General features: G+C 35.9%; 1 long non-coding RNA gene across 2 annotated transcripts; it reads left to right on the top strand.

Moving 5' to 3' along the window:
• The first annotated feature begins 15578 nt into the window (after positions 1-15578).
• Positions 15579-41086, top strand: LOC128654619 (uncharacterized). Of its 2 annotated transcripts, none has more exons than XR_008401470.1 (2): positions 15579-15701; positions 40445-41086. It is a non-coding gene; the product is annotated as an uncharacterized LOC128654619 (long non-coding RNA). The 2 variants fall into 2 exon arrangements; XR_008401471.1 differs by lacking the exon at positions 15579-15701 and adding an exon at positions 35630-35718.
• The last annotated feature ends 31003 nt before the right edge of the window (positions 41087-72089 follow it).

Here is a 72089-nt window from a genome sequence, read left to right as displayed (position 1 = left end):
TTCCAATTTAGTTCTAATATTTAAATTTGCTTAAAGGGACACTGAACCCAAAAATTTTCTTTCGTGATTCAGATAAAGCGTGACATTTTAAGCAACTTTCTAATTTACTCCTATTATCAAATTTTCTTAATTCTCTTGGTATCTTTATTTGAAATGCAAGAATGTAAGTTTAGATGCCGGCCCATTTTTGGTGAACAACCTGGGTTGTCCTTGCTGATTGGTGTATACATTCATCCACCAATAAAAAAGTGCTGTCCAGAGTCCTGAACAAACAAAAAAAAGCTTAGATGCCTTCTTTTTCAAATAAAGATAGCAAGAGAACGAAGAAAAATTGATAATAGGAGTAAATTAGAAAGTTGCTTAAAATTGCATGCTCTGTCTGAATCATGAAATAAAAAAATTTGGGTTCATTGTCCCTTTAATTCCCTTGAAATTCTGTGTTGAAGTAATACCTAGGTAGGCATCTGGAGCACTAAATGGCAGGAAATAGTGTTGCCATCTAGTGTTCTTGCAAATGAATAACCTTCTTGCAAAACTGCTGCCATATAGTGCCCCAGACATGGGTCGGCTCCTAAGCATACACCCGTGCTTTTCAACAAAAGATACTAAGAGTAAGAAGAAAAACTAATAGAAGTAAATTAGAAATGTGTTTTAAATGCTCTATTTGAATCATGAAAGAAAAATGTTGGGTTTCATATCCCTTTAATGGTAAACTCTATTTGAATAATGAAAGTGTAATTTTGACTTTTCATCTTGCTGCCCCATAACACTTTGAATCTAAATTCTTAACAATAGGTACAAAATTTATTGTAAAGATTTAAAAAAAAAATTGTTTATTTACATTGAGCCTCCCGTAAAATATTTTCATCTATTTTTTTACCTGAGTTAAAGGGACAGTCAACACCAGAATTTTTGTTGTTTAAAAAGAAAAATAATCCCTTTATTACCCATTCCCCAGTTTTGCATAACCAACACAGTTATAATACACGTTTTACCTCTGTAATTACCTCTAAGCTTCTGCTGACTGCCCCCTTATTTCAGTTATTTTGACAGACTTGCATTTTAGCCAATCAGTGCTCACTCCTAGGTCACTTCATGTGCATGAGCTCAATGTTATCTATATGAAACACATGAACTAATGCCCTCTAGTGGTCAAAATGCATTCAGATTAGAGGCAGTCTTCGAGGTCTAAGAAATTAGCATATGAACCTCCTAGGTTTAGCTTTCAACTAAGAATAACAAGAGAACAAAGCAAAATTGAGGATAAAAGTAAATTGGGAAGTTGTTTAAAATTGCATGCCCTATTTAAATCATGAAAGTTTTTTTTTTTTACTTGACTGTCCCTTTAAATGTAGTGTTATTTTGATGTGTGTGTAGCATGAGACAAACGTTATATAGATGTTAAGAACCAAAAAGATAACACTATAACACTATATAACACTTTTGGATCAAAATGTTCAATCTTTTTTCTGGATGTAGAGGAACTGAATTGGAGGAGTGTGTACTCTTACTATTGTTGTTCTTGATTTTAGGTAAGATTTGTTTTGATCTCTATGCCTCTTTAACCCCTTCTTGTCGTTAGGACATTCCATGCTGCCCTAACTGCGCTGGGCTTCATGAATGGGATTGCGTCCTGAAGGGAGTGCCTAGCATTATAGGTTCTCCCCCCCTGACCCAAACCCATCATTGAAATCTGGTGATTGCATGCACGATCACATGATTTAAATTTGTTTAAATTGGAACTTTGTTTAGATGTAGACACATTCGGCCCGTTGGGAAAGAGTTAAATTGTCTCCTAAGATTCTGACAGATCTTTTTAGATAATCTACCCTGAGAGGAAAACATTAGATAATCAGGCTTGTAGTGTGAGATAGGAATTGGTTAAAAAATAAAATGTTTGATAAAATAGAGCATTATATTTTTATATTACAATATCATTTTACAGTGTTTACTGGAAAACATACAATGACCGATTGATAGCGGAGGTAGAAAAGCTACAGCAGGTACTATTAAGTGGAATACAGCATCTCATAAACGTAAATGTATATAAAAGAACTTTTAAAGAGGAAATATAGAAACCCTACCCACTGGCCACTATTAAGTTTAAAGGGACAGTCAACACCAAAAATGTTATTGTTTAAAAAGATAGTTAATCCCTTTATTACCCATTCCCCAGTTTTGCATAACCAACACTGTTATATTAATACACTTTTTACCTCTGTGATTACCTTGAATCTAAGCCTCTGCAGACTTCCCCTTTTTCTCAGTTCCTTTGACAGACATGCATTTTAGCCAATTAGTGCTGACTCATAAATAACTTCAAGGATTTAGTACAATGTTATCAATTTGACACACATGAACTATTGCCATCTAGCTGTAAAAAACTGTCAAAATGCACTGAGATAAGGAGGCAGCCTTACAGAGCTTATAAATTAGCATATAAATATATATATATATATATATAAATATTTATATCTATATATGTATACATGTGTTTATATGTGTATATATGTCTGTAAATACATATATACACATATAAATCCATATGTACACAGATATATATATATATATATATATATATATATATATATATATATATATATATATATATATATATATATATATATATATATATATATATATACTGTATATATATATATATATATATATATATATATATATAGGTAGCCCTCAGTTTACGTTTGGGTTAGGTTCCAGAAGGAATGGTTGTAAATCGAAACCGTTGTAAATTGAAACCCAGTTTATAATGTAAGTCAATGAGAAGTGAGGGAGTAAGGTTCCAGGCCCCTCTCAAAATTGTCATAAGTAACATCTAATACATTATTTTTAAAGCTTTGAAATGAAGACTTTAAATGCTAAACAGCATTTTTAAACCTAATAAAATAATCACACAACACAGAATATATAATTAAACTAAGTTAAATGAACAAAAACATTTGCTAAACAGCATTATAAACCTAATAAAATAATCACACAACACAGACTTCACTTGCATTTTTCTGCAAACAGTTCTTTCTATGCATTTCAATCTGGACTGATTTATAGACAGGAAGATCTTGTTCCTTTTAAATCTGCTTGAGAGCTCAGGTCTGGTGAAACTGATTAATTTCAGCTTGCTTGGCTTTGCTGCAACACAAGCGGACAGCTCCACCTACTGGCTATTTTAATAAATGCACTGCTTCTCAATGCTTTTCAATAGCAGTCACATGACTGGAAAAAAAGGTTGTTATTCTGAAACGGTGTAAATTGAACCGTTGTAAAACGAGGGCCACCTGTATATATATATATATATATATATATATATATATATATATATATATATATATATATTTACACACACATATGTAGACCTGTATATGTATGTATCTCTATGTTATAGCCCTTTGCAGTCCTTTTTTTTCTAACACCAGAGACTTCATATCTTTGAGCCCTTTAATGCAATTTTTTTATTTTCAAGGTTTTTTTAGATGGTGTTATTATGAATTTAAAGGGACACTGGACCTAATTTTTTTTCTTTCATGATTCAGATAGCCCATTCAATTTTAAGCAGCTTTCTAATTTACTCCTATTATCAAATTTTCTTCCTTCTCTTGCTATCTTTATTTGAAAATCATGAATGTAGATCTTAGCAGCCAGCCCATTTTAGGTTCAGTACCATGGATAGTGATTGCTTATTGGAGGTTGACATTTACCCACCAATAAGCAAGCATAACCCAGGTTCTCAACCAAAAATGGGTCGGCTCCTATGCATCACATTCCTGCTTTTTAAATAAAGATATCAAGAGAATGAAGAAAAATTGATAATAGGAGTAAATTAGAAAGTTGTTTAAAATTGCATGCTCTATCTGAATCATTAAAGAAAAAATTTGCGTTTAGTGTCCCTTTAACTGTACTTTCTAATGTCATTTTGATGTGTTTTGTGCAACTTTTTATTTGAGCGTAACAAGAGCTCTGAGGTTGTGATATCCCGATGAGCCTTAAATTCAATTGCACTTGAATGAACGCATTTACTTTGAACTTATACAATAATAAGTAATACACAAGCTACTTCCGACGCATGCAAACAGCCACGATGAACCCGATAACGATTGCGTGCAACAGTTAGCGCACCACTCATAATCTGGTCATTAGTAAACTGACTGACAGGGCTAGGAACGTAAATACATTTATAAAATTAGTTGTCACCCTTTGCAAAATTAGAATTTTAAAAGAAGTTTAAATAATATTTTTATTTTGGATATTATATTCTAAGTAATATATATTCTAAGATAGTAGAAGCTAATAATTTTTTCACTCTTTTTTTAATTAGAAATTTATTTTAAAGGGGCACTAAACACTAAATACATTTCATGTACCCCTCTCTAATTATGGGTGCAGCCATTATTGCAGATATCTGAAGAAGATTTTCTGCCCATGTGCAACCGCATCAACACTGAAATGTAGTGAAAGACAGATTTCAACATGGCGGCGCCCATGACTAGAGGGAGGCGGGGAATCACCTCAATAATATGCTTATAAAATATTTTTAGTGTGTAATATCCCTTTAAATAATATAGGTATAGAATCCTACATTTCACTGTTTTGGAAATGCAAACTGATCATAAATATAGAACCATAAATTGTGGGTTTGAAATATTTAGGAAATAATGACTCCCATGATGACAAATACTATAGAAAAATAGAGGCTGTTTGCTATTGTGTATTATTGATATAGGTGTGTTTATAAATATACCCCTGAAATTAACATTTAAATACAATGGGCTCCATGTATCAATCTGTGGAGACAGCTTGTAGCGCCTTGCAGTGCAGACCACAAGAATCAGTGGTTGTAAGAGATCAGAGGTGCCAGAGTTAAATTACCACATATTCATCTATCTAGAATTATTGCTAAGCTGATTGGTTGCAGCCGGAGGGGGCTGCACAAGCATTTGCCTGTGGAATGATAAACATGGCCAGCATCATTTCATCCTGAATGTGAGCGTACATGTTCCCTAGCTGGAAACATTCTCCACCTGCAGTTTGATAAATGAGTTTAAGCAGCTAAAATAGCTTTAGCCCAGGGCTCTTATTGGCTCAGCACTTAAGGGGTTTAACTAGAAGAAGTACATGAGGTATATTGCTGCATTCCTTCTTATTGGTTGATAAAGAGAACTCATAATGCTGTATACAAAACAAGACTTTCTAGAATACAGAAAAGAAAAAAGTAAGTTTATTCTGCATTAGAACAAAACATAGAAAAAGCAAATATATTATACACCCCTTCTAGATCCCACAACGTACAAAAACAACAACAACCTTCTATGTACCTTTAATTAGAAATCTTCTTTATGATTCTGTTAGTTTTATATGCACACACTAGACAGGGATATCATTGGTAAAACCAAAAGTAAAAGAAACTATGTGTAAACCATTAAATACACTCCAGCGGGTAAAATGTACCACTGGGAACAAATTAAAAGGGAGAAAAGTATAGGGTATACTGTCCCTTTAAATACAGTTTAAAAAGCAAAGTAAGCAGAAGGGGTGGAGCTAGCTTGTCTGCCTAAAATGTGATCTCTGCAAATTCTTTCTTGCATGTTCAACTTACAGTTAAGTAAGTAGAGGTCACTTAGGACTCATTGAATGCTTCACTGAGCATGTGAGTATAAGCCAGAGAAGTACATTTTATGCAAAACTCTCTGCAGATTAAAAAAAAAAAAAAAATATGTAGAGTGATTTATGACCGCATGTTTTATCTTGACATACTCAAAGGGACATAACTGTAAAAGTGTATTATGCAATTAAGCTTTACTTTGCAGAAGATCTGAATAAAGAGAAACATTTTAGAAGCATTTAAAACTAACATTCTGTTAACAAAACTGACCAGGGCATTGCAATTTCAGACCAGTCATCCATTGAAAAGCCTGGTGTTAAAGGGATATGAAACCCAATTTTTTTTTTCTTTCATCATTCAGATAGAGCATGCAGTTTTAGGCATCTTTCTAATTTATTCCTATTTTTCTTTGTTCCCTTGGTATCTTTATTTTAAAAGCAGGAATGTAAGCTTAGGAACCAGCCCATTTTGGTTTAGCACCTGGGTAGGGCTTGCTGATAAATGTTGCTGATTGGTAGCTAAATGTAGATAGAGAAAACAATTTTTAAAAAATTTTCAATTTACTTCTAGTAACTTATTTGCTTTATTCTCTTGAGATCCTTTGTTGAAGAAACAGCAATGCACATGGGTGAGCCAATAATGTGGGGAACATGTGGGCAGCCACCAATCAGCAGCTACTGAGCCTAGCTAGCTATGTATGCTTTTCAACAAAGGATAACAAGAGAACAAAATGAATTAGATAACAGAAGTAAATTGGAAAGTTGTTTAAAATTGCATGCTCCCTCTGAATCATGAAATAAATTAATGTGTTTTTTTGTGACCCTTTAATTGAACATTATGGGGTTGATCAAATCTTAATGGCTTCTGATGAGCTGTTTTAAAAGATGATGCAGTCACAGTTAACCAGTCCACTTTTATTGTTTATTAGTAGCACTTTTTAAATTATTGTTTCAGTAAAAATTTAAACAATCCAAATTATCAATACTTTTTCAGGGCCATTTTTCACTATCAATTTAAAGAGGTAAACGAACTTAATAAAGACTGGACAGTACTTTTTGAGTTATTAACAAGCAGCGCTCCAAAAGTTTTCACTTGTAACTTTTTTTATACATGAGCAAAGCAAACTTAAAGGGACACTGAAACCAATTTTTTCCTTTTGTGATTCAGATAGAGCATGCAATTTTAAGCAACTTTCTAATTTATTCCTATATTCAAATTCTCTTCATTCTCTTGGTATCTTTATTTGAAAAGCAAGAATGTAAGTTTGGATGCCGGTGTTCTAAAATAAGTTGTCTACCCCGTAGGAATGTGTCTACCACGTCACTTCCGGTGACGTGAATCAGCTGCTTGAGGTTTGTGGCGCTCACTGTGCATGCCCAACCTCCTTAAAACAGCTGATTTACAAGGGTCGATGAAATATATGGCGCCACATTCCTGAGCGCACGTTACTGGTTGCAAAATCAGACGGAACCAGCTGTCTGTCATCGGATTTTGTAACCAGAAAGTGCACCAGACGGGTTGCAGAATCTGTACACCACCACACAATGGCTGCAACGACTTTCACAGCTATTAACCCTTATACTCAGTCAACAAGTTCAGCCAGTCCCTTCACTGTGTAACAATTTGAGGGGGGAGTATTTGAAACAAGTTATCTATTTTTGCGAATAAGAGAAGTTGATTGACAGAGGGTGACTGAGACTCACAAAAAGTGTTTCAAATACCCCCCCCCCTCAGATTGTTACACAGTGAAGGGACTGGCTGAACTTGTTGACTGAGTATAAGGGGTTAATAGCTGTGCAAGTCATTGCAGCCGTTGTGTGGTGGTGTACAGATTCTGCGACCCGTCTGATTTTGCAACCAGTAACGTGCGCTCAGTGTGGTGTGGCATATATTTCCTTGAGCAGCTGGTTGTAGGAGGTTGAGCCTCTAGCGCATGCGCAGTGAGCGCCACAAACCTCCAGCAACTGAATGTGTCCACCGGAAGTGACGTGGTGGATACATTCCTATGGTAGACAACTTATTTTAGAACACCGTCCCATTTTTGGTGAACAACCTGGGTTGTTCTTGCTGATTGGTGGATAAATTCACCCACCAATAAACAAGTGCTGTCCAGGGTACTGAACCAAAAATTGTCTAGCTCCTTAGCTTAGATGCCTTCTTTTTCAAATAAAGATAGCAAGAAAACGTAGAAAAATTGATAATAGGAGTAAATTAGAAAGGTGCTTAAAATTGCATGCTCCATCTAAATCACGAAAGAAAAAATTTGGATTCAGTGTCCCTTTAAGTTACCTCTCTGTCATTTTGGATAATGCTAGGAATTTAGCGCCACAAAACAGATAGACAATGTTTAATCAAAGTTAAAAAATGAATACTATGTAGCTCTTACACTAATAAATATTAATGGCATCCATAATCTAACAAATACACATACACACTAAGATAAGGTGATAAGGTAAAATGCATGTTTGTTAACATAATGAGATTGGTGAACTGTGTTTACTAGAAGTCTGGATTGGCTCCAGTAATTTAAGCAAATAAGTGGTGGATGGAATTTGGCCACTCAAAACAATTGCAGCAGACAAGGTGTTTATGTAAATAGACAACTGGGCTACTGTGCTAATTTGTATAAAAGTCTTGTAATTATAAGGTGCATTCTGATGTAAAAATAAAATGCTGTATTTTGTTTGATCAAATTGTGTATAAATGAATCCCATGGGCGCGATCCAATAAAGATCGAAGTTTTGTGGCGCAAGCGAGGGAACCCCCGCCGCCCGTAGTTTCAGTTCGCAACTCGAGCTATCCCATATACGGCGCCGTCAGAGGCTAAAGTGCCGTAAGTCTGACAAACCAGCGATGTCCAGAAATCTGCGTAAGTACAAATTTCTGGAGTCGCCAGTGACTTACGGCACTTTAGAAACTGCCGGCGCCTACAAAACCTAAAGTTATTAAATCTCCTGTACTGTCTAACACGCCTCCCAAACATAGCCCGACACGTCTAACCCTCTATCCGCTATCCCCCCTCAATATCCTAACAATAAATGTATTAACCCCTAAACCGGCGCTCCCGGACCCCGCCGCCACCTAATAAAGTTATTAACCCCTAAACCGCCACTCCCGGACCCCGCCGCCAGCTATATTAAATCTATAACCCCCTAATGTGAGCCCCTACACCGCCGCCATCTACCTTACCTACCCCCTAAAGTGAGCCCCTTACACCGCAGCCATCTACCTTACCTACCCCCTAAAGTGAGCCCCTACCCCGCCGCCATCTACCTTACCTACCCCCTAAAGTGAGCCCCTTACACCGCCGCCATCTACCTTACCTACCCCTAAAGTGAGCCCCTTACACCGCCGCCATCTACCTTACCTACCCCCTAAAGTGAGCCCCTTACACCACCGCCATCTACCTTACCTACCCCCTAAAGTGAGCTCCTACCCCGCCGCCATCTATTTTAAAAATATTAACCCCTAATTTAATCCCCCTACACCGCTGCCACCTATATTAAACACATTAACCCCTAATCTAATCCCCCTACACCGCCGCCAACTATATTAACTATATTAACCCTAATTATATTAGGGTTAATATAGTTAATATAGTTATTATATTATATATATTAACTATATTAACCCTAATTATATTAGGGTTAATATAGTTAATATAGTTATTATATTATATATATTAACTATATTAACCCTAATTATATTAGGGTTAATATAGTTAATATCGTTATTATATTATATATATATTAAGTATAATAACCCTATCTAACTCTAACATCCCTAACTAAATTCTTATTAAAATAAATCTAATGAATATTAATATTATTAATTAAAATATTCCTATTTAAATCTAAATACTTACCTATAAAATAAACCCTAAGATAGCTACAATGTAATTAATAATTACATTGTAGCTATTTTAGGGTTTATATTTATTTTACAGGTAAATTGGTATTTATTTTAACTAGGTACAATAGCTTTTAAATAGTTAATAACTATTTAATAGCTACCTAGTTAAAATAATTACCAATTTACCTGTAAAATAAATCCTAACCTAAGTTACAAATACACCTACACTATCAATAAATTAAATAAACTACAAATATCTAAACTAAAATACAATTAAATAAACTAAACTAAATAAAAAAAAAAAACACTAAATTACAAACAATAAAAAAAGATTACAAGATTTTTAAGCTAATTACACCTATTCTAAGCCCCCTAATAAAATAATAAAGCCCCCCAAAATAAAAAAATGTCCCTACCCTATCCTAAATTAAAAAAGTTAACAGCTCTTTTACCTTACCAGCCCTTAAAAGGGCCTTTTGCGGGGCATGCCCCAAAGAAAACAGCTCTTTTGCCTATAAAAAAAAACACAATACCACCCCCCAACATTACAACCCACCACCCACATACCCCTATTCTAAACCCACCCAAACCCCCCTTAAAAAAACCTAACACTACCCCCCTGAAGATCTCCCTACCTTGTATTCACCCAGCCGGGCAGAACTCTTCATCCGATCCGGGCGATGTCTTCAATCAAGCGGCAGAGAAGTCTTCTTCCATTCGGCGATGTTTTCAATCAAGCGGCAAAGAAGTCTTCTTCCATCCGGGCGATGTCTTCAAGCAAGCGGCAGAGAAGTCTTCTTCCATCCGGCGATGTCTTCAAGCAAAGCGGCATCTTCAATCTGCTTTCTTCGCTCCTCCACCGCGGAGCATCCATCCGGCACGACGACTGAACGAGGAATGCGGTACCTTTAAATGACGTCATCCAAGATGGCGTCCATCGAATTCCGATTGGCTGATAGGATTCTATCAGCCAATCGGAATTAAGGTAGAAAAATCTGATTGGCTGATTGAATCAGCCAATCAGATTCAAGTTCAATCCGATTGGCTGAACCAATCAGCCAATCGGATTGAACTTGAATCTGATTCGCTGTTCTAAAGGTATTATCTTCATAGCAAGCAGAGGTTTAGAATGGGTTCGAGTCGCTGTTAGAAGGTAGTTTCACAAAGAGGCATTTTACTGCACTTCACCATGGGATGAGATGGTTCTCTGCCACTGAAGTAATGTTAAAATCAGTATCACCATGTGTAGCAAGGGTGTAATACAAATAATTCCTTGTAGACAGTATTGATTGACAATACAGATTACATGTGTGAATAGAAACTGAAACCATATAGTTACAATACGATAGTAAAACTTGAACATGAATAAAAAGACTGAGCTGGGGGATTGTGGGTATATTGTACATGTGCATGCAGTGTGTTATATGTTTATGTATTATACTGTAAAATACTATATTATGTATTTTCATAAGTTCAGAATTTAAATAAATGTGTTTTAACTTTTTGGTGTGTTTATTATTTTTATGAAAAATAGTGTGTACAGTATATTAATTTTACAACTAGTGCATTTTTTAAACATTGCACTATGTAAAACATGTATTTACCCCCTTAATGACACAGGCGTACCCTGTACATTGCACTATGTAAAACATGTATTTACCTCCTTAATGACACAGGCGTACCCTGTACGTTGCACTATGTAAAACATGTATTTACCCCCTTAATGACACAGGCGTACCCTGTACGTTGCACTATGTAAAACATGTATTTACCCCCTTAATGACACAGACGTACCCTGTACGTTGCACTATGTAAAACATGTATTTACCCCCTTAATGACACAGGCGTACCCTGTATGTTGCACTATGTAAAACATGTATTTACCCCCTTAATGACACAGACGTACCCTGTACGTTGCACTATGTAAAACATGTATTCACCCCCTTAATGACACAGGCGTACCCTGTACGTTGCACTATGTAAAACATGTATTTACCTCCTTAATGACACAGGCGTTTCCTGTACGTTGCACTATGTAAAACATGTATTTACCTCCTTAATGACACAGGCGTTTCCTGTACGTTGCACTATGTAAAACATGTATTTACCCCCTTAATGACACAGACGTACCCTGTACGTTGCACTATGTAAAACATGTATTTACCCCCTTAATGACACAGACGTACCCTGTACGTTGCACTATGTAAAACATGTATTTACCTCCTTAATGACACAGGCGTACCCTGTACGTTGCACTATGTAAAACATGTATTTACCCCCTTAATGACACAGGCGTACCCTGTACGTTGCACTATGTAAAACATGTATTTACCTCCTTAATGACACAGGCGTTTCCTGTACGTTGCACTATGTAAAACATGTATTTACCCCCTTAATGACACAGACGTACCCTGTACGTTGCACTATGTAAAACATGTATTTACCCCCTTAATGACACAGACGTACCCTGTACGTTGCACTATGTAAAACATGTATTTACCCCCTTAATGACACAGGCGTACCCTGTACGTTGCACTATGTAAAACATGTATTTACCCCCTTAATGACACAGACGTCCCTGTACGTTGCACTATGTAAAACATGTATTTACCCCCTTAATGACACAGACGTACCCTGTACGTTGCACTATGTAAAACATGTATTTACCCCCTTAATGACACAGGCGTACCCTGTACGTTGCACTATGTAAAACATGTATTTACCCCCTTAATGACACAGACGTACCCTGTACGTTGCACTATGTAAAACATGTATTTACCCCCTTAATGACACAGGCGTACCCTGTACGTTGCACTATGTAAAACATGTATTTATACCCCCTTAATGACACAGGCGTACCCTGTACGTTGCACTATGTAAAACATGTATTTACCCCCTTAATGACGCAGGCGTACCCTGTACGTTGCACTATGTAAAACATGTATTTACCCCCTTAATGACACAGGCGTACCCTGTACGTTGCACTATGTAAAACATGTATTTACCCCCTTAATGACACAGACGTACCCTGTACGTTGCACTATTTAAAACATGTATTTACCCCCTTAATGACACAGGCGTACCCTGTATGTTGCACTATGTAAAACATGTATTTACCCCTTAATGACACAGGCGTACCCTGTACGTTGCACTATGTAAAACATGTATTTACCCCCTTAATGACACAGACGTCCCTGTACGTTGCACTATGTAAAACATGTATTTACCCCCTTAATGACACAGACGTACCCTGTACGTTGCACTATGTAAAACATGTATTTACCCCCTTAATGACACAGGCGTACCCTGTACGTTGCACTATGTAAAACATGTATTTACCCCCTTAATGACACAGACGTACCCTGTACGTTGCACTATGTAAAACATGTATTTACCCCCTTAATGACACAGGCGTACCCTGTACGTTGCACTATGTAAAACATGTATTTATACCCCCTTAATGACACAGGCGTACCCTGTACGTTGCACTATGTAAAACATGTATTTACCCCCTTAATGACGCAGGCGTACCCTGTACGTTGCACTATGTAAAACATGTATTTACCCCCTTAATGACACAGGCGTACCCTGTACGTTGCACTATGTAAAACATGTATTTACCCCCTTAATGACACAGACGTACCCTGTACGTTGCACTATTTAAAACATGTATTTACCCCCTTAATGACACAGGCGTACCCTGTATGTTGCACTATGTAAAACATGTATTTACCCCTTAATGACACAGGCGTACCCTGTATGTTGCACTATGTAAAACATGTATTTACCCCCTTAATGACACAGGCGTACCCTGTACGTTGAGTGTCCTTGAAAGGATACTAAACCCAATTTTTTTCTTTCATGATTCGGATAGAGCATACAATTTTAAAGGGACAGTAAAGTCATAATTAGACATTCATGATTTAGATAGAGAATACAATTTTAAACAACTTTCTAATTTACTTCTATTATTTAATTTGCTTCCTTTTTTGTTATCCTTTGCTGAAATGTTTATCTAGGAAATCTCAGAAGCAGCAAAGAACCTAGGTTCTAACTGCTGATTGGTGGCTGCATATATATATACCGTTTGTCATTGGCTCACCCATGTGTTCAGTTAAAAACCAGTAGTGCATTGTTGCTCCTTCAACAAATGATATCAAGAGAATGAAGCAAATTTGATAATAGAAGTAAACTGGAAAGTTGTTTAAAATTGTACGTTCTGCCTAAATCATGAAATATTTTTTTGGGGTTTCATGTCCCTTTAAGCAACTTTCTAATTTAATCCTATTATCAATTCTTCGTTCTCTTGCTATTTTTATTTTAAAAAGCGTGAATCTAAACTAAAGAGCCGGCCCATTTTTGATTCAGAACCCTGGATAGTGCTTGCTGATTTGTGGGTACATTTAGCCACCAATCAGCAAGTGCAACCCAGGTGCTGAACCAAAAATGGGCAGGCTCCTTAGCTTAGATTCCTGCTTTTTCAAATAAAGATATCAAGCAAAATTGATAATAGGAGTAAATTAGAAAGTTGCTTAAAATTGCATGCTCTAATCTGAATCATGAAAGAAAATAAATTGGGTTTAGTATCCCTTTAAGGGGTTTTCATCTTTATAATATTACTACATGCTTCACTCCAGGCAACAAATTGGCAACAAATTGAAACCAGTCCATTTAGCTGTCGTTAAAGGGATACTAACTCCAAATTTTTTCTTTCATGATTCAGATAGAGCATGCAATTTTAAGCAACTTTCTAATGTACTCCTAGTATCAATTTTTCTTTGTTCTCATGGTATCTTGATTTGAAAAAGCAGTAATGAAACGTTAGGAGCCGGCCCATTTTTAGTTCAGCACCTGGGTAGCGCTTGCTAATTGGTTTACTACATTTAGCCACAAATCAGCAAGTGCTACCCAGGTGCTGAACAAAAAATGGGCTGGCTCTAAAGCTTACAGTACTGCTTTTTCAAATCAAAATAGCATGAGAACAAAGAAAAATTGATAATAGGAGTAAATTAGAAAGTTGCTTAAAATCTCATGCTCTATCTGAATCATGAAAGAAAAAATTGGGTATAGTATCCCTTTAAGGGGTAAAAGAAGGCAAGTTTTTTAACATATTTTTTTTTTAGCCAGTACATATAGTTCACACTGTAGTGAACACGTTTAGTGATAATATTGCAATCACACTGTACCAAACTTTATAAAACCCAAACATATTCTTGTGGTCTGCATTTACTGGCAATCTGTTTATAAAGGCAGCACACTCTATACTTTCCTATGGAAGGCGCATCACCACTCATTTATACAGTGAGGTTCAGCCCACTTTTTTTTTATAACATTTCACCTGGTGGGAGACTGGAATGAATATTTCTTTAGAACATCAGCCCCTTACAGAGATTGTACCTTTTCAGCCAGCCAGTGATGATATATATTGTTTTCTTGATTACTCCTATAGAAAGTGTGCACCTACCCAGAGAGCTTGAGGTGACTTGTATGAGTTAGGTATGAAGTGATGATCATCACTAAATGAGTCCTCTGCAGGCACAATCTCGCCATGCAGTTGCACTTGGCATACACAGGTATGCTCTGCATGCAGCATACAAATTAAAACTTGTGATATATTTGTGAATAGAAAAATATGTGTTACTACAAAAATGCTTTTTATCAAAACTGAAATGCATTTCAGTCATGACTAGAATATCCATTTATATATACAGTATAGTTTTATGCAAATCCACTATAAAGTTAAAAAAACATGGGTTTGAAAAACAAAAAAGTTCTTCTTTAACAGGTTTAAAAAAAATAAACTGGAAAAAGCATCAGTGTCTTTCAGTTTGAATATAACAGCCTTGCCAGGAACTGCAGAATTGCCAGAAGTCACAGAGAAACGCTTTTATTTCTCCCCTTGTTGGTTTGATGGATCTGGGAAGCATAAGTTGTGTGTGTTGTGGGGTCAATATGATGTAGCAGTCAGAAGTGACAGAAAGAGTAAGTGACTAGAAAAGGAGGGAGGAAAGAACAAAACCCATGCAGGGTTCCCCAGTAGGCTGCGCTGTGATTAGTGGGCTGGGAATTGTGGCAGCGGCTGGAGCAGCAGATAGGATCAGGCAGGCAGAGAGTACAGGCGCTGGAGCACAGTGCTGTCTGTGTGTGAGCAGGCTGGGCTGACAACATGGCATCTCTGTGATTCTAATGGATATCTATAACACCATCACAACGGTTATATCCTCATCACACAAAGGTCTGTACTTGCTATTCCGCTGGCTTCTCTGTGTGGCTTTGCTGCTGATTGTGATTGTTTCTTGAGGATTGTTTATTGTGTGCAGCAGACAGGAGCACATGGAAAGTTTCCACCTTGCCCAGCTCTGCTTGCAAAGTTTGCTGTGTGGTATAAGGGCAGAGGAGAAGGGGGGTAAAACTGGTGGCAGCAGATGGAAAGTATCTGGTAATTGATTATGGTTATTAGCCTGAAATGTGACTGTTATGTATGCAGGTGATTTGTTTCCAACGGTATTAGTAATAATTACAGAGCAATCATGTGGTTACATACATGTACAGGCATATCCATGTGTAGATGTATAGAAATATCTATGTGTATCCATGTATGCACAGTTAGGTATTTGTGAAGTAATAGTATCAGCTTCTTATATATGTATATACATATATGTGTGTGCATTAAAGAAATACATACAGTGTGTTGTACATGTGTATGATATATATATATATATATATATATATATATATATATATATCATTTAACCTGTAATTGGATATGCAGTTGTGAGTATGCACAAAGTGAATATATGGGAGTTTATTAATACATGTGACAGTGTATAAATATAGGTGAGTGTATATGTGACAGTGTATAAATATATGTTATATATATATATATATATATATATATATATATATATATACATATATATATATGTGTGTGTGTGTGTGTGTGTCATATATATATATATATATATATATATGTGTGTATGTGTGTCATATATATTTATATATATATATATATATATGTGTGTGTGTGTGTGTGTGTCATATATATATATATATATATATATATATATATATATATATATGTGTGTGTGTGTCATATATATTTATATATATATATGTGTGTGTGTGTGTATGTATATATATATATATATATATATATATATATATATATATATATAAATATTAATTTGCCAGTTGAAGTGAAAGTGTGTATCCTTTGATAATGGGTTGAGGAACCAGTTTATTTCCTTGACGTGTTTACAGATAGGTATTAAGGGGTTTGTAGCATCAGAAATGTCTCTGGTGAAGAGCTGATCACAATGTGCCTGGAGCACTTGTGTCCCAGGGAAACTGCATTGCCATTGGAAAGTCTCCAGACCTCTGTGAAAAGGAAAGTTTTTTCGGTCTGGTGGGTGACTGATTGCTGCTGGGGACACATTGTTACAGAATGATGTGGTTAACTCCACAGGGCACTGAGATTTAATGAACTTTTAACCCATTTCATGTCAGAGACCACTGCAGTGCTTTGCTATGTGTTGCAGCCATGTCAGGTAGCCAAGGGGTTAATCTGTATGGTAATGTTTTAATACCCTGCAGGTTTGGACTCAATTCCTCTGCTAACGTGCATAGAATATATATTTTATTTGGTGCTTTGGTTGGGCTATAGGAAGTATCTATGCCCCACTGCATCTCCCACATCATAGCAGATTATATGATAAATACAATAGAAATGGTCCACAGCACAGAAAACGCTACATGCTGGAAACCACCCACATGCACTGACAGCCAGTACCACCCTGTACTGTGTATGTGATTTTAACTAAGTTGTACTGAATTTAAATTATCAGTGCAGCAACTGAGACCAGAAAATCTATTGCAGAAAAAAAGATAATTAATTACAATTCAGTTTTTCCTCATCAGTTGAAATGAATTCAAACATGAATTGGTTTGGGCAAGTCTACTTTACATTAAAAATAAACACAAAGCTGTTTTGGTAGGTTTCTGGTACCAAAGAGGTTAACCCTGCCATACAAAATTAGTGTTGCATTTTTGAATGGAATGTGATGGGTTAAATTCTGCTATGCTATTTGAATGATATGGCAATGTGCCTTTTTGTAACGGTTGCTCCTTTAATTGAGAGTGGGGGGGAGTAGGGGAGGGTCACAGAAAGTTAGTTTTTCCATCCGTTAATTTATTCAGAGATTGTCCCAGATTTCTGCTCTGCAGTTTGAAATGTTGTGGATGCTATTTTTTTGTTCTGTAGGCGGCCGTGAAGGTTTGCTAAGTGGCTAAGAGTCGTTTCATCTTAAATTTTGGCTTTAATATCTCATTCAGAACTAGAAAAATGATCTTTTGTCTCTTCTGAGATTTAAAAGGATGAGAATGTGTCACAGTAATGGTCTTATTGTAATAATATCCCTACCTACACTTTATCCTTATGCTTAGAAATGCATTGCTTTGGCATCCAATGAGTTAAGTAAAAATAAAAAATTACAGGGTCACAATAAATATATATAACCATTGCTTATAAGGAAAGTCAGAAATGTTTTTGTTTTTTTTTAATAAAGAACTTTACGGTGCTAATCGTTTTTCCGGATGTTGCCAAAGAAAACAGCTTCTCTCACTTTTCACAGGCAGTTTCTACGGTTACGAGTGTAATACAGTGAACAGAATGTGAAAAGTGATCTAGTAGCTGTGGAGATCCTACCCGTGGGTATTGCCTCAGCTAGAGCTGCTGAATGCTGGGATCATAGTACTGTTTCAATTTTTTTTTTAACATTCTTCAAAGCATTTTGCCTGTTCCAAGTCTGCTTTGAGCGTGGGTGATACAGCTGATAATAGGATCTTAGAGACAAAAAATTATGATTGAAAGTATGATTTGGGAACAGTCAGCTCTGCATTAATATTTCTCAAACCTCATCCTATTTTGTAGCACACTTGTTAATGACTGTACGTCTGGTCTGATTGCTGGCATTTGCTAGATAGAGTTAGTAGAATGTAATAGCCCCCAGGCTAAAGATATGAGCTGCTCCATGAGTTTATAGATGCTAGTGCTGGCTGGGATACTTGCTATTTCTTCCATTTGTGCACAAAAAACATGTGCTATATTGCAATATATTAGTACAATTGCTATATTTACTAACTGAAAATAAATGATGTCATAGTTTTGCATATTGAAGGGACAATAGACACTGATATTTTATTATCAATTGAACAGTTAAGTATAGTAAAAAAAAAAATTGTCTACTTTTTTGTCGTACAAGTCTGTAAATGTTGGGTTTTCTGGTTCTGAGAATTGGAAGTGCACACTGCAGACTTCTGAAGCCTAACCCTGCAACATATCTGTCCCTAATTCAGAAGAGATAAGAAGATAAAGATCCACAAAACAATAGTTTTTTGCTAACATGGTGACAGTGGCTAGCCTTGTCTAGGGACAGTAAATACTTTGAAATGAGTTTGCTAGTGCAGACATTGCCCTGCAAGATTTACAAAGCTCCTCAAGTACAATTTACATGTATACAAGCATTTGTTTAAATGATCTGAAACTTGCAACTTTACGTGAATTGTTTGCACTGCGAGACGCCCCACCCACCCTTATCAGTAATTCACAGCCTGTCCAATCACAACGTTGAGGCCCAGAACATGCAGATATGCGCAAGATGAGCAGTCTGGCAAAATCCAATGCACTAGTCCGACAGGTGCACGTGAATGTGCTTTCACTGTGCACACTACCCTGTAAATGTTTATGTGTGTATATACATATATTTATATAGAATTTCAGCAATCATCCACTAGATGCAAGAATCGGTTGACCATCCAAGGGTAGATTTCTGTCATCCACTGCTACCTAGAGAGAGAAAAAAATCACAAACAAGAAAGTAATTAAAGGAACACTCAAGTCGAATTTAAGTTTTTATGATTCAGATAGAGCAGCAATTTTAAACATCTTTCCAATTTATTTCCATTAACAAAATGTGCACAGTCTTTTTAAATTTACACATTTTGCATCATTATTATTATCGGTTATTTGTAGAGCGCCAACAGATTCCACAGCGCTATAAATATAGTCAGAATACAAGGAAACATTTATAAGGATCAGAAGGGTAGAGGGCCCTGCCAAGAGTCGCTCTGTTGTAGTCAGCTCTAAAGAACGTGGTCTACAAACAGCTGGACTCTTAGGCTTACATGCTAAGGGGTTCAAGGGGATAGCAATGGAGAAGAGTAAGCAGTATAAAGAAAGGTTAGTGTAGGTTGCATGCATCCCTGAACAGTAAAGTCTTTAGGGAGCACTTGAAGCTTTTAAAACTAGAAGAGAGTCTTGTGGAGCGAGGCAGAGAGTTCCACAAGATGGGAGCCAGTCTGGAGAAGTCCTGTAAGTGGGAGTGTGAGGAGGTAACAAGAGAGGAGGAGAGTAGGAGATCATGAGCAGAGCGAAGGGGACGGGAGGGAGAGTATCTGGAGACAAGGTCTGAGATATAGGGGGAGCAGTGCAGTTGAGGGCTTTGTATGTCAGAGTGAGAATTTTGTGTTTAATCCTGGAGGCAAGAGGAAGCCAGTGAAGGGATTGGCAGAGAGGTGCAGCAGATGAAAAGGGACATGTAAGGAAGATGAGCCTGGCAGAGGCATTCATTATGGATTGTAAAGGAACTAGGCGGCAGCTGGGGAGATCAGAGAGGACAGAGTTGCAGTAATTGAGGCGGGAAAGGATGAGAGAGTGGATTAAAATCTTAGTTGTATCTTGTGTAAGGAAATGTCTAATTTTAGAGATGTTTTTAAGGTGGAAGCGGCAGGATTTAGCCAAGGACTGAATGTGAGGAGTGAAAGAAAGATCTGAGTCAAGTGTGACCCCAAGACATCGGGCATGCAGGGTAGGGGTATTGATGGAGTTGTTGAAAGTTATAGAGAGATTGGGGGTGGAGATTTTGGAAGAAGGAGGGAAAATAAGGAGCTCAGTTTTGGAGAGATTTAGCTTGAGGTAGTGAGAGGACATCCAGAAAGATGTGAGAAAGACAGTTAGTGAGACGGGTTAGCAAGGAAGGAGATAGGTCTGGTGCAGAGAAGTAGATTTGGGTGTCGACTGTATACAAATGATATTGGAACCCATGGGGCTTTATTAGGGAACCTAATGATGACGTGTAGATTGAGAAGAGAAGGGAACCGAGGACAAAACATTGCAGTACCCCAACAGAAAGTGGTGATGGGGCAGAGGAACCCAGAGAAGGCTACACTAAAGGTACGGTTTGACAGGTAGGGAGAGAAACACAAGAGGGCTGTGTCACAAATGCCAAAGGAGTGGAGGATTTGGAGCAAAAGTGGGTGGTCAACAGTATCAAAGGCTGCGGACAGATCAAGGAGGATAAGCAGAGAAAAGTGGCCTTTTTTTTTATTTTGTTGTAAGTAGGTCGTTGGTAACCTTAATGATTGCTGTCTTTGGGGAGTGATGGGAGTGAAATGCAGATTGCAGTGGGTCCAGTAGGGAGTTTAATGTAAGGAAAGGGGATAGGTGTGCATATACTAGCTTTTAGAGAAGCTTTGAGGCAAGAGGGAGTAGGGAAATAGGGCGGTAGTTGAATGGGGAGGTTGGATCAAGAGAAGGTTTTTTGAGGATAGGTGTGACCAGTGCATGTTTCAGAGATGAGGGAAATATACCAGTGCTGAGGGAGAGGTTGAAAATGTGTGTGAGTATAGCGGTAAGGGTAGAAGAGAGGGAGGGGAGCAGCTTTGAGGGAATAGGGTCAAGAGGACAGGTAGTGAGGTGAGAGCTCATTATAAGTGCCGAAACTTCTTCCTCAGTAACAGGGGATAAAGAGCTAAATTTATAGCTATGTGGGTTGTGGTTAATTGCGAGCATTTGGAAGTATGTTGAGAGCTGATTTTATTTCGGATAGAGTCGATTTTGTTATTGAAGTGGCTGGCAAAGGCTTGAGCTGACAGAGAAGTTGTATTAGGGGGTGGGCGAAGAAGAATATTGAAAGTGGAGAACAGACTTTTTGGGTTTGAAGAAAGATTAGAGATAAAAGTAGAGAAGTAATATTTCTTATAGAGATTAAAGGGACACTGAACCCAAATTTTTTTCTTTCATGATTCAGATAGAGCATAACATTTTAAGCAACTTTCTAATTTACTCCTATTAACTTTTCTTCATTCTCTTGGTATCTTTATTTGAAATGCAAGAATGTAAGTTTAGATGCCAGCCCATTTTTGATGAACATCCTGGGTTGTTCTTGCTGATTGTTGGATAAATTCATCCACCAATAAAAAAGTGCTGTCCAGAGGCCTGAACCAAAAAAGCTTAGATGCCTTCTTTTTCAAATAAAGATAGCAAGAGAACGAAGAAAAATTAATAATAGGAGTAAATTAGAACTTTGCTTAAAACTGCCTGCTGTATCTGAATCACAAAAGAAAAAAATTGGGTTCAGTGTCCCTTTAAGGGCAGAATAGTAGGAATTCAAAATGAACTTGTAATGAAAAAAATTAGCTGAACTCCGAGATTTTATCCAGTGCCACTCAGCAGTACGGGAACATCTGCGTAGGTACCATGTCAAAGGAGTATGCCAGGGCTGAGGATGAGTGTGTGATTTCCGAGCAATAGTAAGAGGGGCCAGATTGTCAAGGACAGATGTAAGGGTGGAATTATAGTGGCAGATATATTGGTCAGGGCAGGAGAAAGAGGAGATGTTGCTGATCTAATGACATAATTCTTCTTTGAAGTTTGTGTGAGGAGTAGAAGGAGGGAGAGTTGTAGGGAGGAATGATATGCTGCAAGTTAGGAGATGGTGGTCAGAAAGAGGAAAAGAGGAGTTTGTGAAGTTTTAAATAATGCATCGATAGCTAAAGATCAGGTCAAGGGAGTGACTGTCTTTGTGAGTGGGAGAATCAGTCCATTGTGACAAACCGAAAGAGGAAGTGAGTTGCAGAAGTTGTTTTGCAGAGGAGGCAGCGGGATTGTCAAGAGGGATGTTGAAATCGCCAAGAATGAGGGCAGGGGTGCCTGAGGAGAGGAAATAAGGTAGTCAGGCAGCCAAGTTATCTAGAAATTGAGTTGAGGAGCCAGGGGGTCGGTATATGACTGCAACACTTATAGAGAGAGGAGAGAATAAGCAAATGATGTGGGTTTTGAATAAGGAAAATGTGAGGGAAGAGATGGGATGTATTTGTTGGAAGGTGCAACTAGAGGAAAGTAAAATACCTACACCATTACCAGACCTAGGAGTGTGGCTGAAGTGGTGACCCCCATGTAACAGTGCAGCAGTGGATGCTGTGTCTAGGGGAGAGAGCCAGGTTTCTGTTAGAGCCAGAAGGTTGAGGGAGCGGGAGATAAAGAGGTCATGTATAGAAGTGAGCTTGTTGCAAACAGAGCGAGAGTTCCAGAGTGCACAAGTGAAAGGGGTAGTGGATTTAGATGCAAGAGGAATGTGAGTAAGGTTACCAGAGTTTTGTTTTCTGAGTCTGTGGAACGGTACACATGGATGTGCATGGCTAGGAAGTTGTTGGGGACCAGGATTGGGGGAGATGTCACCAGCAGCTAGTATAAGTAAGAGGGAGAGTGACATGAGATGAGATACAGATTTGCAGTAATAAGACTGAGGCGATGTGCAGGGGGGAGACAGAGTGTTTAGGGACAGATAAAGTGCACTAGCACCTACTGAGCATGTGCAAGAATTCTCAGAATATACGTATATGCATTTGTGATTGGCTGATGGCTGTCACATGATACAGGAGGAGTGGAAATAGACATACATCTACTACTCATTTGAAGTTCAGACTGAGTGCTATTGCATTGTCTTTTTATCATGCATTTGTTCATTATGCAAATGTACTGCACTTATTGGTCCTTAAAGAAGTATTTATTGCCAAGGGGATGATGGTATGATTCACAGTGGTCCACTCTGCTAGTCAAATCGTGAGCTGACAACCTGTCCACCTGCATGGTGGTAAATTTACCCCATAATGTGCATGGCTATGTGCTTAATTTATTCACGCGTGATGTCAGCGACACCCTAGCGTGTATGTGTGTGTGCTCACGGAGACCACCACAGATTTGACGCTTCATATAAGGAAAATGGTTAGGGAAGTTAGGGCTAAAAAATACTAATGTGGATATCAAAGGGTTAAAGCAATTTTTCAAAAGTCAGACTTTGAAGTAAGATGATTTTGCACTAATAGCTTAAGGTGCTTACTGTTCCTGTAACAAAAGTGTTGTCTGTTGGTATGCTTGGTAAAACATAGCTCACTTCCATGAGAGGATACTGAAGTATGCTCATAATTGTGTGAAGCACTAAATGGCAACCAATCTCCGGCTGCAAAGCTTTTAGTTCCCGAGTGTGACTTTAAAAGGACAGTCTACTCCAGAATTTGTATTGTTTAAAAAGGATAGATAATCCCTTTATTACCCATTGCCCAGTTACACAGACAACACGGTTATATTAATATACTTTTTACCTCTGTGATTACCATTTATCTAAACCTCTGTAGACTGCCCCCTTATTTTAGTTCTTTTAGCCAATCAGTGCTGACTCCTAGGTAACTCCATGTGCATGAGCACAATGTTATCTATAAGGCACACATGAACTAACACCCTCTAGCTGTGAAAACTGTCAAAATTCCCTGAGATAAGAGGTGACCTTCAAGGGTTTAGAAATTAGCATATGGGCCTACCTAGGTTTAGCTTTCAGCAAAGAATACCATGAGAACAAAGCAAATTTGATGATAAAAGTAAAGTGGAAAGTTGTTTGATATGGCATGCCCTATCTGAATCATGAACGTTTAATTTTGACTAGACTGTCCCTTTAACTTTATGTTTATCCCCTTTACAGTAAACTCATTGATAAAGTCCCACTCAGGAGTTATAGGAAAGAGTCAGTAAACGGAGCAGCAGCAACCGCATGATTAAACTTTTATGATTAAGACAGAGCATTTGATTTTAAACAACTTTCCTATTTACTTCTATTATGTAGTTTGTTTTTTTCTTTTGTTATCATTTGTTGAAGAGCATACCTAGGTAGGCCTAGGAATACAGTACCAGGAACTCACTACTGATTGGTGGTTGCAAGATCTGCTAAGCAAATGACAGTGGGTTATGTGTGCACACATCCTCATTTTGTTTCTGCTCCAGGTGCCACAGATGAAGTGTTAAAGGGACAGTAAGTACATTGAGATTTGTATATAAATTTTAGTTATGTGTAATGAAACACCTTTGCTGTATATTTTCATTATTAATTTTGCCATTTTTCATGCAATATAGCTCTGAAGATAGATCTCATAGAACTTGAAATGCCCCTGCTGACTTATGATCGGGGCTAGCCTTATTGTCTGCAAACTAAAGCCCAGATTAGCTTCACTAAATAAGGCAAATGGTGGGTGACGTTTGGCTATTAAAAAATAATTGCAGTAAAAAGAATGTTCAATTGTTTTAAGACTTGGCTGGTATGTTATTCTATAGTAACATAACAGAAATATCTTGTAATAACAAGGTGTATACTGTCCCTTTAAAGGGACAGTATACTATAAAATATTTTTTCCCTTAATGTGTTTCCAATTACTTTTTTTACCAGCTGCAGAATATAAAATGTATGAGATTTGCTTTTTAAGGCTTATTTGTGTATATGAATTAGCTGGTTTTGTGTTTTGAAGCCACAACCTAATAAAATGGGTTGAGCTTGTAGGTATAATCAAATCTCATTACTTTATCACATTGTGTACATAAACCTGCTTCTTTATTTTATATCTGACCATAAACCAATCACCAATACTTGTAGAGAACAATGGAAAATTAACATTTTATTACCTTATCTCCTCTATAACCCACTGGGAGTGTAATTTCTTCTACTGGCTGTGTTTACCCAGCATGACCTTGAGGCCAAAAACTTTCAGGATGGGTGGGGATACCACAGGCTAAATAAACTATTTAAAATGCCAATTTAAGGGTAATGGAGATACTTGTAAACAGTTTAATTACACTCCAGCAGGTAAACTGGATCATTGGGAACAAATTAAAGGGGATAATGTTTTTGAGTAAACTGTCGCTTGGATCATGGGTGATAAAGGAATACTGAGCAGCCCACGTGTACAATAAGAATTATCACAAATTCTACAAAAATACTTCTTGTCAAATATGACATTTTAAAATAATTTTCAAAAATAAGCAAAAATACTTAAATAGCCATGCAGTCTGCTCCACCCCCCTTATCAGTGTTTAGACACAGGCATTGTATTTCAACTGAGTTCACAACTTCTAGGCATGCTCCAGCAGATAATCCCTATTCATTTTTTCATTCTATCAAATCAAGAATAGATATAGATACAGCCATAGAAGGAAATGTGTGGGGGGAGTTAGAGCTTTACAATTCAGAAACTTAAAAGAAAGAGTTATTGTCGAGGCACTGCAGTATAAATTTGCAGCTAAAGTAATATTATTATATGTTGTCTCTATTCCCAACTTGTTTTATGTCCCTTTAATTACAAATAATTATTAGGAAAAAAATAAATAAAATAAAGCCTATACACAATTAGATTACAATGGAGACTTACTGAGAGAATTTTTACACCGCAGTTTGGAAACAAGACTGTTTAATAAGGTAATGGGTCATCTTCTCATGAGATGTGAATAGGGCAGTTTTATCTCAAATTTGCAGTTCCCAGCTGTTTCCTAACCTGATCTCCCTGTGTCAGCTTCTATTAGTGATTCCATTTCTGGGTCCTGAATATTTGTGATACACTTGGATAAACTGAAATGGAACATAAAGCAAGATATTTATTACGAAATCTTCCATTTGAAATGGTTCACTGCACAGCTGACACTGGGATTTATTTGTCTGTGTATTTAAAAAAGTATGTGTATATATATATATATATATATATATACACACACACAAATTTTAATAATAAGCATTTTTATTTATATTATTATTGTTAATAATGCATATCTATATACATACATAACAATATAAATTTTAATGTATACTCTACTCTACCCAAACATATTTGTTTTTTATATATAAAAGCAGCATTTAAATATGAAGGAAAGCGAGCATGGACTGTCCTGATCAGAGGGATTTTACTTGACCCCAGCGCATGAACAGCTCTGCAGCGTCAGGGTTTCCATGTATTTATGCAAGTCATGTGGCTAGCAAGGCCATTGGCTGAAAGGTTAAATTGTCACCTGAAGGAAAAAGGTTGAGGTGGGCAGACGGGGTTAAAAAGAATTATACATTGGAAGGAATAAAAAGGTTTTTGCTCTTATACTCTATAGATTTCTCTTAAGATATATATAGCCATAGAATATATTGTGGTGTTACCTTATGTTTACCATCACTTTAAGTGATAGTGAAGTAATGTTTCACTATCACTTTTCCACTTCCTTTTAATTTTTTTTAAATTAAATTCAAAAATTCCTGTTTAAAAATTATTTTTCTAATTGTGTGACAGTGTCCCTTTAAGTATACCAGCATGCTCCTAGAAGAAAACCATTTATAGATTTTGTATAAATCTATATGTACCCACTTCTGTGTCCCTTTTGGGTGGTAAATAGAATGTTATGTTTGGTGGGTTTATGTTTTGTATTTTTTTTTTTTTTTAATAATATAGGGCCAATTAATATGCATATTAGCCATCTGACAGAAGGGTTTGCCAAATATTTCCCTAGAGAAGCTTGTCTGAATAGAAAATACATCCTGAAACCCTGTTCAATATATGTAACCTCAGTGTTACCTTTCAATTAGATAACAAGCTTTGTAATTTACCGGGAGAGCAAGTATACAGCTGAATTGTGTAGCATCTGTAATATTCTCAAGTGGTCTGGTTATTTGAGTGCTTTAGTTTTTTTTTAACAAATGTAGCTTCTGTTTAGATAACTGCAACTCAAATATTTACATTGTTTAAGTAAAATCTAAGGTGTCTATGCATTATTGTGAAACGTTATCTGCTAGATCTGTCCGAATTGGTGTGGAGGAAGGCATGTGTCTGATTAAACCAGTCAAAACATGTGTTGCTTTGTAATAAATTTTAAGAAAACCTTTGAGTGTTTGTAATCTCCCAGATCTTGCACATACAATAGGAATTTGAAGTCATAAAATATTTAACATATTTGTAAAGTGCTGGTATGCATTGTGCTCATGACTATGTAAAAATATAACAAAATTGTGAAATTCTGAAAAATAAAATGAATTAAAACTCAAAATGATATTTTCTATAAATGGTTTATGTGTGAGTAGAAAAAGTGACTATTGCACAATTCAGAACTCTGCAATATTTGACACAGTGTTTAATCGGTGCAATATTCTATTTATAGCTGTCGCTAATGGGCCAAAGAAAAGAAAATTAACATACTCTAAAGTAGGGATGTGCGATTGGCAGTTTCATTAGCTGTTGAATATGGAGGAAAGTGGCCACTCACGGCATTCTGCTATTTTCGGAGCTGGATTTATTCAACACACTAAAATCTGTGCAAATCCCCATCTTAGTGTTTTGCACTTTAACAAAAAGAATTCTGGCTCCCAAAAATAGCCGAATACAGCTGGCGTCATCATTTTCAGCATTTATTTCATAACGAAACTGCTAAATGCTCTTCCCTACTAAAAACTATTACTGTTTCAGCAGCATTCACTTATATACAGCGCATGCCCCATGCACCTTTGTTCAAACACTGCACCTGCTCAGAGTATGTATTGCAATAACTAAATGTGTGCCATATTGGTCACCATCTGACCCCTGAATACTGGTGTATGGTGCACAAGCAACTAGGGTTGCCACCTCAGCCATGTTTTCCTGGACACTTATGAGTTACGCATGCTGCAGGGTGTGCAGGGAGGAACATGTATTGTGTTTCTGGACAGCACTATTAATATTCCTCCCTGCACACCCTGCAGCACGTGTAACTTATATTAAGGGACGGGTGGCAACCCCACAAGCAACATGAGTGTGTGTGTTTGCTGCTAAAACACCAATAGCTTTTACCAGAAGCATTTTTTGCAAAAACAAGTATATACCACGAGAAGTCTTCTATTCAAAACCGAAATATGCGCAGATTTCAGGTTTGATTATTGCGCCCCTTTAATGCATTTTTAATATACACCATTAAAGGGACAGTCTAGTCAAAATTAAACTTTCATAATTCAGATAGGGCGTGCAATTTTAAATAACTTTCCAATTTACTTTTATCATAAAATTTGCTTTGTTCTCTTGGTATTCTTAGTTGAAAGCTAAACCTAGGTAGGCTCATCTGCTAATTTATAAGACCTTGAAGGCTGCCTCTTATCTCAGGACATTTTGACAGTTTTTCACAGCTAAACAGCGTTAGTTCATGTGTACCATATAGATAACATTGCGCTCGCACACGTGGAGTTACCTAGGAGTCAGCACTGATTGGCTAAAATGCAAGTCTGTCAAAAGAACTAAAATAAGGGGGCAGTCTGCAGAGGCTTAGATACAAGGTCATCACAGAGGTAAAAAGTATATTAAAGGGACACTGAACCCAATTTTTTTTCTTTTGTGATTCAGTTAGACTCTAGAGCATGACATTTTAAGCAACTTTCTAATGTACTCCTATTATCCAATTTTCTACATTCTCTTGGTATATTTATTTTAAATGCAAAAATGTAAGTTTAGATGCCGGCCCATTTTTGGTGAACAACCTGGGTTGTTCTTGCTGATTGGTGGATAAATTCATCCACCAATATAAAAGTGCTGTCCAGAAGTCTGAATCAATAAAAAAAAGCGTAGATGCCTTCTTTTTTAAATAAAGATAGCAAGAGAACGAAGAAAAATTGATAATAGGAGTAAATTAGAAAGTTGCTTAAAATGTCATGCTCTATCTGAATCACAAAATAAAAAATTTGGGTTCATTGTCCATTTAATATAACTGTGTTGGTTATGCAAAACTGGGGAATGGGTAATAAAGGGATTATCTATCTTTTTAAACAATACAAATTCTGGGTCCCTTTAAATGTGTATTTTTTGACACTTCTTAAATAAAAGTTTTGATTCTTATTCCTGCATTTTGTTTTATTTTTAATTAAGCCTTAGCTTTGGATAACTTTTACAGCTCATTATACAAATAAATAAAGCACAGGACCAACTTTTCTGGAACTTTTTTACATCCCTTGCAATTTACTATCTGCTTAATTAGAGATTTGAGTAAACACGTTAGGGCCATCTCACAGTCTTCTGTTTCTGATTGGTGCATGTATACCATGTGCACACATGTCTGTCATTCAAGCACTTGTATGGAGTGTATTCACCAATCGGAGGGCTGCATATATTTCCAACTTGCATTGTGGGTGTGTAAATGTTGCTTGTCTCAGAGCTAAAAACTAAACAAACTTGTCTTTTTATAGACAAGATTCTATGTTACAATGTTGCTTTGCACTGGAAATGGCAAAACTCTCTTGAGCTAGCACAAAAACAGCTTTTCTTTATTCTCTTTAATAAAAAACAGTGCTCTAACAGTTAAAGGGACAGTAAACACCTTGCAAATTTTATATATGTGTAGTTGTGCATAATGAAACAACATATATATATATATATATATATATATATATATATATATATATATATATATATATATATATATTCATGATTTATTTTGCCTACTTTTCATGTAATTTAGCTCTGAAAATTCTCAGAACTTGAAATTGCACCCTGCTGACTTATCCAGCCTAACTCTGCTACATGGAAAAATCAATTGCAAACAACAATTGAAAGAGTGTACTTATTAGCACTCAACAGCAAATAGAAGGTAAATGGCCATAGATACCTAGGTAGAAGGCCCAGGAAAAGGCGATTTAAAACTTAACTTTTATTAATTCGATAATAAAAAATAAATAAAAAAGAAAAGGGTATTTAGAATTCCAACTGGTGTGAAAATGGGAGAATGCAACTCCTAGGGAGAATAGTCTAACCAGTATATGGTATGCTCTCCAAGTTATGTCCACTTGAGGAGGGAGTAAAGTGTATGTATTTGTATATGATAATCAGGGATATGGCCCTTGATTTAGGGATTGTATCACTATCAATTTACAAAACCCCCTATTTGGGTAAGATCCTCATGTATCTTGGGGGTGAGTGATGATACTAATATGTAGAGAACCCCAATTAAAGTGTCCCTATTGGGTATAATAATGTCAGAGTCTAAAGATTAAATATGATGCTCTTGATTGTCCTATAATTATCTGAACCCACCTAAAGGGGTATACACTAAAAATTGCTAAGATCCTGAATTAGTACATCGGGATATATATTGTTTACACAATTAAACTTGAAAATAGTAAATGTGCACTTGGTGATATAGTGGAAATACTCATGTGTGTGCCCCGTACTGGGTACTGGACATTTAACTCTGTATTGTAAACTGACTCTGATTACAGTATCTTATGGACTGCTTTGCTTCTGGTAACACAACCGGCAACGGAAAGACCAGATAAAGGTTGGCAAGATAAGGATCTTGTAACACTCTATATTTGTGCAAAAGTGATCTGGTTTTTACGTTTATTGCTTGCCTGAAAATGTTATAAACTAAAGAATGTCACCCTGTATATAGTTTCAATTCTATTTAGATAGTAGTTTCGTTATGGCATTGCACTATGGTTGTGCTAAACTTATTAATACTACTGATCTCAATGAGCAACAAATTGCCACCTATTCCAGAGGGTGGCTGTTATAAAACAGCACTTGTAATATCAGGATATATTCAAAAATATTTTGCCTTTATATGGCCCCTGTTGTAATATCACGTTTTTTCTTAGATCAATACTGCCAATTATGCTATGTACAGTCCGCTTAGATATAAGAAAGTTAGGCAGTTGTTATAAACCACAGTACCTGTATCTGGTCAGTGTGTTTGGTGAACTGTAGAGATATCCCCTGTATTACGGTTAAATACTAACCCAGGGTACTTATTCCTTGTATAAGTGCAGTAGGATTATTATAAAATCAATAAGTGACACTCCGGTATTAAGGTTAGTATATTACAGATTACCGGTTTTGTAACTACACGGGGTCTCTGTACATTTGAGACCTGATGAAATCAGAGCTAAATTTGCTCACGGCTTTAGTCTAAAGTGCATATACTGAATTTAAAATTAGACTCCAATTTATATAGTACTTGTAAAAGTAATCGATATAGAATTGCTAGGTTTTACTAAGTCTCACTCACACGCAGACATACCATTTTAAATTAAATTCTAATAAGGCATTCTACCACAAATTCACACAGTTGTTAAAGTTAAAAAAGGAGAATTATCTCCAGCTTCCCTGACATGTTTCGCCAAAAAAAAGGCTTTGTCAAAGCCTTTTTTTGGCGAAACATGTCAGGGAAGCTGGAGATAATTCTCCTTTTTTAACTTTAACAACTGTGTGAATTTGTGGTAGAATGCCTTATTAGAATTTAATTTAAAATGGTATGTCTGCGTGTGAGTGAGACATAGTAAAACCGAGCAATTCTATATCGATTACTTTTACAAGTACTATATAAATTGGAGTCTAATTTTAGATTCAGTATATGCAGTTTAGACTAAAGCCGTGAGCAAATGTAGCTCTGATTTCATCAGGTCTCAAATGTACAGAGACCCCGTGTAGTTACAAAACCGGTAATCTGTAATATTCTAACCTTAATACCGGAGTGTCACTTATTGATTTTATAATAATCCTACTGCACTTATACAAGGAATAAGTACCCTGGGTTAGTATTTAACTGTAATACAGGGGATATCTCTACAGTTCACCAAACACACTGACCAGATACGGGTACTATGGTTTATAACAACTGCCTAACTTTCTTATATCTAAGCGGACTGTACATAGTATAATTGGCAGTATTGATCTAACAAAAACCGGCGATATTACAACAGGGGCCATATAAAGGCAAAATATTTTTGAATATATCCTGATATTACAAGTGCTGTTTTATAACAGCCACCCTCTGGAATAGGTGGCAATTTGTTGCTCATTGAGATCAGTAGTATTAATAAGTTTAGCACAACCATAGTGCAATGCCATAACGAAACTACTATCTAAATAGAATTGAAACTATATACAGGGTGACATTCTTTAGTTTATAACATTTTCAGGCAAGCAATAAACGTAAAAACCAGATCACTTTTGCACAAATATAGAGTGTTACAAGATCCTTATCTTGCCAACCTTTATCTGGTCTTTCCGTTGCCAGTTGTGTTACCAGAAGCAAAGCAGTCCATAAGATACTGTAATCAGAGTCAGTTTACAATACAGAGTTAAATGTCCAGTACCCAGTACGGGGCACACACATGAGTATTTCCACTATATCACCAAGTGCACATTTACTATTTTCAAGTTTAATTGTGTAAACAATATGTATCCCGATGTACTAATTCAGGATCTTAGCAATTTTTAGTGTATACCCATTTAGGTGGGTTCAGATAATTATAGGACAATCAAGAGCATCATATTTAATCTTTAGACTCTGACATTATTATACCCAATAGGGACACTTTAATTGGGGTTCTCTACATATTAGTATCATCACTCACCCCCAAGATACATGAGGATCTTACCCAAATAGGGGTTTTTGTAAATTGATAGTGATACAATCCCTAAATCAAGGGCCATATCCCTGATTATCATATACAAATACATACACTTTACTCCCTCCTCAAGTGGACATAACTTGGAGAGCATACCATATACTGGTTAGACTATTCTCCCTAGGAGTTGCATTCTCCCATTTTCACACCAGTTGGAATTTTAAATACCCTTTTCTTTTTTATTTATTTTTTATTATTGAACTAATAAAAGTTAAGTTTTAAATCGCCTTTTCCTGGGCCTTCTACCTAGGTATCTATGGCCATTTACCTTCTATTTGCTGTTGAGTGCTAATAAGTACACTCTTTCAATTGTTGTTTGCAATTGATTTTTCCAGTTTGCCTCTTATAGTGTACAGCACCTAAGTCTCCGCACTCACAGTTTTTTGATATTTCTCATAACCCCATGAGAATAGAAACATAGAAACATAGATATTGACGGCAGATAAGAGCCATAGGCCCAGCAAGTCTGCCCGACCTTACCTAACAGTATAAACTTATCTAGTTCGTAGGATAGCCCTATGCTTGTCCCATGCATTTTTAAAGTCCCCCACAGTGTTTGTTGCTACTACCTCTTGAGGAAGTTTATTCCATAAATCAATCACTCTTTCTGTAAAGAAGTGCTTCCTCAAATTACTTCTGAATCTACTACCCTTTAGCTTGAGCTCATGACCCCTTGTTCTTGAATTTTCCATTTTATGTAAAATACCCACAGCCTCAGTTTTACTAAACCCTTTAATGTACTTGAAAGTTGCTATCATATCACCTCTTTCCCTTCTCTCCTCTAAGCTATACATATTTAGGTCAATGAGTCTATCCTGGTAAGTTTTATTTTTTAGACCATGTACCATTTTGGTAGCCCTCCTTTGCACAGATTCAAGTTTGTTAATATCCTTCTGAAGATATGGTCTCCAGAACTGCACACAATACTCAAGATGAGGCCTAACTAATGATCTATAAAGTGGCATAAGAACCTTACTATTTCTGCTGCAAATACCTCTACCAATACATCCAAGCATTCTGCTTGCCTTACTCGCTGCATTACTACATTGTTTACTAAGTTTTAAATCATCTGAAATAATAATTCCCAAGTCCTGTTCCTCGTCTGTAACAGTCAGTAAAGTGTCATTGAGTCTGTAATTAACATTTGGATTTTTCTTCCCTAAATGCATTATTTTACACTTTGCTGTGTTAAACTTTAGACCCCAGTCGTTTGTCCAATCCTCCAATTGTTGTATATCACTTCTCATTTTGTCTACCCCCCCTGGAACATCCACTCTGTTGCAAATTTTTGTATCATCTGCAAAGAGACATACTTTCCCCTGTAGCCCTTTGCTGATATCGCAGATAAATATGTTAAACAAAACAGGCCCCAGAACTGACCCCTGAGGAACACCACTAGTAACAGCCCCCTCTGCTGAATGAACTCCATTTACTAAGACACTTTGTTTTCTGTCCTTAAGCCAGCATTCCACCCAGTTCACAATTTTTGAATCTAGACCAAGGAGATATAGTTTGTGAATAAGTTTATTGTGTGGGACGGTGTCAAATGCTTTGCTGAAATCTAGATATGCTACATCAACTGCTCCTCCCTTGTCTAATACTTTTGTTACATAATCAAAGAAGTCAATTAGATTAGTCTGACATGATCTCCCTGAAGTAAAACCATGCTGATTTTGGTCCTCTAAATTGTTTGTCTTTATGTAAGTCATAATTCTTTCTTTTAAGAGGCTTTCCATTAATTTCCCTACTACTGAAGTTAAACTAACTGGCCTGTAGTTGCCAGATTCTTCTCTACTGCCCTTTTTATGAAGGGGTATTACATTTGCTATTCTCCAATCATCTGGGACAGCTCCTGTTAATAGTGACTGATTAAACAGATCAGTTAATGGGACAGTTAGCACTGATCGAAGTTCTTTTAAAACCCTTGGATGAATATTATCAGGACCCACTGCCTTTGTAACATTTATTTTTGATAATGCTAACAAAACCTCATCCTCTGTAAAAAGATTACTGTTAAGCTTGTTTCTATTTTGCGTAGCATCCCTTAATGTAGACATTGTATCTTCACAATCTTTAGTGAAAACAGAACAGAAGTAATCATTGAGACAGTCTGCAATCTGCTTATCTCCTTCTATTATTCTACCATCAACTGATTTCAATTTTACTATTCCTACCTTATTTTTTCTTCTTTCACTGATATATCTAAAGAATGTTTTGTCCCCATGTTTTACTGACTGTGCTATCTTCTCTTCTGCATGAGCTTTAACCTTCCTAATTAACTGCTTAGTCTTTTTTTGTTGGAGTCTCCATATTTTCATATCATCATCTGCTTGTGTGTGTCTGTAATTTTTATAAGCTATCTTTTTTGTCTTTACAGCATGTGCTACTTCTTTGGAAAACCAAATTGGTTTCCGCTTTCTTTTACTTTTACAGACATGTCTAATACAGTGTGCGGTTGCATCTAAAATGGCACCTTTCACAAATTCCCACTGTTCTTGAACCCCTGTAATAAGAGTTTTCCCCTTTAAATAGTTCTTTAGGTATTCTCCCATTAATGAAAAATCTGCCGTCCTAAAGTCTAAAACTTTTGTTTTAGTCTGGGTGGACAGTTCCTGAACATGAATACTAAACCAAACAGATTGATGATCACTGGATCCTAAGTTCTCACCTACAGACACATCTGAAACTGTATCACTGTTTGTAAGTATTAGATCTAATATAGCTTCCTTACGAGTTGGAAATTGTGGGGCACAGCAATCGTAGTGCCGTTGTCTTTTTTCTTTTTTCAGTCTGCTACATATCTGTCCCTAATTGGCGTTATCAGATAACAACTGCAAAACAATGTACTTTATAACAATATTATGACTTTGACTGTCCTTGTCTGTGGACTGAAACCCAGATTGGCTTCTGTAAATAAGGCAAATGGTGGGTGGAGTTTGGCTATTGAAAAATAATTGCAGTAAAAAGGATGTTAATTTGTTTTTAAAACGTTAAGACTTGGCAGGTATATAATTCTATAAAAACATAACAGAAATGTCTTGTAATTACAAGGTGTATACTGTCCCTTTAACAGTCTATTTAATGGTATACTGAAGCCATTTTAACAGTTTGTGTTAATTTTTAAGTCAAAATCTTTAGACAGATGGGAAATATTGCTCCTTCTCTTTCACTAAGACTGAGCATGTTTAACAGGCAATATGTATATATTTCACTTAAAAAAACAGCCTACTTGAAATTGTTTTGTTTAAAATGATAGATAATCCCTTTATTACACATACCCCAGTTTTGTATAACCAACACAGTTATATTAATGTACTTTTTACCACTGTGATTAGCTTTTATCTAAGCCTCTGCAGACTGCCCCCTTATTTCAGTGCTTTTGACAGACTTGCATTTTAGCAAATTAGTGCTGACTCATAAATAACTCCATAGAAGTAAGCACAATGTTATCTATATTACACACATAAAATAGCACTGTCTAACAGTGAACAAATGTCAAAATGTATTGAGATTAGATGCGACCTTCAAGGGCTTAAACATATGAGCCTTGGCTTTTAACTATGATTACCAAGAGAACAAAGCACATTTGATGATAAAAGGTAATTGGAAAGTTGTTTAAAATTGCATGCCCTATGTGATTCATGAAAGTTTAATTTTGACTAGACTATCCCTTTTAATAAACTGCTTCATAAAATACTGAAACTTACCAGACATCTTATGCTAAAACCCAAACTCCCTATTACATTTGGATGCCTAAATGGCAAACAACAGTTTTGCACATAAATATATTATTGTTATTATCTAAATTTTTAAATCCTTAATTTGTTTAGTGATGTACTTAAATGAACTATTCATACAGACCACAATATTTCAACATTCCATTCAGTTGTCATCTTAATGGATGTTAAAAGGTGCCAAGATGAATGCCAACTCTCGCTTGCAGATCCCTGGTAAAAATGGCTCATTTCCATTAGTAGTAATCATACAAAAGCTTGGAGTGGTCTTCCATAAAATATATTCTCTAAAACCACTAATAATTACCTTAATTAAGCAGGCTGGTAAAATGAGAGGCATGGAAGTCAAAAGTTTAAACTTTCAATGCATATTAAAGGGACAGTCTACACCAGAATTTTTATTGTTTTAAAAGATAGATAATCCCTTTATTACCCATTACCCAGGTTTGCATAACCAACACAGTTATTATAATATACTTTTCACCTCTGTGATTATCTTGTATCTAAGCCTCTGCAAACTGCCCCTTTATTTCAGTTCTTTTGACAGACTTGCAGTTTAGCCAATCAGTGCCTGCTCCCAGATAACTGCCCGTGCACGAGCACAGTGTTATCTATATGAGACACATGAACTAGCACCCTCTAGTGGTGAAAAACTGTTAAAATGCATTCTGAAAAGAGGTGGCCTTCAAGGTCTAAGAAATTAGCATATGAACCTCCTAGGTTAAACTTTCAACTAAGAATACCAAGAGAACAAAGCAAAATTGGTGATAAAAGTAAATTGGAAAATTGTTTAAAATGACATGCTCTATCTGAATCATGAAAGTTTATTTTGGCCTAGACTGTCCCTTTAAACAACTTTTCCTTTTGTATAAAAATTGTGCTTGTTCCACACTCCCTAGGAAGCCAAAATCTTGTTTGCGTAGTTTGAAGCAGTTTCAAATAATTGGTTACAGATTTTGCTTTTTGGGCTGTCTAGGGAGTGCGGGACAACGCACATATTATACACCAAACTAGCAAGAAGTGTTAAAGCGGTGATGGTAAAGTTTCCAATTTGTATAATCAGATCTGGAATAGAAACAATATTTTAGATGGACTTTAATTCATCCATTCTTATGACGTTATAGGGATAGGAAAGTCACAAATAAACTTGCATGATTCACATAGAGCGTGTAATTTTAAGACACTTTCCAATTCACCTCTATTTTCAAATGTGCTTCGTTCTCTTGGTATCCATTGTTGAAAAAGAATACGCACATATCCTACACAAGTGGGAGATAGCTTATGATTGGTGCTTGCAGACATTTGTCTCTTGTGATTGGCTAAGTAGATGTGTTCGGCTAGCTGCCTGTAGTGCAATGCTGTTCCTTCAGTAAAAGATAACAAGACAATGAAGCAAATTTGATAATAGAAGTAAATTGGAAAGTTGTTTAAAACTGTATGTTCTATCCAAATCATGAAATAATATTTTTGGGTTTCATGTCCCTTTAATATAGTGATGAAATGCTAATACCCCACGCACTGCCCACTTTAAAAGTAATATTTTTTTTGTGAGTTAACAGTTTAAACTGTACTACAATCGGAGTGCCGTATGGCGATCAAAGCTCGGGGTATTACAATTTCATTGCTATATTAAAAAGTAAGTTATAGCACAACTTCGTTAGAATGGATGAATTAAAGTCCATCTAAAATATTTTTTTCATTCCGGATCTCATCATACGAATTGGAAACTTTACCATAACTATGATTTCTGGGCTGGTGAGAGTCTATAAAAATCCTTGCAAGCCCTTCTATTTCCCTGGTGGGATGATATAAAAGCCACTTTTTACCCTGAAAATAGGGTGTCTCGCTAAGGGGCGTAAACTGCATTTTTGTATGGGAAGAAGATGCATACATTACAAAAGTGCACAATAAAATTTGTAATTTTACCAAATGAATAATTGAACCATTTACACAAAAAGATGCAGGAAAACATTGTATTGTTAAGGTGCATCAAAATTCTAAACCACATGGTAGACCAAAAATCATATTTTATAAAAACGTTAAATTTGTAGGTAAATTACACAGGAATAAATCGTAAAACTATACACAGCATAAATCGAAATTTAAGTACACTGGAAAAAAACAAAATACAAAGCGTAATTGACATTTTTTTGTAAAATGGGCTGAACATGGGCATTCCATGGGCGTATATATGATATTTTCTCTTAAATGCCAGCGCATTTTTATAAACATTTTTGCACTACACTTGTATTTTTTCTCGCAAGTGAAAAATTGGTGTTTTCAACAATATATATATATATATATATATATATATATATATATATATATATATATATATATATATATAATATTGCATATTACAGCAAATATAAGGTATAGTGCACTGAAAACAGCGTAATATTCACATTTTTAAAACACGGCAGTCTCCCCCTTTGCCCTCTGTTGCAAACTCATTATTTGTATGGGAGACATCTCGCCACTGGCAGGGACAGACCCCTTCTTTTTTTAGAGGCCTGCCCCTGCGACTGTTGGCGTGGAAAACCACCTATTGACTGGCAAATTGTTTAGAATCAAGACCTTTAAGTGTCCTCTTTATGATTTGGATAGAGTGTGCTTTTTTTGATGTTTAATTCTTTAATTTGGCATGCTTTGTTGAAAAGCTCACCTGGTCAGGAGCAGCAATGCACTACTGGGAGCTAGCTGCTCATTAGTAGCTACACATATAGTTCTTGTCATTGACTCATCAGATGTGTTCAGCAAGCTCCCAGTAGTGCATTGCTGCTCTGTAGCTTATTTTAAATAAATGCTTAACCCCTTATCTGGGGTTAAACGCATAGATATATGCAAGCTATAGTGCAATAATAAAATAGCAGAACATTTTATTTTTGTACTTTAATAAATAAAGCATTTATCAATGCACTGCTGCTTTGCGGCGCTGCTCAGTATTTGTTCTCTTCAACCAGCTCTTCACTCTGGCTGCACTGTGTTGAGGAAAACTTACACAGTGAAACCAGAGCACAATGCTGCAGTTAATAAAATCAAAATTAAAAATGTGAAAAGATAAGAAAGTGTTGCAACACTTTAAAAAAATATAGACTAGGGTTTAAACATTTAAAAGACATCATAATATAAATAGCATTGAACATTTCATAAAAAACACCATAACAGTTACTTTAACACAACACAGGTGAAAAAGTTCTTCTTTAAATAAAGAGCATATTGCCTGCCTTTAGATGTGAAACCGTCCCAAAATCTTGTGCAAATGTATTTAGACCATGTCTCTAGAGTACTCAAAGGGTTCTCCGGAAAAAAACAGGATATAATTCAGGTTTAGTTTGGTTCAGTTAGATTCTTTTTATCCGGTTAATATAGTCGTAAGTCCTTGTAAATAGTATCAGGATTTTAGATGATTACAATGTCAGTGATTTGTTTTGATAATATGTTGTGAAACAATGTGTTAAGTTGTTTAACCGTAACTTAAAAACTTTAAATGTTGAAGTATAGTCCCACAATCCTTACTGGTGTTTGGCTTTTCAGTGCTCATAGAATTATAGTGCACTAAAAGAATGAGCGTTCAGGGGTCTGATAGTCAGGTTATAGTAAGCCTATCACGCAGGTTATCTTACCGTTCTTATAATCCACCTTGCTCACAAGTAACTTCTGTGAATACCAGTGGTTCTCCTTTCTTTTAGTTACCTTCCACGGTACTCTGTGATGACTTCGGCTGACGTCAAGCAATCTGGAGAAGAAAGAGAGGAAACCTGTCGTGCAGGTGATCTTACCATCCACAGGGTCTCTCGGTCTCCAGAAGCATTCGCACGCTGATGGTGGAGGCGTCGAATGATGACATCACAATGATTCCGGTTTCTTTTGTGCAAGAAACCGTTACTATTAATTTTAACCCCTAGTGCTTTTAGTAGCGCCCCACTTTTAATATAATGTTGTGCCATTTTTCATTTCCACCTATCCAGGAAGAGGATAGTACAAAAGTTAGGCTTAGGCGTTATTTAGCCCAGTGCCCTCTCTCTTATAACCTTTTTTCCCTGATGCGGAGCAGTGTTGTAAAGCGAAAGCACTAACAGTTCCTGCATGTGTCTCATTCTTTCTGCAGACATGCTGCATATTCTGCAATTACATCTCAGATCACAGCATGTTCTTCCTTGGGGGTCCCTTTAAATTATACAAATGATCAAGTATTTTATAAAGTCATGCATTACTCCCTAGTCTGACAGGGATGTGTGTAATACTTTCTCTAGGACACATGGTGTTAAAATAATTTTGCAAACTGTACAGTAGAAAGAATGATTCTCATAATAATAAATGTGCTAAAAGTATCAATGTGTGAATTTGTCAGAAGAAACAGACTTGCTGCTTTTATCAGTTTCCTAATAAAATTGTAGGATAAGCACTAAATCATTTCTGTGCTAAGTGCTTATAACGGAACTGAAAAGATATGTGATCTTAGGCAAAGTGTTTCCAGAACACATCTGAGTTTTGGTAAATGTGATATTTTCTCCTCTTTGAATATGAAACAACTTTTCAAAGACGTACAACTGTCTTTAGAACTATTTAAAGGGCCATTATAATATAAAAATTACATGATCTAATCCGTTACAGCATGTAATTTTAAGACTATCAACCCTGCAGTACTATGTGTTTAACCAAAAGGGTTAAACACAAAGTAGAAGTGCCACTTTGGACCCATGGAGCACTGCTGGTCCCAAGCGGAACTTGCCACTGATCCAATCGGCAGATATAGTTCTGAGCGGTATTTCTACTGTGTGTTTATCCCAATTGCAGGTGTTTAACACACAGTACTGCAGGGTCGATATTCTAATGGAGCAGGGCATGTAATTTTTCTACTATAATGGCCCTTTAACTTTAGAGGGGCAATGTATTAAAAATGTTTCCATCCTGCATATGGAAAAGCAAACATTTAAAAATGTAGAACATTTTGCCTAAAAAAAAAAATCTTTTAAAGGGACATAATCATGTAAATTTGCTATTAGAGCATTTTATTATTGCACTGTTGCTTCAGTGTAACTGTTTTAAAGGGACAGGTACATGTAAGAATAAGAAATAATGTTAAAAATGAACAAAACATAATATTAACAATTAAAAAAAAAGAAAAAGGTTAATGGTGTTGCCAGAACTTAAAGGGATATAAAATTCATTTTTCTTCTTTAATGATTCAGATAGAGCATAACTTTATAATTTACTCCTAATCTTTATTTGAAAAGCACTAATGTAAGTATTTTTGGTTCAGCACCTGGGTAGCGCTTGCTGATTGATGGCTAAATGTAGAATCATGAAAGAAAATATTTGTGTTTTGTATCCCTTTAATTGCATACTACTCTGTGTTCAGCCATAGTGAGAAGTGATTCATGCAGGCAGAAGTGGGGCTGAAGATGAGATGTGCGCTAAGGTTAGTACGCGGCTTCCTTCTGTGAATAATTATGGTATGCCACAAGCTCTTTACCTGCGCATGATGTTCACTGCACAGGTTATTCACAGAGGAGCAGTGCACGTCACATGTTCAGCCCCTCGATCTTAACCATGAACGTGAGATGCTAAACCCAAATTTCTTTAATGATTCATATAGAGCATGCAATTTTAAGCAACTTTCTAATTTACTCCTATGAATTTTTCTTCATTCTCTTGCTATCTTTATTTGAAAAGCAAGAATGTAAGTTTAGAAGCCGGTCCATTTTTGTTTCACAACCTGGGTTGTCTTTGCTGATTGGACAGCACTAATAAACAAGTGCTGTCTAGGGTCTGAACCAAAAAATTTCTGACTCTTTAGCTTAGATGCCTTTTTTTTCAAATAAAGAAAGCAAGAGAATTAAGAAAAATTGATAATAGGAGTAAATTAGAAAGTTGCTTAAAATTGTATGCCCTATCTGAATCATGAAAGAAAAAAAAATTGCGTATAGTGTCCCTTTAAGTACACTGGACTCTGTAAAGATTTTCGCTCTGCTGATCTCACAATTTATTTTTTTACCAGCTAAAAGGTGGCAAGCTTTTCTCAATACACTGAAAATACTTATAACCCTAATAAAAAAACAAAAAGCCACCAATAAACAAGTGCTGTCCAGGGTCTAAACCAAAAATTGTCTGCTTCCTTAGCTTAGATGCCTTATTTTTCAAATAAAGATAGCAAGAGAACAAATAAAAAAATGATAATATGTGTAAATTAGAAAGTTACTTAAAATTGCATGCTCTACCTGAATGATTAAAGAAAAAAATGTGGGTTTAGTTTCCCTTTAATTTTGTCTTGAGTGTTCCTTTAATTTAATCTGTATGTAATAAAGCAATATCAGTTGGCTACTTCCTGTTCTCACTGGTTTACAAGGACAACTCCTGCAGCTCTATTGGTGGGGAGGGTTATGCCTCTGAAAGCAAAAGATATATATTTTTTTTCATCAAAGCAACATGCATTAAAAAATAAATAAAGAAAAAATGAATTTACTTAACATTTAGTTTAGAATAAAAAAGAAATCCCTCACTGTTACATATTTTAAAATAGTTTTTAAATGCAACAAAACAGTAGTTTAAGATCTGAATTTATGGGAACAAACAATCATAGGGTTTGCTCCAGCTCACAGGTATGTATAGGGGGTATGTTGTTCAGGGATACTCAAACAGTTTGCATGGCCGTGCGAGGGTCACAGAATCTGCCTGGGGGTGTTACAAGAAATAGAGCTGTAAGTAATGTATATGAAAATATATAAGATATGCTGACAATGAACAAGAGGTTTACTTTTATTAGTGTATTACTTCTTTGTAACTGGCCCTGGTTATTTCCAAAGGCTATAATCAAAAATAAATTCCATATATGTTAATTTTATTTTACATATACAGCAGAAGGTACCCTTAGGTGCCACTTAAAGGGACATTGCACTGAAAAATATGCTCACTTTTAATGTGTTTCAATTGATCATTTTACCTTCAAGAGTGTTTTAAAGTGTTTACAGATAGCTCATTTACCTTTATTTCACCATCTGAGAAAGCCGTTTTTGCAGTTTGAAACCACCTATAATGGAATATGAATACTACCATATTCTGTGTAGAAAAGCTATGTAAGAGGTTGGAGTTGGGAGAGAGGTTTTTGTATTTGAAAACGCTGGTTTATCCTTCCCCACCCATGATTAACATTCCGATATCTATTAGGCTTTGCGAATATAGAGTAATAGTATGAGCAGGTCTACTCTGCTTGCAGGGTCCACCCACTTAAATGGGCATGCCCTTGAGAACAAGGTAATGGTTAGCAAAACTAATTTCAAATACAAAAATAAACATGAAGGAACAGTTTATAGTAGATTTAATACTCTGCAGCATATATAACAAGTCGTTTGAAACACCTTAAGGGAAAACCAATGTTACAGTCTATATAAGGGGTGGGCAAGAGGTAGATCGTGGTCTACCAGTGGACCGCGAGTGAATTTTGAGGTGACCGCCTGTAAGATTTCAAAAGTCTGCATTATAAGAGAGAGATTTTTCACACATCTACAGCGGCGAGGATCTTCACTCAGAATCTAGAATTCTAGATAGAATCTATATTCTGAGTAAAGAGCCTCGCCACCGTAGATGTGTGAGAAATCTCTCTCTTATGCAGACTTTTGAAATCGGCTATGACTCTGAGTCTATGGCGGCGGTATGGGCACTGTACTTCAGCATGCGCAACGCGGCTGTAGCTGAACTCGCTGCCCCAGCTTTGGTTACAGGACCTGCCCCCTAATCAACCTGACATGGCGTCCAGCCAATAAAGCTTCTTTGTAGAATGAGTCTCTAGTCATCTTGATTGTGAGACTACTTATCATACGCAGGCGCAGTACACAGATAAGGTTGCTTGATGGTCCCAGCGTGACGTAAAGAGAGAGCTCTCGCAGTAAGTAAAGACAGAGCGCGGCTGTCTTTGTTAAAGAGCGCGGCTGTATTTGTTATTTGTTAAGAGTGTGGCTGATTTTTACAGCAGGTCCTATTTGTAGCAAAAATACAATTTTCAGCAGGCCCTATTTGTGGAAAAAATACAATTTTCAGCAGGCCCTATTTGTGGTAAAAATACAATTTTCAGCAGGCCCTATTTGTGGAAAAAATACAATTTTCAGCAGGTCCTATTTGTGGTAAAAATACAATTTTCAGCAGGCCCTATTTGTGGAAAAAATACAATTTTCAGCAGGCCCTATTTGTGGCAAAAATACAATTTTCAGCAGGCCCTATTTGTGGCAAAAATACAATTTTCAGCAGGCCCTATTTGTGGAAAAAATACAATTTTCAGCAGGCCCTATTTGTGGCAAAAATACAATTTTCAGCAGGCCCTATTTGTGGAAAAAATACAATTTTCAGCAGGCCCTATTTGTGGCAAAAATACAATTTTCAGCAGGCTCTATTTGTGGAAAAAATACAATTTTCAGCAGGCCCTATTTGTGGCAAAAATACAATTTTCAGCCAGCAGGTCCTATTTGTGGCAAAAATACAATTTTCAGCAGGACCTATTTGTAGCAAAAATACAATTTTCAGCAGGCCCTATTTGTAGCAAAAATACAATTTTCAGCAGGTCCTATTTGTAGCAAAAATACAATTTTCAGCAGGTCCTATGTGTGGCAAAAATACAATTTTCAGCAGGTCCTATTTGTAGCAAAAATACAATTTTCAGCAGGACCTATTTGTGTCAAAAATACAATTTTCAGCAGGCCCTATTTGTGGAAAAAATACAATTTTCAGCAGGCCCTATTTGTGGCAAAAATACAATTTTCAGCCAGCAGGTCCTATTTGTGGCAAAAATACAATTTTCAGCAGGACCTATTTGTAGCAAAAATACAATTTTCAGCAGGCCCTATTTGTAGCAAAAATACAATTTTCAGCAGGACCTATTTGTGGCAAAAATACAATTTTCAGCAGGCCCTATTTGTGGAAAAAAATACAATTTTCAGCAGGCCCTATTTGTGGCAAAAATACAATTTTCAGCCAGCAGGTCCTATTTGTGGCAAAAATACAATTTTCAGCAGGACCTATTTGTAGCAAAAATACAATTTTCAGCAGGCCCTATTTGTAGCAAAAATACAATTTTCAGCAGGTCCTATTTGTAGCAAAAATACAATTTTCAGCAGGTCCTATGTGTGGCAAAAATACAATTTTCAGCAGGTCCTATTTGTAGCAAAAATACAATTTTCAGCAGGACCTATTTGTGTCAAAAATACAATTTTCAGCCAGCAGGTCCTATTTGTGGCAAAAATACAATTTTCAGCAGGACCTATTTGTAGCAAAAATACAATTTTCAGCAGGACCTATTTGTAGCAAAAATACAATTTTCAGCAGGACCTATTTGTAGCAAAAATACAATTTTCAGCAGGACCTATTTGTAGCAAAAATACAATTTTCAGCAGGACCTATTTGTAGCAAAAATACAATTTTCAGCAGGACCTATTTGTAGCAAAAATACAATTTTCAGCAGGACCTATTTGTAGCAAAAATACAATTTTCAGCAGGTCCTATTTGTAGCAAAAATACAATTTTCAGCAGGTCCTATGTGTGGCAAAAATACAATTTTCAGCAGGTCCTATTTGTAGCAAAAATACAATTTTCAGCCAGCAGGACCTATTTGTAGAAAAATACAATTTTCAGCAGGTCCTATGTGTAGCAAAAATACAATTTTCAGCAGGTCCTATTTGTGGCAAAAATACAATTTTCAGCAGGACCTATTTGTAGCAAAAATACAATTTTCAGCAGGTCCTATTTGTGGCAAAAATACAATTTTCAGCAGGTCCTATTTGTGACAAAAATACAATTTTCAGCAGGCCCTATTTGTAGCAAAAATACAATTTTCAGCAGGCCCTATTTGTGGCAAAAATACAATTTTCAGCAGGTCCTATTTGTGGCAAAAATACAATTTTCAGCAGGCCCTATTTGTGGCAAAAATACAATTTTCAGCAGGCCCTATTTGTGGCAAAAATACAATTTTCAGCAGGCCCTATTTGTGGCAAAAATACAATTTTCAGCAGGTCCTATTTGTGGCAAAAATACAATTTTCAGCAGGCCCTATTTGTGGCAAAAATAAAATTTTCAGCAGGTCCTATTTGTGGCAAAAATACAATTTTCAGCAGGTCCTATTTGTGGCAAAAATACAATTTTCAGCAGGTCCTATTTGTGGCAAAAATACAATTTTCAGCAGGCCCTATTTGTTGCAAAAAATACAATTTTCAGCAGGCCCTATTTGTTGCAAAAAATACAATTTTCAGCAGGCCCTATTTGTGGCAAAAATACAATTTTCAGCAGGTCCTATTTGTGGCAAAAATACAATTTTCAGCAGGCCCTATTTGTGGCAAAAATACAATTTTCAGCAGGCCCTATTTGTGGCAAAAATACAATTTTCAGCAGGCCCTATTTGTGGCAAAAATACAATTTTCAGCAGGTCCTATTTGTAGCAAAAATACAATTTTCAGCCAGCAGGACCTATTTGTAGAAAAATACAATTTTCAGCAGGTCCTATGTGTAGCAAAAATACAATTTTCAGCAGGTCCTATTTGTGGCAAAAATACAATTTTCAGCAGGACCTATTTGTAGCAAAAATACAATTTTCAGCAGGTCCTATTTGTGGCAAAAATACAATTTTCAGCAGGTCCTATTTGTGACAAAAATACAATTTTCAGCAGGCCCTATTTGTAGCAAAAATACAATTTTCAGCAGGCCCTATTTGTGGCAAAAATACAATTTTCAGCAGGTCCTATTTGTGGCAAAAATACAATTTTCAGCAGGCCCTATTTGTGGCAAAAATACAATTTTCAGCAGGCCCTATTTGTGGCAAAAATACAATTTTCAGCAGGCCCTATTTGTGGCAAAAATACAATTTTCAGCAGGTCCTATTTGTGGCAAAAATACAATTTTCAGCAGGCCCTATTTGTGGCAAAAATAAAATTTTCAGCAGGTCCTATTTGTGGCAAAAATACAATTTTCAGCAGGTCCTATTTGTGGCAAAAATACAATTTTCAGCAGGTCCTATTTGTGGCAAAAATACAATTTTCAGCAGGCCCTATTTGTTGCAAAAAATACAATTTTCAGCAGGCCCTATTTGTTGCAAAAAATACAATTTTCAGCAGGCCCTATTTGTGGCAAAAATACAATTTTCAGCAGGTCCTATTTGTGGCAAAAATACAATTTTCAGCAGGCCCTATTTGTGGCAAAAATACAATTTTCAGCAGGCCCTATTTGTGGCAAAAATACAATTTTCAGCAGGCCCTATTTGTGGCAAAAATACAATTTTCAGCAGGTCCTATTTGTGGCAAAAATACAATTTTCAGCAGGCCCTATTTGTGGCAAAAATAAAATTTTCAGCAGGTCCTATTTGTGGCAAAAATACAATTTTCAGCAGGTCCTATTTGTGGCAAAAATACAATTTTCAGCAGGTCCTATTTGTGGCAAAAATACAATTTTCAGCAGGCCCTATTTGTTGCAAAAAATACAATTTCCAGCAGGTCCTATTTGTAGCAAAAAATACAATTTTCAGCAGGCCCTATTTGTAGCAAAAATACAATTTTCAGCAGGCCCTATTTGTAGCAAGAATACAATTTTGCACCCGGTTAGTGTGTGCTGGACTATTCTTTGTGTTTTTTGAATAAATACATTATTGTAATTATTATTATCAAGACTGGTGTTTTTTTTTTAGTTAGGTGACCACCTCACTTGGAATAAAATTTGAGGTAGCCCTTGCCTTACAAAAGTCTGCCCACCCCTGGTCTATATAAATCTAAAAAAATCGGGATATCGTAAGGAAAAAAACAAATAAATAATATTATTCCTATAACAGTACTAAACAATAGAATCACTATGTCTATTAACATGTAAAAGCATATTTAATAAAATGTTATACTGTGTATTTACTATTCCAATGTTCTGCACATAACAGAATATGTTTTATGTATTTTAAATAGAGCGGGTGGGGGCGCTAGTGTGGGGGACTTCTGCACTACAGAAAGTTGAGAGCGGCAGGGAAGGAGGGAGGGAAAGGGAATCCAAGTGGATGGAGATTTTGGCCCATGTACACGGGCTTAAGGACTAGTTAGTAATAATTAAATAGTAATAAATACCTTGATTTGTAGGTTTTAAAGGATATGAAACCCAGAAATGTTATTTTGTGATTCAGCCAGAGCATACAATCTTTAAAAAAAGTTTCCATTTTACTTCTATTAACAAATGTGCTTTGGTCTCATGTTATTCTTTGTTGAAGAGATACTTAGGTAGGTATCTGGAGCACCACATGGCAGGAAATAGTGCTGCCCTCTAGTACTATTGCAAATGAATAATATTCTTGCAAAACTGGTACTCCAGACGTGCATACCTCTGAGTTTACGTCCCTGCTTTTCAACAAAAGATACCAAGACAACAAAGACAATTTGATTATAAGTCAATTAGAAAATTGCATGCTCTATCTTAATCACAAACAAATAATTTGGGGTTTCATGTCCCTTTATAAAATGTTTTAAAAGCATTTGGAACTGTCAGTTTGTTGCAGCTGTTTTGATTATTTTACAGTCCAGTGGCATACACCTTGAAAAGCTTTTTTTAAGTATGTTTATTTTCTCTCATTTGATGAGGTATTGCACTGATCAAGAAATAACTGTGTTACAACATCAGAGATCTGAATATAAAAAAAACAGTCCATCCAGCATCGGTCCTGTTAGAGGTAAAAATTCAAATCAGGAAAAACTAGCAAAATAAAGAGTGAAAGTAGATTGCATAAGATTATTTTATTGCACATTAATTAAAACAATTATGAGGATTTTTAATTCTGAGTGCAACATCTCTGTAACTATGATATGAGATTGTTTTGTAGACATTGCCAGTAGAAACTGAAGTGATATTTGGAAATAGCAATTTAACCTTGTAACAAAGAATAAATGTGTTAATTATACAGTAGATCTGAGAATACTTTGATGCAATGTTAGACATTACATTTGGCTTTTCAATACTTGGCTAAAAGAAACTAAATAGAAAATTTATTGTCAAAGGCTTATTGCCAAAATATGATGTGAGCTTGTCAAAAAATCTCAATCTGAAAGGAGACGCGGCTATAGCAGGTAGAATAGTTCAGAAAATGAATTCTGTAGCTTTTGCTTTCAGTTTTTTTTTTCATTGTCTGTATCGCTTCTGGTTATGCACTAACGTTCTAGATGTGCTTTGAATACTAATTAGCTGTAAACTTTGAAAACATTTTAAAGACAAGTAAATGTGCCATCTCAAAATGGGAAGTTATTATCTTAGGGAATTTTAATGGCTGTGGAGTATTTCAGTTAGCAGCTGGCAATTAGAAATATGCTGATGATAAGCAAAGGAAATTGAGAAACATTAAATAGAGGATGCCCGTTAACCTTTAAAGAACACAACTGTTTACATATCTGGGAAGCCATGAATAATTATTATTACAGATAGATTTTTCATGGACTCTACATTGTATGTGCAGAGATAGATAGCAATCTGATTTGTTTTATTTATGTTTATTTTTTAAATTAGTAGAGAAATGTTATACCAATGATCTCTTTGGCAAATTTGTTTGTAAACCAATTTGTACCTGAGAGCCAAAGTTTTAAAGATATTTGTTAGTGTGCATGTGTATGTGTGTGTGTGTAATGGGGATGGCATTATGAAATAGCTGGGGGTAGTGTAATATTCTCTAATATTATATCATTTTCTGCTATGCAAAGCACCAATTAATTGCATAATTTACTATAAATGTATTTAACCCCTTAATGACCACAGCACTTTTCCATTTTCTGTCCGTTTGGGACCAAGGCTATTTTTACATTTTTGCGGTGTTTGTGTTTAGCTGTAATTTTCATCTTACTCATTTACTGTACCCACACATATTATATACCGTTTTTCTCGCCATTAAATGGACTTTCTAAAGATACCATTATTTTCATCATATCTTATAATTTACTATAAAAAAAATTATAAAATATGAGGAAAAAATTGAAAAAAACACACTTTTTCTAACTTTGACCCCCAAAATCTGTTACACATCTACAACCACCAAAAAACACCCGTGCTAAATAGTTTCTAAATTTTGTCCTGAGTTTAGAAATACCCAATGTTTACATCTTCTTTGCTTTTTTTGTAAGTTATAGGGCCATAAATACAAGTAGCACTTTGCTATTTCCAAACCATTATTTTTCAAAATTAGCGCTAGTTACATTGGAACACTAATATCTTTCAGGAATCTCTGAATATCCATTGACATGTATATATTTTTTTTTAGTAGACATCCCAAAGTATTGATCTAGGCCCATTTTGGTATATTTCATGCCACCATTTCACCGCCAAATGCGATTAAATACAAAAAATCGTTCACTTTTTTACAAATTTTTTCACAAACTTTTGGTTTCTCACTGAAATTATTTACAAACAGCTTGTGCAATTATGGCTTAAATGGTTGTAAATTCTTCTCTGGGATCCCCTTTGTTCAGAAATAGCAGACATATATGGCTTTGGCGTTGCTTTTTAGTAATTAGAAGGCTGCTAAATGCCACTGCGCACTACACGTGTATTATGCCCAGCAGTGAAGGGGTTAATTATGGAGCATGTAGGGAGCTTCTAGGGTTAATTTTAGCTTTAGTGTAGTGTAGTAAACAACCCCAAGTATTGATCTAGGCCCATTTTGGTATATTTCATGCCACCATTTCACCGCCAAATGCGATCAAATTAAAAAAAACGTTAAATTTTTCACAATTTTAGGTTTCTCACTGAAATCATTTACAAACAGCTTGTGCAATTATGGCACAAATGGTTGTAAATGCTTCTCTGGGATCCCCTTTGTTCAGAAATAGCAGACATATATGGCTTTGGCGTTGCTTTTTGGTAATTAGAAGGCCGCCAAATGCCGCTGCATTTCACACGTGTATTATGGCTAGCAGTGAAGGGGTTAATTATGTAGCTTGTAGGGAGCTTGCAGGGTTAATTTTAGCTTTAGTGTAGAGCTCAGCCTCCCACCTGAAACATGAGACCCCCTGATCCCTCCCAAACAGCTCTCTTCCCTCCCCCACCCCCCAATTGTCCCCGCCATCTTAAGTACTGGCAGAAACTCTGCCAGTACTAAAATAAAAGCTATATTTGGGCTTTTTGTGTGTGTTTTTTTAGCATATTTACATATGCTGCTGTGTAGGATCCCCCCTTAGCCCCCAGCCTTACTGATCCCCCACCAAAGAGCTCTCTAACCCTCCCCCTCTGCCTTAATGGGCGCCATCTTGGGTACTGGCAGCTGTCTGCCAGTACCCAGTTTAGTGAAAAAATGTGCCTTTTTAAAAAAAAAAAAACCTTTTCTGCAGTGTAGCTTCCCCCCCCCCAAGATCAACCCCCCACCCCTTCCACATCTCTTAGCTGTTTATTTACAGCTTTCAAAAAGTTATTTGTTTGTACTTTTTAAACTTTATTTTTCTGTAGTGTAGCGGTTCCCTCCCACTCCCGCCCCGTGCACGCGCCCACCCGCCGCCCCCTGTGCACGCGCGTGCTCCCGTGCGCGCTCCCGCCCCTCCCGCCCCCGATCCCGCCCCCCTCCACTCCACTGGGCACATCGATGGCCGCCCACCCGCCTCCCAGACTTGCTCCCACCCACCAACGATACCGGCCACCGATGACCGGTGCAGAGAGGGCCACAGAGTGGCTCTCTCTGCATCGGATGGCCAAGGGGGGTTATTGCAGGATGCCTCCATATCGAGGCATCACTGCAATAACCGGAAAGCAGCTGGAAGCGAGCAGGATCGCTTCCAGCTGCTTTCCAGACCAAGGACGTACGCCACACGTCCTCGGTCATTAAGTGTATTTTTTTTGAGGACGTGTGGCGTACGTCCTTGGTCCTTAAGGGGTTAAAGGGACATGAAACCCAAAAATGTTCTTTCATAATTCAGATAGAGAATACAATTTTAAACATCTTTCTAATTTACTTCTATTATCTAATCTGTTTCATTTTCTTGGTATCATTTGTTGAAGGAGCAGCAATGCACTAATGGTTTCTAACTGAACACATGGATGAGCCAATCACATTCAATATAAATATGCAGCCACCAATCACCAGCTAGAACCTAGGTTCTCTGCTGCTTCTGAACTTGCCTATATAAATCTTTCAGCAAAGGATAACAAGAGAAGGAAGCACATTATATAATATAAGTAAATTGGAAAGTTGTTTAAAATTGTATTCAATTTATGAATCATGAAATATTTTTTTGGGGTTTCATGTCCCATTAATCATAACTTTTAATAATATTGGCTAACATTTTAGCAGGGTGGTCAGTAAAATCAGCCTTGGGAGAACAATGTATGTATGTGTGTGTGTGTATATATATATATATATATATATATATATATATATATATGAGTGAGAAGATTGGTATCAAGGCGCACTGTTCATGTAAAAGATGTATGTATAACAGAGGATGTATAGTGTGAATAAATAACACAGTACTACACAGGTATAAAGTTTAGATAACCCCAAAATTTAGGTTACATTAAATAAAATAAGGTTAAAAAGATGCACACCAGGATACTAAATGGATCGAATATAAATATATACTTCTTTGAGAGTTATAGTTTTTTCACAATGTGTTTTTTTCTCTTCAAAGACTAAACACTAAAAATTAGTTGATCAGTTCATAAAATTAGTTGTCCAAAATGTAAAGCACACACAAAAGATGAGTCCCCAATTGTTAGGCGTAGGACCTTATTCATATGTTATCCACACACAAGTGATAAGTGCCTACTTACTAAAAGCAACCTCAATCCTGTGAGGTAAGTAATTGCGTCCCTTTAAGGCAATCCGTCCCGTAGCAATTCTGGAAGCCGCTTCAATGCCACCTCAGTATGGTAGAAGTTCTTGTCCTTCCTTCCAGGTTTAATCTATGAACTCCTCTCAGCAGCACAATGTGTCATATATAGAGAGAGGAAACACAAGAACAAACCAATAGTACAACACTGTATGCAAATTTGATCAAGTATTTTATTGTAAACTATGTTAAAAAATGCTCACATTTGCAAACCTCAATCCAGTATGAGGTATCGGTTAAACAGGTAGTATTGTTGGTGACAACAGGTGCAATTTCCAAGATTACATTCGTATGCCAAATTCCATCAACCACACATGCAGGAACAGTGTAAAAACAGATTAAAAATGTATAATCTTATACAGTCTCTTAAAAATGTTCTCCTTACACGTTTCAAAGGTATTACAGAATAGGTTACCTTCTTCATCAGAGGTTCGTTTCATAATGAATTGCTAAACAAAGTGGGACTTTAAGTTTGTGTGCGTGTAATTGCCGCCGACTCTAAACGGCAGGTATTGGCCCATTCTACTCCATGTGATTGTGGGGGGTGATGTACTCAACCTATCCAGAGTTAGCATGGTGTATCATTGCGTTACCAGCCCAGGCAATCTAGAGGGTGTGACTGATGCCGCCTCTAAACGGCAGTAATTGGCCCATTCTAGGGGTGTGAAATGTTCCTCTCATATGACGACTCTTTACGTGACCTGTGAGAGAGGCCTTATAGCGCATGCGCCGAAGCTCTCCTTTGGCTCTAAACGCTTAGACGAGGGTGTGGAAAACTCCACCAATAGGGTGAGAGCGTGGCGATTCCATTATATGGCCAGTTAGGGCAGATTACTACAGTTAGCGCATGAGCGCATATTTGGCTATAAGAATCTTATGTGAAAAATGTCGCTCTTAAAAGTGTTAAACACAATTTATTGAATTACGAAAAATGGATGTCTTATTATTATTGCGGTTAGTAAACTGATTAAAAATAGGAAAATACACAACCTTAAAGTGATTCCTATCTATATCTAAACTTGAATAGCATCACACATATTGAAAAAGCCTGTTTTACAAAGCTATTAAAAAATAAATAAAAAATAAAAATCATATCCCTGAGGGGAATCGTTTTCTCGGGAATAATGAACGTATTCTGAATTAACATTAATACTCGTTATAATAAGAGCACCCAATTTGGTAATACAGTTCATTTCAAATAAAATCTTCATATTTAAAAAGGTTCCAAATACCAACCTCGTACAAACTATATAAAAAAAACATTCTAAAATATTAAAAATAGAGGTGCATTGCATCCTTCAATTTGGTAAATACATATATCTATAGATGTTAATCTTATTTAACATTTATCAAATATAATCAAAATAACCAACATATATAGAAGAAAACAATTTGTGATTTTATTACAACAACTAATTAGGCTATTTTGCTATGAATCTTAAACTGTGATAGCAATATAGTTTAGAAATACAGATTAAACCCTTCTCAAATAGTAAAAGTTCCTACGGAGCAATAAGAGAAGTAGTAAAAAATAATAAAGAAAAAAGAGAACAATGTAGATGGGGAATAGAACATATATACATATATTTTTACATGGGTCTTCCCTTTGAATAGACATCACCATTAGGGGAATGAAGTATTGTAAAGATCTTCAAAAAGTGGAATTTTTTTTCCCCATTTGTCATATATTATTCTCAAAAAATACTACCCTTCTACCAAAAAAATGGCCAAATCTATGTCTTTAATTAGTCCAAAAGGTATCTGGGAGTGTAGGGTGTGTATCCATAAGGTTTCCCTTCTTCTGAGATGTAACTCCCGGTCCCCACGTCTCTCATTAACTGGAATGCATTCTAAAATCGTAGCTTTAAGCCCTTCTGGGTCTTTGTTATGATAATTTCTGTAGTGTAGTGAAAGACTATGGGACTTTTCTCCTGCTTTTATATTTGTAAGGTGCTCTGCTACTCTCTTCTTGAAAGGACGTGTCGTGCGTCCTATATATTGCAGCCCACACGAACATTCCATAAGATAGACCACATAGTCTGTCTTACAATTACAGGCAGCATTTAATTTACATAATTTCCCATTGCTATTTGATCTAACTTCTTTCGTTGATTTGTTTCCACCATAGTGGTGTTCACATGCTAGGCAATTCAAGCAGTTGCATTTGAAGAAACCTATAGATAATGTTCCTAGCCAATTTTGTTTATTAGTCTGCTTCAGTTTGCTTGGTGCAAGAGTGTTCTTCAAATTTTAATTTTTCCGAAAAATTATTTTAGGTTCTTTTGGTATTACAGTTTTCAAAAGATCATCTTTTTCTAACAAATGCCAATGTTTTTTAAGTATCATCTTAATCTCTTTTGACCCTTCATTATACATTGTGATGAAGTTTACTGTATCTTTGTGGATTGCTCCCTTCTTCTCCTTCTTTTTTGTCCTAGCTGCAGAAGTGATTGTCTGTCTAGACATTTTGCTTTCTTGTAGGCTTTAGATAGCTCTTTCTCTTTGTAGCCCCTTTGTGCAGGAATCTTTTCTTCAACATTGCAGCTTCATATTCAAAGTTTTCCATCTTTGAACAGTTTCTTCTTAAACGTTGATATTGGCCATAAGGTATATGCTTGATGCCAGTAGGTACCTATTGCTATCTGTTGCCTTCTTATGTAGCTTTGTATGGATCTCACCATCCTCATGGAAAAGTATAATATCCAGAAAATCTATTTCGATCAAACTTCTTTTTTCAGTAAAGGTCAGATTGAAATCATTCTTATTCATAGATGTAACAAATTCACTCAAGACATAATCAGGCCCCTCCCATATCATGATGATATCATCAATATATCTGGCCCATTTTTTGATATAAGAACTGAAAGGATTGTTTGTCCAAATGTGAAGTTCCTCCCACAGCCCCATGTACAGATTTGCAAAACTTGGTGCAAAATGGGTGCCCATAGCTTTACCCTGGAGCTGTAGGAAGTATTCTTTCTCAAAAAGATTTTTTTTTTCTCCAAGACAAATCTGATCGAATTGAGGAGAAAAATGCATGTTTTTTCTGGATCATCTGTTAAAATTTTCAGCCAAAAATCTACGGCTTCCACACCTTTATTGTGAGGGATGTTCGTGTACAGGGCACTGACGTCTAAAGTGACCCAAATTGAGTCCTTCTTCCAAGTTGTTCCCGAGAGTTTCCCAATCGTGTCTGGTGTTTCTCAAAAATAAGACTTCAGTCTAGGAACTAGTGGCTGTAGGAAGTTATCTATATATTCTGACAGCTTAGAGGTCAAGGAGTTGATGCCTGAGGCTATCGGTCTCCCCGGAGGTTTCTCCATATTTTTATGCACCTTTGGGAGGTGGTGGAAGATTGCTGTAGTAGGATTCTCGTTCTTTAAATATGCCATTTCATCCTCATTTAATATTCTCTCTTCTTTGGCATCATCCAGGAGGTGGCCATACTCTCTTAGGAAGATATTCGTAGGATCCCCTGGGAGTTTCCTATAGTTTGACTCGTCCCTTAGAAGATTGTAGGCTTCCTGTACATAATCTACACAGTCTTGAATAACGATGCCTCCCCCTTTGTCAGCCCCCCTGATGACTAAGTTACAGTCTCCTTCCAGTAAAGGACAACATCAAATTGTGTGTGTGTGTGTGTGTGTGTATGTGTATATATATATATATATATATATATAATCATTTGATGTTCTTTACTAAAACTTAGCTCCTTTCTATAAGAACATATTGAGGTAGAATTAGTAGCTTGTTTATGTCTGGAGCACAAGGATTTTTAAAGAACTATTATAAAATGAAATGCTGTTATTTGTTAGGGAATGTCATTTTATCACTAGCGATGCAGCAGACCTATGTTTTTAACCCCTGCAAAGCCGGGCTGCATTACTAGTGCAGCTAAATGGATCAGCACAGTTTCTGCTTAGGTTTTGAGTGCCACTTCAACTATGTGTTTAACTCATTTGCGGTGGTCAAACACAAAGCTTTGCTGCATCGCTAGTGATAACATGAAATTCTATTGAATTGTATCACTATATTGGGCCTTTAATGATACACACACACATACAATATATATATATATATATATATATATATATATGTATGTATATATGTATGTATACAAGAAAGATTCTTCTCTCTTTTTCATAGGTTTTTCAACATTTATTTTCCAACGTTTCGGCCCTAACCTGCGCCTTTGTCAAGGTAACATACAATGCAAACTAACACACTATTTATACCCTGTTAAACCACTCCCTTACTCACTCAGGTGATGCTCTATGACCCTGTGATTCTCTGATTTTCTTAAGGTAGAATCTGAATTCAGTTCACTTAACTGATTACTGGAATTTTCCTTTTCTCTACCTAAAATAAAGCATTAATACATTAATACATTAGAATACTATAGTCACATGTGCATCACTAGGAAAAATTGTTAGGATTACAGGGTAATAAACATATTTACAAATAACTATTATAACTGATTTATAATCTAACTACTATATCCCCTCCATTATATAAATTGTAACACCTGCAGTCCTGTTGTCAAATTGTCTTTCTATTTGGCTGATGTATGATGATGGACCCACCTGTAAGACCTCCGCTGGACTTCAGGAACCGTGGGTATTTGAGGCTTTAGTGTTAGGTTTTTATTTTAGGGGGTTTGCTGGGTGTGGGGGTTTACTGTTAGGGGGGGACTTTGTTTATTTTTAATGTAAAAGAGCTGTTTAACTTGGGGCAATGCCCTACAAAAAATCCTTTTAATGGCTATTGGTAGTTTAGCATTAGATTAGGGGGTGTTTTTATTTTGGGGGGCTTTTTTATTTTCATAGGGATTAGGTTTATTTTTTTTATTTTGGATAATGTGTTTATTTTTTGTAATGTTAGCCTTTTTATTTTTTGTAATTATATTAATCGAATGTAATTTTTTTTTGTATTTTTTTATTGTAATGTAGTTTATTTTTATTGTAATTAAGGGGTTAATTTAAGGGGTGTTAGGTTAGGGGGCTTAGTCATTAAATTATTTTTTTGTGTTGTGGGGGTTGGCAGTGTAGGCGTTAATAGGTAAATTAGGTTTAATACGTTGTTGGTGGTTTAGGGGTTAATAGATGTATTAGGTGGTTTGCGGATTTAGGGGTTAATAATTTTATTAAGTAGTTGGTTTTTTTTTCTTAATACTTTGTACGGGCGGATAGTTTATTTTTAGTTTATTTATTTTTTTAATACTTATTGGGGGCGGTATTATTATTATTTTTTTTTAATACTTATTGAGGGCGGTATTATTATTATTTTTTTTAATACTTATTGGGGGCGGTATTATTATTATTTTTTTTAATACTTATTGGGGGCGGTATTATTATTATTTTTTTTATACTTATTGCGTGTGGTTAGGTGTTTTTTTCATACTTATTGCGGCCAGGTTTTTTTTTGTAATGCTTTTTTGCCTTCGCTACATCAGACATTACAAATGCAATTATAGTATGGATACTGTCATAAATACAAAAATCACAATGATGTGGTTAACACAGAAAAAAATTATATAAACTAGAAATAAAATGTGCAACAAAAACCACACACAAATAGTGATAATAATACAGACCAAAATGCAGGAATATATCCAAAGTGAAAAGAGTCTTTAAAGGAAACAGTCCCACAAGTACAAATAGTTCAATCGATGTTCCTCAAAAGGAAGAGAAAGAAACAAATCATAACATAATACTGTGTAAATCTTCACTCTCTAGATGGAAGACAGACCCAGAATACTCACATTATTATTTGATACTGGGCTTTAATTTGTTAAATCACTTTAATACTTTTGTATACATATTGCTTACAGAAAGCAAAGTGCTGTAATCAGAAAGGTACTATAGACCAACAGTTACATGTGAGCAATATCTGGTTTATCGCAGCAGTGTTCGAGTATCAAAAGTATTACATGTTGAAAGTAAACGTAATCACATGAGTGCAATTGAATTTAATGAGTGTCGGCATATCGCGGACCTCAGAGCTCTGGTTAAAGTGAAATAAAATCATATTTATGCAAAAGTCATATTTAATAACATGTTTAACTATGTATTTACTGTACATTTTTCACATGCCAATGTTCTTTACATAGGGAAATATGTTCTAAGTATTTTTAAATATATGTATTGCAAAAGAGGGAGGACATCGTCATTAAGCAATCGGACAAGAGGGGCTCTATAGTGATGTTGGATAAGTCTTACTATGTCTTGGAGGCAGAAAGGCAATTAAATGATAGGGAGGTTTATATGAAACTATCAGGAGATCCCACTAACCAGTTTAGAGCCCAGTTGCACGATCTGCTTGATGATGGCAGAGAACTTTGCATATTAGATGATGATACCTTTTGATTACCTTAATGTAGATAACCCAGTAGTTATCATTTTCCATCACCTCCCGAAGGTCCATAAGTCCATTATAGGAGTGAAGGGGCGCCCAATAGTCTTGGGCATTGGGTCATTGTTTGAAAATATGTCCAATTGGCTTGAATCGCTGTTACAACCCATAGTATACAAATTGCCCTCCTTCTCAAGGGATACAAAACACCTATTAAGGTTGTGAAAATATTTATGGGCTAGTGGGAGCTCACACACATATATGCAGATCAGAATCCCAAGTCTCAATTAAGGGTTATAAAATATATATTGATGATCTGCTTTTCATCTGGTTGGATTCAGAAAAGAGTAGCACAGATTTTGTTGACTATCTGAATAATAATGAAGAGTAACTAAGCTTCACCTAATCTTTTGACAAAGAAAAAAATTACATATTTGGATGTTATGCTACGAAATGAGAAGAGAATTAGTACCTCCCTATATTGGAAGCCAATAGCGTCCAAAACATTTTTGCATGCGCGAAGCTGTCATCCCAAACATATGAGCTATGGCATAGCCAATGGACAGTTCTTGCGTCTAAAACGGAACTGTTTGGATGATGACAGCTTCTCTCATGAAAGCAAAATTTTGATGGATAAATTCCTTGAAAGAGGCTATAACTTGCAAACAATATCTAGAGCATATAATGATGTCAAAAGTAAAACTAGAGAGCTATTACTTGAGGAAATACCTAAAAAAGGGCCCCTAGAGATAGGCCTACTTTCATAACTACATATAGTTCCCGGTACTTTTCAGTATGTAATATAGTGCACAAAAACCTTCCAATTCTCTTAGCAGACGAAGATCTGAAGGATGAGATTATATGCTGAGAAAATCAGAAGTGAAAAGTAGTTGGCTAACCAACTAAGTACACTATAGGTGTGGTAGGGACTCTTGTAAAGCATGTGGTCATGTAACAGTAGGAAATATTTTTTAATCAATGGCAACACAAAAGATCTCTTCGCATTATAACTGTACGAATTGTAGGTCAGCCATGTTGGGTATGTAATCACGTGTTCAGAATGTGAAAAACAGTATGTTGGATGTACCTCACGGGAGGAGAGGGAGAGAATACGTGCACACATAAACAACATTGAACGTAGTCACTATGGCACCGGTGCGGCCAGACATTTTATTGATGTACATAATAAAAATGTAAATAAGTTCACTTGGATGGTTATAGATTTGATTTAGAGAAAACCGAGGGGAGGAGACAGACTCAGGGACCTCTATAAAAAGGAGGCCTATTGGATATACAACTTGAGCACTAGACAGATCTCATAAACTTTTGATGAACATTATAAATCCACCAAGTTCAGAACATATTACAATAATTTTGTCCATTAAGTGGCCTGCTAAATGTAGTCTTAGTATTAAACCTAATTACAATCATAATGAGTATCTAGCTATGAGCATGTGATATGGCTCATAGTCACTGTGATGGGTCTTCAGTATGAGGATATGTTCTCTGTGGGTCCAATCTGTTCATTATATGTGATTTGTTTCTCTTTTGTTTGTTTTTTTATTTTATTTTTTATTAAGGACAAAAATTAAATGTACAGAACATATGAAATACAAGCATTACATCAAATATTTGCATCTTCATCATATTTGATAATCATAAAAAGGCTTGCTTGGTTACATTTGTCCTCGTTTTTAACATTTCGATGCAAGCCACTCTTGTACCTACAACGTTATTATGTCAAAGTTGTTTCAGATAGGAGGGAAATTAAAAGTGATAAAACATTGGGGGAACAAACGAGGGAAGTTGCATCCTGTGTGCTTATAATGCTTTGTTAAAGAACAAGAAGAATTATTTTGCTATCTTTTCTCTTTAAGAGAGCTGATGCAGTAAGTAGCCAGAACCAAATACACAACCCTCTTTTAAAGATAACTCTATATATACGTACTGAAATTTCAATATAAACAGTTTCAAACTTATATTTAGAAACAGCAAACTTTTGAGGGTTAGACTATATCAATGGACATTTAGTGATTTCAACAGAGTTATTTTGTTATGTAAAATATATAGCTGTGATACTAGTGACTTAATTCTGAGAGAAACATGTGAAAAGTGATAATATGGGGGCTTTTAAGTACAATATTGTGATAGAGACATTATCCTATGTATAAGACTGTGTGTAAGATCTCAGTGTATTTAGTAAGCAGAAGCTGATTTAACTTGGCCCATACCCAGGGAGTATGATTATTAAAAAAATGGCCTATACAGTAGATAATAGTTATATAGCATTTTGCTGAGTCATGTGTAGCCTAGTGCTCAGTTACAGATAATTTAAGGCAAACAAAAAAAATCTATCAAATGATTATAATAAGCTCTGGGAAGTATCTAGATATAGGAGCTCACTGTTCATGCAGTGTTCTTAATGGTTCAATCAGCCTTTTGCACCTCCAAGAGCGTGATAATGAGCTATGTTCATAGTGATCTAGCCTCTATGTGGCTTTGGCCGCCAGCCGCAGTTTAAGGGACAGGGTATGTGTTTCTAGTTTCTTTAAATGTGCTTACGCTGAAGATGCAGTAATTGTGGGCTTGACATATTTGTAATTGCTATTTAGGTATCTAATCCTATTCTTAAAATTTGGTACCCTGAACAGATGTTTATATAAAAATATATAGCCATTTATTCCTTAAATATTTTCTGAGACCAGGCAAATTACATATTGTTTAACCTCACATTTAGTTCACACATGTTCTCTGGGCTAGATTATGGAATTTTAGGTGCGTTGCATGCATATCCTCCATCCACTACATTTGCTTGTAAATATGGCCAAGTCCCGGTGTCTGCAAAAGGAGAGGATCCTAGATAACGGTGGATGAGGCGTTGAAGTAATAGGTGGTGTCTTTTGAGAGCATCTTTTAGCAATATTTTTGGTGGGCACTTACTCCATTGTGGATCCTGTGATGTGTTAAGATTTCCAACCCACGGAATGGGGTATAGATTCGTTGCGATGCTGTTTGTCAGGAGACATGAAATTTTCAAGTCGGCGGCCCTCCAGCAGTTCCCCCTGAGCTTCTGATTCAGCAGCGCCGATTCAATCTTCTGTTCCATCAGCAGAGGCCAGCATGGCTGTCCGGTAGATTCTGTGGTCAGTGTTGTAAGTAGAAGTGCGCATCTCTCACTGCTATGAATGTATGCCGGAGTTTTTTGCAAGGCAGAGTTCAGAAGATCAAAAAACATCCTACCCTTAGAGATAAATAAAAATAAAGTAAATTAAAATAAAAGAAAATTAAAATAAAAGAAAATGTCCTTAAGTGTCTTATATAAGAGAGATCCTACAGTAAATTGCATTTTCTTTTATTTTAATTTTCTTTTAATTTACTTTATTTTTATTTTTATTTATCTTTAAGGGTAGGATAATTAATTTAAAAACATAGAAACATATTCTATTTAATCATATTCAGAACAAGACAACCAAAAATGTCACTTAGATACTATTAGGTTATACAAACTAATCGCATCATCTTAAGGGTAAAGCTTTTAACAACACTTTTTTAACATCGCTAAAGAAATGATTAACATTACAAGGAGAGATAGACACATAACATTAAAATGATAAATATGCCCCATGTGATTAGTTGATGCAACGCTTCAATTTTCAATAACATATACTTGAAACTTCCATGAAAGAATATTCAAAATAACAGAACATTATAAAATGTAACTATATAGTAAGAGTATGGATAGAAGTAAATTATTATTACACTTTATCACAGAATTAGCCTAAGTTCTAACTAATACAAAAGATTGTCTATGTATAAAGATTTTTTCTGTATAAAAATATAATTGGTATACGAAGAAAAATATGAGATATATCTGCTTATATATAAATCTCAAAATGGCAATCCCAAAAAAAAGGTATGAACGAAGCAGGGGCGTATTTAGGTTTTGTGCTGCCCTAGGCACTCAAAATTCTGCTGCCCCCCACCCCCCCTCCCCACCCCAGGTTTAAGGCTTTTTTAGACATAATATTTTTGGGGCAGGGTGTAAATTTTTAAGTAGATGTTCGCCAGGGCTTGAATATACTCTGGTCACGCACACACATACACACACACATATATATATATTGACATTATCTTGCAAGTCAGATGATTAAAGTGTTTCTATCAGAAAAAAATATCCTTCACTGTTTGATAGTTTGTCAGTAGGTAGTTGTTTAACCTTAAACATCTTCTTTGGTGATTGACAGTTATTTAAGCAAAATATCTGCTTGGATAAATATGTAATGAATATACAAACTGGCCTTTAAAAGTACTTAAAAAATACAACAGTAGTTATGATAGGTTTAGGAATTGTATCCTAGGGGATAAAGTCACATGATACAATAATAATAAAGTATTTACTTGTATTGTTTCTGAATGTATTAAATGCATACAACATATTTTTAGTTGTGTTTTAAGTCACATGGTTGTATAGATTCAGCAATAAATACTTATTCTTTGCATGAATGACAGATAGACAAACAGTAAATGTACAAGTATTTAGTGACTAATCCGTTTAAGTATTTTAATGCCTAATGAAGATGTATTGAAGGGAGAAATGCATATGCTGTTTCACAGTGGTCACGGTGTAGTGCACACTGCACTGTGTAGTCTGTGTGAGTCTCAATCACGCGGTGGAGCCAGGAAGAATACCGCATTCCCTCTCAGTCCAGGCCAGGCTGCGCAAGTGAGCTCCGCTTCCACTGTCACCACGTCATGCGCACCCACATACAATCCCATAGGATAGCAATAGCCTGGCCCTAGTTGATTTAGCCACCCGGCCCTCAGTTCAGTAGAGTGGCCCTAGGGACTCAAAATTCTGCTGCCCCTTAAAAATCTGCTGCCCTAGGCACCGGCCTTGTTGGCCTATGCCTTAACACGCCCCTGGAACGAAGGGTTAACATAATGTGATGTCCCACACATGATATATCCGAAGAATCCCATAGGCTGACTTCTAATCCAATTGCAAGAGTGTTCAGAGTATTTAAATCTGAAAATGTATGAAACAAGCATCTTGATAAAGGCCCCTGGTGGCTGAAACGCGTAGAGATTAGCTTGCTCTGGACATTCACACTCGATCCAACCTCCAGCTGGTAAGATTTATTCATTATAGTGGTAGGGCAGGTACATCGAGCTATATCCACACAAAGGAATAGACTCCATATGTGTAATTCCTGTCCCATGATCCGCTAACACACAGCAAATGCTAAAACATTTGACATTCCACATAACTAAAAGATCTATCATGGAACCCTAATATACATACTGGGACTGTTATACACCATCTATCCTATATTTAGATACAATTGTATCATGTCTACTTCTCACAATGTTAACATTTTATGCTGATTAACGTATATTTAGAGTTTTAACTATATATGCATTTACTTGATGCTGGCATCTATTAGGTTAAGAGTTTTAAATTATTTTTAGATTGACGATCATTTATTGACTAATTTGCTATGTTAGGTTAAATCTATGAGCTGTTAAATCTTTTAAGGTAAATTAAATTTATATTTTTTGTTACACCTTATTAGTAATTATTAATTTATTAGACGCTCATTCTCCCGGGTCACCAAAACCAGCTAAACACGCCTATATTAACAGGGGTATAACCCTCGTAGCTCTTCATTTCAATCCTAGAAGTATATATATATATATATATATATATATATTATACACTATATACCTTACACTGTGTAGATAGAAATTTACTAGACTATCTAGCTTTCAACATCTTTGGATTATAATATTATGCTGTCATAACAGGTAATAGCTTATACAGTACCTAAAACCATATTATAACAAAATTATAAAGTAACTCTTTATTAAAGCAATATTATTGCATTTTATATACTATATACCTTAGGAGGGGTAGGTGCATTCACGGATATCACAGTCACCTTAACTGTCACTTAACACCAAGTTTCACTGTACAAATTTATGGTATAGAATAGAACATTTTAAAGACACTTTTTTCCTCATTCTCTTAGCTTATAGCGCTATCCCCACACTTTCTGTTTTTTATATACATCCAGGTGATTTTTTTTGAGGTTATATCACCTATATAGGGATCAGCAATAAGAGAGAGAGTGTAGTATCTCTGAATTTACCTCAGACGTTCAGAGTTCAGAAGATCATTTGGCATTTCCATAGGCGCCATTTTAGTGTATTTGGCGGTGTCTCTCCGCATCATTGATTTTGTGGTAAAATGGATGTGGGTAGCTTGACAGTCATGCCGGTGTAGATCTTCTCATTATCTGGTGTCATCAAAGAAATTTGTGGTTCCATGCAGGAACTTGATGACTTGTTCTCTCCATCAGATTCAGTGTCAGATTGCAAGCTCTCTGTAGGCTGTAATGTTGTGACAGGCTCATCCGCCCTCCAGTGTTGCGTAGGCGGCTCAATACACTTTACCGGAGTAATTCTATCAATCAGGGTTTGGATGTCTCGTTCGGTGGGTAGTTTATTAATCAAGGCTTGGAACATGGCTTCTATTTTTATAAAGAGAAAGTCCTGATTGACTGTGGAGCCAGCAATCTGCATGGCTGTTAGTTGATATTGCATTGTCCCTTTCTGTATGTTGAGCTGTTCACTGGATTGTATTTATAGTTAGTAGAAGTTTGAATGGGTATATGATGTAGCATAGATATTGGATGTGATCCGCTCTGGCCAAACACCCCGGGAACCGGGGGGTGGGTAAGGGGGTGCACTACCTGTATGGTTGCCGCCGCTACAGGCCTCAGTTGTCCTGCTCTGACTATTAGGTCATGAATACAGCACCTCGGGTTTAAAAAGGTGGCTGTAATTATTTCTGGTTACGATGTTTGTCGTAAGGTCATAGAATGCTGTGATTTTTAAACAATAATCTGTGGTTTATTATTGTTTCTCCCGGAGCTCAAGAGAGATGCGACTGATCAGAGTCGCTGTTAGGATACGCCCCTTGATCTGTTTATCTTTTGTATATATTTGTACATTACTGTATTTGTCACAGCATTTATTCATTTATTTATTTACTTATGCTCACCTTTTTTTCATAATTTATTGGATTTATGTATTCCACTTTATTTTAATTGATCCTATTAATGCCATAATAATAAATATGGTAACTAATTTAGTCATTCTGTTTTTATGACTTGTAAGGATCCAAATTATATTTTTGTGTAATTAATATTACAGTTCAATAATATAGGAACTTGTATATATTACAGTGCAGGATCAACAAAGTAACAAGTGTAAATGATTGTAAATTTATTGTTACGAGTAAGGTTTACAGAGATGGGGTGTGTGTCCGCTGAGTCCCTTCACTATTGGCCAATGTTAAGACTGCAGTAACCAATGGAAGTCAAGGGTTGTGTATATAAAATGTATCAGTCAGCACAATAGGTAAATATTATCTATGAATAAGGCTGAACAAGTGCTGAAACACGTAAGACAGATGCCTGCCTGCAGTACTTATTGATTTTTATTAGCTTGCCTTTGTCTTGCTTTTAACGCTGTCACTATTGTTCAAATAAATTAAGATGCTTTGAGCATTTCCCTCTACTTTGTTATTGTGTATGTGTGTGTTTATATATATATATATATATATATATATATATATGTAACAATTTCTATTTGACCAAAATACCATTTATATATATATATTGAAATGTGAAATACTCATATTTTAATTTTGGGTTAGTGCACTTGAGAAAATGTGATTGGGTTTGCGTGCGAGTAGGGTGTTTGTTTTTTAAAAAATCTTGATCTATTGACTTCTATGAGGGAATCCATTAATGCAATTACAATATTCGAAGTTCGTTTTTTTTAATGCGCTGGTGGTTAGCCCAAGAGTGAAAACCTTTTACGTTCAACTTGTAATACAAGCACTAAACCGATGCGCGTAAAAGGCTTTACTTCTAGCGGAGTTAATGCACAAGTGGGAGTAATAAATAGTGCTCCACTCGTAATCTAACCCACAGTCTTTCTTTGCCTGTGTCTTGTTTGGTTATTTGAATTTGTTTTATTTTTAAAACAATAATAATAAAAAGTCTGGATTTCACAATAATTATGGGTTTTTGAATTCCGGATCTGTATCTATATCTATTTCTTTTTAAATAATGATATGTATGTGAAATGTGTTGGTGTTTTCTGTCATTTTCTTGTATTCCCCTTTACCTCCAAGTATAATGTTTAAGGAAATCCTGACCCATATAAAATTGGAAAAACTAATAATAAATGTAATTGATAATACCTGTCAGTTTCCTTGTTCCTGAATTATGATACTTGTAGAAGATAGGTCTTCATACGGTACAAAAAAATCTTTCTTCGTTGTGTCACATATTTATGAAACTAAAACTTAAAGGAAGACGAAACCAAATATTTTTTTCTTTCATTATTCAGATAGAGCATGCAATTGTAAGCAACTTTCTAATTTATCCCTATTATCATTTTTTCTTCTCTATCTTTATTTGAAAAAAGCAGGAATCTAAGCTTAGGAGTTGGGCCATTTTTGGTTCAGCACCTTGGTAGCGCTTGCTGATTAGTGGCTAGACATTAAAAAAAAAATGTGTTTAGTATCCCTTTAAAGATTTGTTTAAAATGTGTTCTTTATTAGATGTTGTTCTCAAATCCTTATTATCTTGTGGGGCATTAAACTGAAACTCAGTTATATGCCTCTTTTGATTGGCTCACCAGATGTACTCATCTGACTCCCATTAGTTCATTGCTGCTTTGTAGGGACCATTTTAGTTACATTTTAAAGGGACAGTCAACACCAGAATTCTTGTTGTTTAAAAAGAAAGATAATCCCTTTATTACCCATTCCCCAGTTTTGCATAACCAACACAGTTATATTAATATACTTTTTACCTCTGTGATTACCTTGAATCTAAGCTTCTGCTGACTGCCCCCTTATTTCAGTTCTTTTGACAGACATGCAGTTTAGCCAATCAGTGCTCAGTCCTAGGTCACTTTACGTGCATGAGCTCAATATTATCTATATGAAACATGTGAACTAATGCCCTCTAGTGGTCAAAATGTATTCAGATTAGAGGCAGTCTTCAAGGTCTAAGAAATTAGCATATGAACCTCCTAGTTTTAGCTTTCAACTAAGAATATCAAGAGAACAAAGCAAAATTGGTGATAAAAGAAAATTGGGAAGTTGTTTAAAATTGCATGCCCTATTTAAAACATGAAAGTTTTTTTTTGGACTTGACTGTCCCTTTAACACTTCCCTGCAAACATGATAAGATGCTTACATGCAAGTTACATGACAAGGTCTGTTTTTATAATGTAATTTGCTGCCACAGTATGAATTAATAAAAAAGTATACACAATCATTATTACTTTACAGATTCATTTTCTGCTCACTATATCCCTTTTAAACGATATCTAGGAATAGAGATCCATAGAATGAAATTGAATAGATGACATAAAGTCATTTTGTAAAATCTGTGTGGGTAAATTTTTTTCATATGAAACCATTAAACTAGATGATTAAAGACCTTGATAATGCACAGTTTAGAATATGTCAGTAAATATGAACAGAGCTGAACATAAACTTAATGGTTTAAAACTAGGACCAGCTCTTGGGAAGCTGATTGATGGGTTAATATAGATAAATGAAGAGCGCAATGCATGTAAGGTAGCAGCTGGTAATATGGCTGAAAAAGGCACATTGGTTGCAAAATTAGTTCATAATTTATTCTCTACATAAATCCATGTAATGGTTTCAGCCCAAACAGGGACCATATGTGTCTGGTATTGTCAGAAAATAGATATTGGAGAATGAAATGGGTTCATTTAAAAAAAAAACAAAAAAAAAACAATATCCTGATTTAAAAATATATGTTTATTATTTTAGCACACAAAATAAATATTCCTTCTGCCTGCCCTTCACGTTCTGTTGTAATTGCAGCCTGAAAACTCTCTTCAGTTTTTGCTGAAGTGCTTCATTTGCTCAATACAAGTATTTCATGCTTCCTAAACTGTCCCGGATATTACGGGATCATCTACCCACTGACTTACCCCAGCTTCCCCTGTCAGGGCATATGTCCCGGATTACAAAGACACCCAGATCTTGATGTCATGGATCTGTTAACAAAATGTGTGTGGCCTGCTTCCAAATATTCCCTCTTACTTTGCTGCCACAGAAAATCTTCAGGGAGTTTTGGAAGATATAGTTTGGTGCTCAGACTTGAGCAAATGCCTGTATTTTAACATATGAAAGTTAGAAAGCACATTCTGCCCTTAGCATTTGCTCTGCCATTTGAACACTTCTGTATTATAACATTTGAACACTTCTGTATTATAACATTTGAACACTTCTGTATTATAACATTTGAACACTTCTGTATTATAACATTTGAACACTTCTGTATTATAATATTTGAACACTTCTGTATTATAATGTTTGAATGATAATGCCAACAGACTACATTTGAAGTAAGAGAATCAACATTTAAATGTTACTATTCAAATGTTACATTTAGTATACAACTGTTATATTTGATAAAGGGAAGGTTAAAGGAACCTTTATGTCAAAATTAAACTTTCATGATTCAGTGTGTCAAATAAAACAAATAAAATCCAAATGTCTTTTGTTATCAAATGTATCTCTTTCTTTTGGTAGACTTTGATGAAGCTTAGCTCCTTTCTATAAGAGCATATTTAGGTAGGCTCAGGGGCATGCACTTGCTTTGAAGACTATATAGCAGCAATGCGGAAGTAAGATAAAGTAAAACTTTTTTTCTTTTAATTGCATTATCTACCTGAATCTCAAAAGCTTAAAATTATATGAATTCCAAAACTCTTATTTCATGATGCAGATAGAGAATACAGTTTTAAACAACTTTCCAATGTACTTATATTATCTAATTTGCTTTGTTCTTTTGGTATCCTTTGTTGAAAAACATCCCTAGGTAAACTCGGGAGCTAGCTGCTGATTGGTAGCTTAATGATTGTATTTAGCTACCTCCCAGTAGTGCATTGCTGCTTTTTCAATTAAGTAACTGGAGCACAGGTGAAATAATGAGCTCATTAGTAAAAATGGTTATAAATCTGCTCTCACCCAAGGAAATCCTGAAAATCTGGCCTGTTAGGGAGGCCTGTGGACAGCACTCTAATTCCTTTTTACTTTTTTTACTTATTTTTTTATTGAGGAATTGTGCAATACAATTATTATATAGTCATAAAAGAAAAAAAAAAAGAAAAATACGAACATTGCTCAAGAAACATTTTTGCACATCTTAAGTAACAATCCTAATTTTCTTATTTTATTATCCCTGATTATATCAGTTCGGACCACTTTTGGGTCCATGATTTTTATGCAAAAGGAGATAAGTAGGCATATAATAATAGAAGCATAACAAGAACTATATGAACCAAGTATTATGAAGTTTTCCAACATAAGGGCCAAAACCAAACTTTTTAACATCATTGCTCAGTTTATCTATACAGCACCCTGTTCTAGCATATTTTGATTGGGAAGGGGAAGCAAACCCATTGCACTGGTAGGGGTTTAGAACTATATAGATAGAAGAAGACACCATATTAAGCTTTCTAATGTAAGGTGCTAGAGGCTATATTAGTATTTGAGAAAGATTAACTATTTAGTCTTCAGGATCGTTAAACTGTAGTGGTCAATATTAGTTATGACGTTGGCTAGCTGCGAATGACATCATTTTCTAATTCCCCAGGAAATATATATACATGTGGGTATATTTCGTCTATAGTGGATTTTAACCTCATGCTGTAATTTAGTTATTTCCTCTCCTTACCTTATTTTTTTTTTTTTATCCTCTCCTCTGGCTCCGGCAGCAAGCCACGTGAAAGAGGACATTATAATAAAGTGTTAGTATGGTAAAGGGAGGATAAAACCTCTGGAGAGTAGATAAATCTTTCTGACGTGAGGGCAGCATTTGAGTATATGCCACATAGTTAATACAGCTTGTCCTAGGGATGATAGCTAATTAGCTTCCTCGCTAGCGTATATATAACAATAAAATTCATAAGATATAATAAAAATGTGGAATATTGATGAGTTAAATATAAGGTCTGAGAGAAAGATAGTAAACTCAATACAACATGACCTACCTATAAGTCCCGACTGGGTCATTACTATTATTGTAGAGCAGGTATCTATGAAAGCAAATTGATT

Source organism: Bombina bombina, chromosome 3 (assembly GCF_027579735.1).
Source record: "Bombina bombina isolate aBomBom1 chromosome 3, aBomBom1.pri, whole genome shotgun sequence".
Classification (NCBI taxonomy): Eukaryota; Metazoa; Chordata; class Amphibia; order Anura; family Bombinatoridae; genus Bombina; species Bombina bombina.
This window is presented reverse-complemented; position numbering and strand designations above follow the sequence as displayed.